General features: G+C 49.6%; 1 long non-coding RNA gene across 1 annotated transcript; it reads right to left on the reverse strand.

Annotated features, from left to right (window-relative positions):
- Positions 1-37,897: 37,897 nt before the first annotated feature.
- On the reverse strand, positions 37,898-47,970 carry LOC141751220 (uncharacterized). Its single transcript, XR_012589908.1, has 5 exons — positions 47,111-47,970; positions 44,981-45,104; positions 42,269-42,381; positions 41,639-41,716; positions 37,898-40,188 (listed from the first exon to the last, which is right to left on the reverse strand). It is a non-coding gene; the product is annotated as an uncharacterized LOC141751220 (long non-coding RNA).
- Positions 47,971-71,362: the final 23,392 nt, after the last annotated feature.

Here is a 71,362-nt window from a genome sequence, read left to right on the forward strand (position 1 = left end):
TTAAAAAAAAAAAAAAAAAAAAAAGCTTTGAAGTCCCAGCTGGTGTTTCCTGCTTCTAAGCTGCCCGGGTTTGGTAGAGGAATGGATTTTCTTTCATAAACTCCCAATTGTAGTCAAGTGAATGGAATTCTGCAATTTTACTTGGCCGAGTTTCCAAGCCGAGTGAACCGCTTTGTTCTGAAGAGCTGGAAAACTACTTGATCCAGCTAAGAATTGCCTTCTAGGTGTCGCCTCACTGCAGAGAATCCTTTTTCCTTCTGCGTAGGAGCAGACAGATGTATTTCTGGGTTAACAAAAAAATCATCTGAAACTTAGGCACAGTCACAAAAAAATGTCTATAAAGCAATGATATCGCCTGAGCCAAGGACCTTTTTGCTGCCAAATGCCTGCTATTTTGAAAATCTTTGAAGTTTTCAGAGAGATCCACCAGGATATCTTTCAATATGAATGATTTTGTGCTATAGGGATGTTGTAAAGGAGTACATGGTGTGGAGAAGTAATTACATGTGTCTTAAAACAAGACTCTAACTGTTTCAAGGTCAAAGAGTCTACAGTGGTCATCTAAGTTTATTCAGATTTATATTCTTGCGAAATTCATCTGACTAATTATTTTATATATTACTCTTAAAAAGGGAATATATTGTCCTTCCATTCCTCCTCCCATCCATCAATATAATCTAATTTAACCTAATCTAGCCTAAACTAAAATAATGAAGACAGACAATCCTTCAGAGCCAAACACAATTAGTACCTACACAGCTGAAACGAAATCTTTTTTTTTTTTTTTTTTCTTTCACTTGGAATTTCCCCTTTGAGTTGGATGAGGCCTAAATTTTAGCCGTAGTAGAAGCAGGCTATTGCCTGGTCCAACGTACAGCACAAATCCCTGAGTGTAAACAGAAAACACGGTGCTACTTTTTCCAAGTTAATTAATGAAAAATCAAAATATTCCAAAATCTAATCCCTTTAACTCTGGCTCTCTTGTGGCATGCATTACTGATGTTACTAACAGGAAACTCTCAAAAGACAATTTAAATTCAAATTTTTTTCATTCCCGTGCACTTTTCCTTCAAAGGGCTCGCTTGGCGCCCGCGGGGCTGGATGCACAAAGTGCTGGAACAGAGCTGCAGAGGGAAGGGCGCGCAGGTCTCGGGGCTTGTCCAGCACGGGAAGAGGCGGTTTAATATTCTGGGCAGAAGCTGTTATTTCCAGTTCAGAAAAATCCTTTTCAGGTTATCTCGTGTCACTACGGGAAAAGGTTTAAGCTAAAAGTTTTAAGGGAAAGGTTTAAGCTAAAGTGCAAAACACGTGTCCCCAGGCCACCGTGCTGTTTTGTTGGCTCGCTCGTGTAGGTATAAATCTGCCGGTATAATGCATAAACCTGAGCTGGAAAGACAATCAAAGCCCTGATTAACTGAGACGGGCTGAGGAAAGGCAACCCTTCAAGTGGAAGAGAAGAAAGACGAGGTTAACTCACCAGGGCTTGAGCAGGTATAAATCCTCAGAAGTCCTATCGAGGTGGAGAACAATTTCTGGAGGATCCCTCTCTTGACCAGAACAGTAACTTGGGAGATGGCTCCTGTGCTGACTCAGGTACCCCCTACCCTAAATTAGGTGGGATTATGTCTTAGTCTGCGTTCACACCAGCAAACCCCTTCGCACTTGTCTCCCAGTTCAGCCAGGGGAGGAATGGAGGGGTGGGGAAGGCGACGGGGAGACGGGCAGGGGTGAGATTTTTGCTACTCATTTTCCAGCCATTGGTGGAAAGGAGCTCTTGCTTTAGGTTGGGCTTGTACGTGTAGAATAACAATGGGCTGCTTATATATATACGTATGTTACAGGGCTTCCCCGGGTACTCTGCCCTGCGCGTGGCTACCCCACGCGCTCGGGCTGCCCACGCGGAGGGTGGGAGGAAAGCACCCTGCACTGTCACGCAGGTGACAAAACACACGCTGGACTTAAACATATCGGGGTAAATCTACCAGATTTACCGGAGCTGTCCCAGATTTGTGTGAATGGAAGGGGGTTTGCAGTCCCGTGCTGTGATTTTAAAATGAAAGCTCCCCATGGAAGATGATGGGCAAGGGACGGGAGAAAACCCCACGGTTTCAGGGGAAAAGCCTGTGAACTCGGCCTATGCTGTGAACCCCGTGAACTCCAAAATCAGTTCAGAGAGTTCCATGAACCCTCGAACTCCAGCGGGCTTTGCCATGCCTGGTGGAAAGCCCTCGGTTTCTCGTCATCCCCTTTTTGTTACTTTTGCTCCCTTTTATTAGCAGGGAAGCACAGCTGTACAATCTCTCCCATCTCAGCGTAATTGCATTAGACACTTGGAGGCCGTCAGATTGCCATTCAAGCTGGTATATAATGAATTTACTTGACATGCGGAGGTCCTTATGTCACAAAAGGTTTTCTCATTATATCTGAGCTTTTACTTGTTTATCGAGAGTCTCCAAAGCCTCACCCTCTCCCCACTCACAGGGTGGGAGAAGCGCTGCAGGAAGCTGCCTTTTAGTGCAATATTCATCAGAAAAGACCCACCTGGCTGTAACTTTTAGGTTTTATTTGCAGCTTGCAGGGGAAGATCTGGCTGTAAATGCCTGCTGTGCCGAGTCAGAACTGGGGGACGACATGGGCAGGGGTGATTGTTTGTAACTGGCAGCATAATGTTCTCCTTAAGGCGTGTTGGGACACCTGGGGATTTTATGTCTCCTTCCCAGCAAGATTAAACAGTTATTTGCACCCAGGGAGCGCACCCTTGTCCTCACCGAAGGTAGCAGTTGGTCCCATGAACTGGTTCTGATAAATCCCGTGAGACGGTTAGGCGCGTGCGGTGGGACAACCCTGCTCGGGCCTCCCTGGGTCCTGGACTCGGCTGGTCCAGCGCCCCGCACGGGCTGCTGCCGGCTCCTCGGGGTGCAACAAGTAACGCCCGGAGCCTTCATCCTTCAGCAAGGCGGGAACGGGGGTTTGATATCATGGCAATAGGCAAAGTTGTGTGAAACCCCACAGGAGAGCCACTAAAAGGACGCAATTACGCAGTTCCCCATCTGCTTCGGTCCCGTTATCCTCAGGAATACGCAGGACTGTCCCCTGCGGAGCTGCAGCACCGGGGGGCAGGTGGGACCCCCGTAAGAGCCTGCCTGCTCCCAAAGAGCTTGCGGCACGTGGGGTTGCCACTGCGAGGGGTTAACTGCAGGCTCTGCCCGTCTTGACAAGCATTCCCTTAAAACCAATCCCCCAAACCCTGCGGAAAGGCTCAGGAAGGGGTTTGGAAAGGCTCGGGAAGGGGTTTGCAGACCGGCTCTTCGCAGCCCCCTTCGCCGTCCGGGTCTGTCTGCCCAGCCTTGGCGGGGAGAGCCCCAGTGCCTCCTGATTAGCCCATATCCAAGGCTGAGCCGGGGTGGTTGCAGCACCTCGCTAATAATTCCTGCCTATTGTCCCGGGGCTTTCTGGGAGCGATGTGATATTGTTGCTTCTCCGCGATGCTGGGGGCTCCGGCCGGCTCCTCTCTGCGGCAAGGGCCAGGGTGGGAGCGATGTCTCACATGAATGAGATAAGAGAAGACAAAGCAAATGGGGAAGAAAGGAAGCTTGTAGCTTTTCAAGTTCAATGAGGCTTACCAGGCTTTCGGGGGCCTCTTCAAATCAGAGGCCGAGTTAAAAGAACATGCAGAATTCAAAGCCTGTCCTTTTCCAGGCCCTCTGCCGGCTTTGAAAATCCTCCCAATTCATGTTTACTCTTGTTTCTCTCCCCCCACCCCCGCCACCTCCCCCTCTCTCCTACCTTCCCCACGCAGACACGCACTCAACCCTTCTCCCCGTGCCCAATCGTCTCCCCCAAAATCTGTTCAAAGCGGCCCCCGGCCCGGCGATGCCCGGCCGCGGGAGCAGGTGGGGTGGCTGTTTCCATGCCCCCGGATCCTGCATGCGAGATGTATGCAAATGGCAGCGAATGGTGGGCAACATCAGAAAAGGATACAATGGACCCCCTTAATCCCTCGTTGCCCAGAGCTGTCTCTCACCCCAGTGAAACACAGCATCAGAATGGGGTATAAACAGTTCCTCTCGCATTGCAAACATTAAAGTGTTTCTTTCGCTGGCAGACACATACTTTGGAAAGTTGCTGCGATGGGGAGCACAAAGGCTGGGTGCTTTCATCCCGGGAATTACAGTACGAGCTGCCGCTTTTTGGGAGGAATTGAGGGCTGCAAATGGGGGGACCTGGCAGGACAGTAAGGGATGCAACCTCCGTTTATGCCGCTTTGGAAAATGACTTTACTTGCAAAAAGAGTTCAAAGCACCTGAGACACTTTCATAAGTAAGGACGCTGTAATAAGTGGTGTTACGTGCCGTAAAACGGACGTAGATGGGATCCATGTCTGGCCATTCAAAGGAGAGGGTGCAACGGGCTGCCCGGCTTTGGTGACTTGGAGGGTTGGCTGCATGGCCCATCTCACCCTCATCTCCTGGGCAGGCACAAGACTTTGTTGTCAATGACAACAGTCCTTTGTACGTCTCTAATGATGGGGCCTCAAAGGCAGGTAGGTGGGTGCAGACGACCTTTGCCCATCTGCTGCTTCACCACCTCTGCTGGCGGAGTGTCTTCTTCTCCTGCCCGGCCCATATTCCTGGGCAGGACGCAGACAGCTTGTGTCCACCCCACCGCTCTGTCCTGTTGGGAGCTCTGACCGTGAATTTCTGATGAAAGGCTGTTGAAGATCTGTAAGAATGGAGGCTGTCCATGTACATGAAGAGAAGATGATCTGGGGTGGGTGACTTTTTAGGCTATTGCAGCCTGACATGGAGGTTGAACCCTAATATGTTTTGCCCGTCCTGAGCCCCTGACACTGGCGTTGGGAAGGGTCCTCTCCCAGTCACTCCTTCGTGTGTTTTTCCACTTGGAAGAAAGGACGAAGCAAACACGTGAGCCTCAGGTGCTGATTCACCATCTCTTTGCCCCAGCTCTCAAAACATGTAGCTGGGGCAAATCCACAGCCTTCCTCTGACTCTGTGGGTGAGGATCTGGCTCTGTGTGTTTGAAGAGCTCCACCAGACCCTTTCTTCTGGAAATGTGTCATTCTGTCCTAGGAAAGAACCAATGCTGAAGGCTGAAGGCAAACTAGTGCTAATACTTCCATTTTTCCTGCTTAGGAGCTCAGGGCATGTTAAAGGCAGTCGGGGTGTTACCTGTCAGCTGTTTATACCTCTGGCTCCGTACCACTCGCGCAATCCTGGGCATAGATCTAGAATTACCACCTCCCCTCCTCGACCAAGCCTTATAAAAAGGAGAAGGAAGAAATGTCTAGACCCACATTTGATAATCTGCCGGCTGGCACCCGGCTGGGTGTCAGACGCGTTGTGAAATACTCCTGCAGGTTTTCCATCCCCTGCTGTGCCCAGGTGGCAGCGGGGATGTCCTGTCTTGACACAGACCTCGGCGTTGAAAGGACCAAAGGGAGCGTCAAGCTCCGAGGGCCAAAGCCCAGCTGGTCAGCAGCGACTTGAGAAGGATTTTTGCTGCATACCTGGCAGGGACCTCAAATAGAAAAGAGCTGCCGCTTCTTTTAGGAGTTGCCACTTCTTGCTTTGTTTCTTTCAAGCAGGGCTGTAAAAATATCTGTCGAGCGCTGTGCCTCCAAAGCCCTTGCTGAAGGACGGGGGGAAATTTGCATGCCAACTAATGGCACTTCTTAGGACATTGTCCACAGAGTCAGCAACTGCAGAGTTTCTCTCCCTTCCCAGCCATGCAAATGAGCCGAAGGGGCTGATGAAGGCGCAGGGGTGGGGGAAGAGCAATGTGACAATCACGGCGAGTCACCAAAGCGGAGGGAGGGAAGCAGCCCCGTACTTGAATGCAGCAGAGCTCCGTCTCATTTGCCGCCGCGTTGTGTAGCCCCATTGAGCGCGGGGAGGTTTCTGCAGCTCGGTAACACAGAGGCGGATTGTGCCTCGTGGTCTCAGTTGTCAGTGATCAGCAGGGAGATGACAGATCAGGACCAGCTCCTCAGCTGACATGAGTTGCAAAAGTGTCACTGACCTTGTGTGGCCCTTTGTCACCATTGTCTCAGCTGCTCTGAAAAGAAACCCTTGGTCTTGTTCTTCTCCTCCGGGCTGGGAAAGTGATTATTATTATGTCCTGGCCTTTGGTTGATGAAAATATGTGCAGCTTTTGTCACACGTTTCTCTATCCCGAGTGCGTTTTTACCCGCCCCCCCCTCCGTTTGCTATTCACACTTTGTGTGAATGTGGTGTTCGTTAAACCGGCAGAGACTGGGGGGGAGTGCAGGCAGGGAGCCAGGTACACCTCGGTCCTGCCCGGCAGACCCCAGCCTCCGTCCCCACGGGGCTCTGCCAGTGCACCCCCACATCTGACCCACAGCGCGGTTCTGGACCCTCCCTGGACGCGTGCCGGCACAGCGCGCTCCCACCCGCAGCCCTCCCTGCATCCCCACCAGCCCCTCCGGAACGGCCTTTTGCTGTCAGGCTAAATGGTGTGGGGGGTTTTTTAAGGGAGACAAATTCCAGGAGGGGATGAGGAAGCTCAGGGAACCCGTTTCCATAAGATGCTGAATCCCTGCCTCAAGATGGGATGGGATGGGATGGGATAGGATGAGATAAGATGGGATGGGATGGGATGGGACGGGATGGGACAGGATAGGATAGGATAGGATAGGATAGGATAGGATAGGATAGGATAGGATAGGATAGGATAGGATAGGGTGGGATGAGATGAGATGAGATGAGATGAGATGAGATGAGATGAGATGAGATGAGATGGGATGGGAGAGGATGGGATGGGATAGGATATGAGAGGATGGGATAGGCTAGGCTAGGCTTGGCTGGGATGGGATATGAGAGGATGGGATGGGATGGGATGGGATGGGATAGGATAGGATAGGATAGGATAGGATAGGATAGGATAGGATAGGATAGGATAGGATAGGGTAGGATAGGATAAGGTAGGATGGGATGGGGTAGGATGGGTTAGGATAGGGTATGATGAGATAGAGGAGAGGAGGGGAGGGGAGAGGAGAGGGAGAGGAGAGGGAGAGGAGAGGAGAGGAGAGGAGAGGGAGAGGAGAGGAGAGGAGAGGAGAGGAGAGGAGAGGAGAGGAGAGGAGAGGAGAGGAGAGGAGAGGAGAGGAGAGGAGAGGAGAGGAGAGGAGAGGAGAGGAGAGGAGAGGGAGAGGAGAGGAGAGGAGAGGGAGAGGAGAGGGAGAGGAGAGGAGAGGAGAGGAGAGGAGAGGAGAGGAGAGGAGAGGAGAGGAGAGGAGAGGAGAGGGAGAGGAGAGGGAGAGGAGAGGGAGAGGAGAGGAGAGGAGAGGAGAGGAGAGGGAGAGGAGAGGAGAGGAGAGGAGAGGAGAGGAGAGGAGAGGAGAGGAGAGGAGAGGAGAGGAGAGGAGAGGAGAGGAGAGGAGAGGGAGAGGAGAGGAGAGGAGAGGAGAGGAGAGGAGAGGAGAGGAGAGGAGAGGAGAGGAGAGGAGAGGAGAGGAGAGGAGAGGAGAGGGAGAGGAGAGGGAGAGGAGAGGAGAGGAGAGGAGAGGAGAGGGAGAGGAGAGGGAGAGGAGAGGGAGAGGAGAGGAGAGGGAGAGGAGAGGAGAGGAGAGGGAGAGGAGAGGAGAGGAGAGGAGAGGAGAGGAGAGGAGAGGAGAGGAGAGGAGAGGAGAGGAGAGGAGAGGAGAGGAGAGGAGAGGAGAGGAGAGGGAGAGGAGAGGAGAGGAGAGGAGAGGAGAGGGAGAGGAGAGGAGAGGGAGAGGAGAGGAGAGGAGAGGAGAGGAGAGGAGAGGAGAGGAGAGGAGAGGAGAGGAGAGGAGAGGAGAGGAGAGGAGAGGAGAGGAGAGGAGAGGAGAGGAGAGGAGAGGAGAGGAGAGGGTGTGTGTATTTGTATCTACATACATACACTGAATATCTATGGGAGATCACATCACCTGATTTGCTCTGCTGTTTATTTTTGCCTTGCGCCATGCGTTATCCTTTGCCCCGCCACGAGGGGAGAGGGATGGATTGGTTCCATCTGCCTGCATCGCCTTTGCCACCCACTGCCCAGGGGACAGGCCGGTGGCGAGCTGGTCCCGAGGGGTTTCGACCTTCGGGTGAACTAGGCCTTTACTGGAATTAGCCGGGTGCGCTGCAGTGGGTTGGCAGGGCAGAAGTCGCCTGCCTGTGCAGGGTATTACAAAATTCAGTAGCGCGTACCAGGAGGGTTGCCTGTCCCCAGCTGCGCGACCTTTCAGAGCCACTCTGGAGTTAATTGTAGCGCAAAGGAACCCAGACAAAAAATCCTCCCTGGTGCAGGTAACATTTCTAAGCTGATAGAGATCAGAGGCGTTGCTCTGAGGGGCCTGTGCTGCTGTGTTTGTGTCTTCATCTGTGCATGTGCAACAACCCTGGAAAATGGCTCACGTTTTCCCCAGTCCCCCAGAGCCCTGGAGCAGGGATGTGATGTTCCGGTAAACTGGAAAGATTTAGTTTCTGTTCCTTCCGTTGTTCAAATGTGTAGGGTGGTTGGTTTTTTTTTTAAATCGTGGTTTTGATACAGGTGATACCGATGGAGGCAGTAGAACTGGGTTTACACGCAATGAGGGCTATACCACCATGTAAGCCTGGATACGCTCTATTCAGCTGGAACGGCGTAAATTGGGCTGCGGATGGATTGCCGTTTAATTACCTGTTTGAGCTGCAATTCAGCCCGTGCCGCCTGCTTAACAAAATGTTAGTGCACACTTTTAAAGGGCCACAAACCTCCCTGGAAAGGCAGTTTTCCTAAAGGGGGCTGGTTTACAAGATGCTCTAGGTGGTGGCTGCGTTGAATGGGACTAGTGGGAGCCCGCAGGCAGATCATCAGTCGGACAAGGAGGGGCCCCGTTGAGAAGATGAGGTCTATGTCGTGGGCTTTAGTAGCTGGACAATGCCACTGGAGGAAGGGAGGCGATGCGGGAAGCATCAGGATCCTGCTGTACGGTAGGATGGGCATGCAGCTGAAGCGGTCCCCAGTTCTGCCAGCAGATAATGGCCATTCGATATCACCCGGTTCTTTTGGGCTGTAAAGCCGATGGGATGAATCAAGCCATGGTAACAGCATTGATTTTAACACGGTTAAATTAAGAGGTGCATTTGGCTCTGCGGTGGCTCATTTTACTCTTCATCTAATAAAGCGAGATGAAGTCCCCTATCTGGTGTCACCCCAGTGGCAGCCAGCAGCGGGGACAGCGTGGGGATGTGTAAGGTTAGAGTTGTACAGCCTTGGATGTTGAGCTTAGAAGCTCAACAAAACCAGCCTGAGAATAGCAGCGTGTTTAAAACAAATCTTCCCAGCAATGGATTTTGGCAATGATCGAAACAGTGGTTCAGGGCAGCGAGGCAGACAGATGTAGCTAACACATAATGAAAACCCATGTAATGGAGCTGTGGCTGGATGAATCCCTGGAAGTCAGCGTTGCCCAAATCCGAACCATGGACTCTGCTTCACGTCTCTGACCCGTTGCTCTGTCCCTGAGCTGCCGCAGAGGCTGCCGTGGCTCTGCCTGCTCGTCCCCCCGGGTCCCACCGGCCCGTCTCAACCCCATGAAACCCAGGAGCAGCGGTCTCAGGGATGACGGCACACAGTACTGGAATAGGAGGCTGGGCAGGGGGCAGGGAGTCGGGCAGACCCCCGGGGAGCAGACCCCCGGCAGACACGCAGGAAGACCCAGATGAGCAAACACCGTGCCGTGGTCCTTTAAGTGAGGAGCAATTGCCACGCTGCAAGTTACTTATCGCTAGGACTGAAGCCAGTGTTTGAAATAAATCTTGGTGGTTTGAGCAGTTTTGCTAATGCTTGTGGGAGACACAGACTTCAGTGCAGTTACTCCTGATTTATGCAAAGCGGGAGAAGGATTAGATGAAAATCTGAAAAGCAAGTGTCGGTGTCCTTCAAAAAACTCTTAAATGGGGTCAGGGAAAGTAATTTCGGGGGAATCACAGGGCTAAATATGAATCCTTTGGAGAAAATCCTCCTGTGAGACTTTCAGTGTGAGACATTTAGGATCAGCTGGAGCACCACCTATCAGCTGGCAGGCTGTAAAAGGGCTGAGCCGTTTAACTGCTTCATGTGACCGTCTTAGTCCTGAACACCTAGTCTGCAGATTAAAAAAATGTAAAATTAGGTCATATGTCATTTATAAAATGATTCTCAGAACCTGGCAGTGAGTTGGCATCCATAAAATTGCGTAAGAGAGGTCTCGTGAGTGAGGCGGCCCTAAAGCCTGGCCCACCTTCGCGCTGGGGTGGCATCGTGGTGTTGGCCAAAGTGGATTCACTTTAGAGAGATTTCAGGTTTCACCTTCGGCAAGGCAGGAATTAGGCAGGTGATGGGGCGCAGCACCTTCTCTTTGGCGTGGCTTGGTTTGAAGGTTGAGGACGACAGCTCGGCCACGTGAATCCAGCTGTCTCATAGCAGATGTCTTCGATCTGTAGCTCATGTATGCTCATCCAGAGGTTAAAGACAAGATCAACTTCTCTGAGAGCAAGGAGTGAAACGTGCTCTTTTCCTCCCTAAATTCTTCTGCGTTGCTCTGGTAGTTGTTGTTGTCGTTAACTGCAGTCAAGCCATCCTCGAGAGACTTCGCTATAACAGAGACCATCCTCTTTTGTTGCCTTGGGGGGTATTAAAAAGCCACAGGGAGATTCCAGGTAAACCTGAGAACGGGCACTTTCCTCAAAAATGGACCAGAAGGTGAAATGATGCCAGCTCACCATCACTGGGACGGGTGAACTCAGCACTTCTTTAGAGCTGCAAAGGTAAAACTGCCAGCAAAGATCAGACCAACCTGCAAATACAGCTCTTAATTTACACAGAAGTTCAAATTTCTTTTCTCACAGTTTGGAGACAGATTTTGCTCCACTGCTCCAGTGAAAATCTGGCCATAACCTCAGTGAAGTTCAGAAAGGGGGTTGTCAAGTGCAAATGACTTTTGGAAGATGATTTGAACTTGTTTGGGTATCTCGGGTCATGGAATTTGGATGAAAACCGTTTGTTTCTGAGTTATCAGGGTTCCTGGTTTCTGTCAGAGCCCGGGAACAGCTTTGGCCGGGGGATTTCCCTCCTTCCACGTCCTTCTGCCCTCCCTCCACGGGCAGGGTGGTCGCAGCAAAGGCCGATGTGCATTGCAGACGATACTCTGCACGTTCCTCAGTTCGCTGCCAACTGTTGGTGGGTCAGCAGCCGCTGTACAGCGCGTCTTGGCCTGGCACCTGCTGCAAAATGTTCCTGCTTTACCAGTACCCACAATTTCCACAGGCTTTTTCGTCAGTCTTAGCAGAAAGGCCAGTTAATAAACAACCTGTCTGAGCCAGATTATTTCTTTACCCCAAGAAAGAGCTCTATGGATCAAGGTTGAAGCCAGGAGATGCCCTGGGAGAAGCTTGCATTCGGCTGCCTGTAGTGCTCTGGTTCTGTGAATAACAGGGATCGTTTCCTTTCCAGGACTGTTGGTCTTTGCACTTAATATGCCATTTTTTACAAGGGCTATAATGATGAGGAGAGCCAGAGGTGCTGAGGACCAGGCAGGTCATTCCTTGCAAGCGCCAGATGATATACAGCGTACTATTAGCCGGGCGATACACTTCTTTCAGGAACCGAGCAAGGTTTCTTATGCAACCCATGGGTTTGATCTCCACCAGGCTAGCTCTTTTTTCATGTTTGTCAGTTCCAGCGAAGCAGAAGTATTTCTGCTTCCTTGTCTGTAATAAATTCAGACAGGACTTGTGCTGGCTGTAAGGCTAAACCTGAAAGATGCTCCTCCCATGACATCGAAAGCAGCTGAAAAGAGGGACATGAGCAGATTGCCAGGCAATCAAATAGCCCCAAGGTAACCTGTGCTGGGGAATTTGCTTTGGTCTCCTGCTGGCCCCCATCTTCTTTTTCTTCTCACAGCGTCGGTACTTTCTGCCAGATGGCTATTATTTTTTACAGGACTACAGACAATTATACCTGTCAAGGGCATGCCAGAGTAGTTAGCATTTACGGTGTTAAGGAGATTACCTTCTAAATGTTAATAGCAGACGCGGTAACTTTCCTGCTCGTGATCCTTATTAGATCACTGCTTTGCAGTGCTGAGTGGATGCTACGAGGTTCGCAGATGTACAACGTGATCATTCTTTGGTTCGGGAAACATGCCTGTACGCACCATGCACACATACAGCTGGTGCTCACACGCTTGGGAGCACAACAGGGTCTTCCACCATTCACATATGACAAAGTTGTGCAACGCTTTGAGTGTTTGAGCCCAGAGACGTTTGCTTTCACGTGATGTGTTTTCACATAACTGTTCAAGGCCAGGCTGGATGGGGCTTTGAGCAGCCTGGTCTGGTGGGAGGTGTCCCTGCCCAGGGCAGGGGGTTGGAACTAGGTGATCTTTAAGGTCCCTTCCAACCCGAACCGTTCTGTGATTCTCTGAGCTGGGTCACATCTGCAAGTATCAAGGAGGAGTTGTGTTTCTTTGGGCATTTAGGTTGTGGAGACATCTCTGTTGCCGCTAGAGCCAAAATCAACCTACTAGGTTGCCAGTCTCTGCAGCTGCATGCCTGTATTTTCAAAGACCAGAGGGTTTGATCGGTTGTCAGAAGCTTGGGAAGGGCAGCACCATGCGGGGGGTTGGATATGGGGTGGTGTGAGACATGTCTTGTGCTCCCAGAGCTGCTGGTGAGTCTCTGAGTCCTCTGAAGAAAGGATGTGCTCAGCCCAGATTGCACACACATCTTCACGTTTGTTTGGTGGCATCTGGTGCAACGGGGCTCAACCAACGCCTCCAGCCGCAGCTGGAAGGAGAAAAATCCAAAATAGCTGCTGCTTGAAATAGCTCAGGGACATAAATTTATGCCGAAACCATCAATCTGCCCTAGATTCATTGGAAACCATTCCTAACTTTATGAACCAGAACCATTTTTCAGACATAAAGCTGGTATTTGCTCAAGAGCACTTCACACCTGGTACCTTTTGGGCCCAGATCTGAATGCTGCCAGGTTGTAAAGCAGAATTCCCATCCTGGCTGTAAGGAGGATGGTCCTTCACCCTGGCTGTATGGTGGATGGTCCCACCACTCAGCAGCAGCACTTTCCTCAGAGGACCCTATGCCGGCTGTGCATTACATCTGGTCAAGCCAAGGGGAAGCCATTTGTTGCCTTGTTGGGTCTTAGGTCATGAAAAACGTGAAGGCTGAGGCTGAATAATGAATTATTCCAGCCTCTTACTGGGAGCACAGATCTAAAAGACACCCATGTTTGGCCGCAAGGAGACAGCCCTTTCCCATGGTCCCAGGAAAGCTGAATTAAAATTCTCCTAACAAAAACCCTTGGCTTTTTCGGCTGGTCTGCAGCCAGGCTGGTCAGAGGGTGTCAGAGCGTGTTTCAGCTCACTGTGTTTCAGGCTGTTTCTTCTGCCTGAAGGCTTGTTGTGCAGACATGGGCCAGGATTTGTGACTGTTGACTCCAGGGAACAGCAGTGGTTAACACCAGAGGCAGGTCTGGCCCTTCCTGTTTATTCTTTCCAAGGGCATCTGTCCTCCCACGGCTAGAGGGGAAGGTAAAACAGAAATGAAGAAGAGAATGTCCCAGACACCGTCCTTGGGGAAGAAGAAAGGAAAACCGAGTGAAAAAAAAGAGTAGTTAAAATTTTCTGTTTCTTCAGGTCTCCTGTTTCTGCCCTTGATGTATCGAACAAAGGCGGAGGTGAGGGGGGTTAGCAAACCTTGGGAGGGGGCCCCCCAAAACCCAATTTCTTTGACACTAATTTGGTTAAAGAATAAGGAGATTCATTGCTGATTCTTACATGTGACTGCCTCCCTAAGCACAGAGAAACCCCACGTCAAGGTCGGCGGCTGCGCAATGCCCTTGGCAGAGCATGCGCCGCTCCCGCTGGGTCATATCCTGCTCTCGGTTACACCAGCACAAGTGCGGGATGACTCCGCTCAGGTCAATGCAACGGGTGAACCAGGGCATCGCTGACAATAGTTTGGTTTAGCAGGGTCTTGGTTTGTGGGATATCTCCCCTCCATGCCCATCTCATCTGGGAGTTTGAAAGGATGGGTTAGATTAGCTGATGGGAGTCAAGACCTACTTTGAGCAAATAGGGGTAAATAGGGCACAAAAATGGCTGCGTTGTGACTGTTTACAGGCAATCTCTGCATTTTGAAAGGGAAAGTCGCTTTCCAATGTTCATAGGATAGTGAATGAGCTGGACTGACAAGGGTGTTGGGTTGGCAGATAAGCTGCTGAGCGTACAACCCAGACATTCACCAAAACCCAGCTCTGTGCAGAGCTCTCCAGAGCATTTCCAGCCGGTGGGATAAGTTAATAACATCACGCAAATGTGAATAATCATCTCAGGTGTCGCGGTGTCAGCGTGACTGCGACATCTTGATTATATCAGTGAGGAGAGTGTTTGGGTCCTGCCAGCTGAGCACCCTCCCGAAGGAGGAGGAAGGAGGGAAGGCTCCAAGGACTCTGGCGTTCTCTACAGGGAAATGTAAGTAGTGCGAGACATGACTTTGGCACAATACATTGACTTATCCAAAAAATGGGGGTTCCAAATCCAGGAACAGTGAAAGGAAACCAAACAAATACGTTCGCACAGAGTTCATGCATCCGTTCATCTGTGTGTCTGTAGATGTTGCAGAATTACCCCGTACTGGAAGAACTTTTCCCACCTGATACGTTCCAGCAATTGCGATGTCTTTTCAAGAACACCACGAGCTTTGCCAGCTTGCCAGGACTAAACAGAGAGAGATAGGAAAGGTCTCGGGCCAGTAGCTAACATGTCATTTGCGGAGTACAGCAGGATTTGTTTCAGGAGTACAACAAATTTCACAGCAAAGTCGAATGGCTTTGGAGTGTCTCCTGCTTTCCTGAAAGTCTAAACTCACTGAAAATGAGGGAAATGGCAAAATTTCCACTGATTTGGCAAATTCTGGCTAGTTTTGTAGTTTAGTTGATACTCTCATTTTAATGGAGACTTGTGGCTGAGGAGAAGCAGCATTCGTTTCTTATTTCTCCAAGCAGAACGTGTGGTTCGGTCACCTTGGGAGACCTTCCAGCTCAAGATTTGGAGTGGGATTCTAAAGATAAGAATCTACATCCAGAAAAATACAGAAAAGCTCCATATCCAAATAATTTCTGGCGCTGGAAAGAACAGTTGCAGTAGCCGTGAGATACCATCTGCATCTATTCTAGAAGGGATTTTACTGTTCTTTCTATTATAAGAGTTGGTTGAAGGTGTCTCACGCATTTTACATTTCATCAAAGTTTTGAAAGTCCAAATTTTGATGGTTAGTATTACACCTCTCCTCCACCCCCTGTATGACTGATTCTTTTTTGGTTTGTTTTTTTTTTTCTTCTTCTGATTTTAACACTTTTGCCTTCAAAATATTGAATGATTGAGTAGAAAAACAATTAGGGAGGAATTTCCAAAAACTGTTTACCCTTCCTCCACCCTCACTGTTTTCCAAGCTAATGACTTCTACCCCAGGAAGCCTGAGAAAGGCAGCACCCATTCTCCTTTGAATATCAAACTCTGACATTGCGGAAGGTGCCTATAGAGATACACTATAATCACACCTTAAAAGTACGGAATCAAGCAGAAAAAAAGGGCCCTTTGAAGAGCAGAAGTCTTCCTCGCTTTGCTGTTCGGCAAGGCTGTGCAGATAGGAGGGTGCTGGGGAGCTGGACGCCGGTTGCGGAAGGTAAGCACCGCCGGTTCTGCTCTCAGTAAGATTTTACTTGAAAGACCTCGGTGTCCAGCTTTAATTCCTCCTGGGCTGAAAAGACTTCTGCAAAATCTCAGCTAGCAAAGCAAACTCGTCTAACTCTGCCCCTGCAGCTCCCGCTCACTGATTATGTTCCATCGGAAAGCTCAGACGCTCAGCTCTGGTAGACCAACCTGCTCTTTTCTTTTTTTTTTTTTTTAAGTTAACAGAGCGACACGACTTTATAGGGCCCAAAGCATCCAGCCCAAAGACCGCTGCAACTTCCAAAGGCGGATGCTTCTCTCCTTCCCTTTGTGCTTGTTCTTACCATTTTATTCACTAGATACAACTCACAGGAAAAACACCTTTTGGGTTCGAAGGGAGGCAGTGACACCTTATCTACAACTGTGCAAACAGCTGTAAGGTTCGTTTCCCACAGTCGTTTTAGGTATCAGTAAAATGCAGTCGGCTGCACAGTTTGAATGGAGCGTTACACTTAGCTTTGGTTGCATTTTCCCTGGTTCTGCAAGGCTTGACCTGGAAATGAAGACCGTCCATCCCACGGGTATGAACTGCTAAAGGTTTGGGTGCTGTTTGCTAACTCTTCTCCCCTTGGGATATTCACTGGGCACAAGCAGGATCACCAGCCCCGGCTGAGCTCCCGTTCGTGCTAGGCGCTGTATCCCACACACAAAGGAGCAGGGCCTGCCTTCAGTCTGCTCCAGGCTGGTCAGGGAGTCTCCAGTTTGGGGCACTTCATCTCAAAACCGAGGTCTGGGGCAAGAGTGCTGGTTCAAAGCAACAAGTAAATGCCATTAGAGGCCCAGAAATCCTCACCTACAAGAATGGGCTGCAGTTGCTCATTCTGGAAAAGAAAGAACACAGCCCTAAAATAAAGAAAGAGAGAAGATGTGAAGACGATGTAGCAAATCGTCCATACCCTCTGCCCGTGGAGGAGAAAGCCCCTGGCCTTAAACTTCAGCAAAAATCAAGGTCGGAGCGTCAGAAAAAGTAAGAAGAGCAGGAGAGCATGGGTCAGACCTGTGAGGAAGGCAGCAAGTGTCCCTCATTGATGGTCCCTCACTTCAGTAGCACTGGAACCCATTTTTGAAGCCCCCAATTTTTGAAGCCCCCAACTGCCGTGTCTCAGCCTGGCTTTCTTGCACAGCCCGTTCTGATGCGGTGAGTGCTCTTGCCGAGTCTCCTCGTCAGAACAGATGAGTGTCACAGGGCTGGTGGAGAGTTTTTCCTTGCTCTAAAGAGCATTTTTGTTGAAGGGCACCTAATACATTAGGAGAAGGAGAGGTGCCACCATTCACTCCACTTGTCACTTTACATCTGGTCAGTGGTGCCAGGAATGAAATCCAGGAGAACAGGATTAATTTGTTAATGAATGACAAGGGAAAGTCCTGCTGCAAAGGGGTGCTGGAGGAGGCAGCGTGCAGAAGTGGTCGTTAAGGAAAGAGCTGTTCCATTGATGCATGAGATAAATGTAGAGATAGATGGATACTGTTCAGAGTCAAACGGTAAAGTACATCTCAGAGACACAAGGTGCCTCCTAAAGAATCACCGTGATTGTATTCGGGGTTGGATTTTCAAAGTCACCCAGGGGTAATTTCTTTGGGGTTTTTAATATAATATATTGGTTTGCTTGAAAAAAAGAAACCAATCCGTTTTAAACAATCAAGAGAAGACGGTCAGCTGTAATTTAAAAGCATTGAGAGCCACGTATCCATTTTGAAGAGGAGAGTGATTTTTCAGGGCTGAAAGCGATGGAGCACCCAGTCCCTATCGTGCTTTAGGGGAGTGTCAGCAACTAATTCCCTTTAGTTAAAATTGAAACACGATGAATTTCATGTCAAGCCAGTCCTCTGTCCAGAATAGCATGTAAAAAGGTTTCCAGAGGATGTTTAGAGGCATAACACATGGCTATAATATGAAATACGGGTGTTTGGAGGCATAGCACATGGCTATAATATGAAATACATGGCAATTTAACATACAACTATAATTGTATTATACAGCCGTTATCGACAGCACGGCTGACACAATGTCCAATTACCAAGGGGGAAATGACATCTCTTGCAGCTTAACAGCTACACCGTTAAATATGGTCAGTCTGTGTCTTGGGAGAGTTATTCAAATGGCAGAAATTAATGTTAAAATAATTGATTGGCATTTCCTTAAGACGCAATAATAGTCCCGTAAATCTCCTTTAGATAAGAGGAACATACCTGAGACGTTAAAGGACTTTTGGGGTATGCGTAGTGAGGGTGACTCTCAATGAATAATAAATGGCTCTAGGTGACTCGTTGTTATGGCTCTGGTACTGCACGATATTAACTTTTAAGGCATGCCTTCAGAACTCGGAAACTTTATGGACTCCCGTGTTTTATGATCTTGTAACCTCAAGTCCTTCATCCGGGAGACGGCAGCTTTTCTGTTCCATCTCGTGATTACCAGGTAGCCGCTGGCACCGCTTCTCTCTCTGCACCTTCCTCTCCAGATCAGCTTCCCTAATCGATGTGAGCTTTACCGGACTGGAATTGAACCACTTTAGACTATATTTCCTCAGACATAAAAAGTTATCTAGGGCTTTACGGTTCTTAAGTGATGTATGCACATTAGCTAATTAATTAATCTTGCTGAGTAGCATATTAATTTCCTTTAATTTCCTATCCTACTTGAAAGGTAGCATTTCCCTGAAACCAGTGGGGTGGTATAGGAAAGGAATTGCAGGTTTAGACTTTCAAAGTCAGGTTGGGGGTTTGGCTCTGAGTTATGTGGCGACACACACGTGCGCGCATGCGTGCACACTCTCTCGCCTTCACAAGACAGAAGTGCACCCTTCTGTCAACCATCGCTCTGGTCCAAAAGGGCCTTTTAATCTAAGTAAGTGGCCTAGGAGTTTACCTCCTACTTTCAAAGATGCTTAAAGCTGTATGCAAAAGAGGATTGAGGTGCCTCAGAGGAGTTTCAACACCCAAATCCAACGTGGCATCCCAGCCCCTCTGCTCAGTCCCTGCTGCTGGCTCCATGGACCCTTTTTTGCAGTTGGTACAATCAAGGCATGTTTCTTGGCACATACAGAGCTACTTCGGTCCTCTCTGAAGACCAGCCCTGCTGTGAAGCTAGAAGCAAGGCTCTCCTCCAGCCGGGTCCAACCAACAGGCCAGCTGAGGGCACATCCACCCATGGCTGGACATGCCCACCTGTGCTTCCGTTTTTCCCTCCAAAGCCCATCCTCCTGGAGGGACTCCAAACCACCAGGCTAGATGGCTTCTGGAGCTGTGTCCCATGGACATTCCTGGGAGGTGGGGAAGGACAACCCAGACTTTGAACCCTAAAAGTGATGGTCAAGCTGGATGGTCTCCCCTGGACTGGGGAAACAATAAGACCTGTGTCGTCGTTTGTAATAAAGTGACAGCTATCACCCAGCTTGACTTATCAATTCATTCTTCATAAATCCCAGCCTCCAATGTACCACTCAGAATTCAAGGACATGCTCAGAACTGTTTTCACCCCAAAAGAGCCCATTTCTGAGCAGTTATAGGGCTACGGTACAGCTTTACCTCTCCCTGGATCTGTCTGCATCTAATCCAGAGTCTTTTATATAGAATGATGGAATGTGTTGGGTTGGAAGGGACCTCTCAAGGCCATCTAGTCCAACCCCCTGCAGTCAGCAGGGACATCTTCAACTGGATCAGATTGCACAGAGCCTCATCCAGCCTGGCCTTGAATGTCTCCAGGGATGGGGCCTCCACCACCTCTCTGGGCAACCTGGGCCAGTGTCTCACCACCCTCAGTGGAAAGAACTTCTGCCTAATGTCTCATCTAAACCCGCCCTGCTCTAGTTTAAACCATTGCCCCTCGTCCTGTCGCTACATGCCCTTGCAAACAGCCTCTCCCCATCCTTCCTGTAGGCCCCCTTCAGGGACTGGAAGGGGCTGGAAGGTCTCCCCGGAGCCTTCTCTTCTCCAGGCTGAACCCCCCCAGCTCTCTCAGCCTGTCCTCACAGCAGAGGGGCTCCAGCCCTTGGATCATCTTTGTGGCCTCCTCTGGCCCCGCTCCAACAGGTCCATGTCCTTCTTGTGCTGAGGGCTCCAGAGCTGGACACCGTGCTCCAGGTGGGGTCTCACCAGAGCAGAGCAGAGGGGCAGAATCCCCTCTCTGGATCTGCTGGCCACGCTTCTTTTGATGCAGCCCAGGAATCTATTGGCCTTCTCGGCTGCCAGCGCACATTGTTGGCTCATGTCCAGCTTTTCATCCACCAGTAACCCCAAGTCCTTTTCCGCAGGGCTGCTCTCTATCACATCACCCCCATGGGAGAGGGACATGCATCCAAATATTTCAAAGGATCACATCAGTGTAATCACACATACTTTGGGAAATGGGCTGTGAAAAGACTACAACACAGACTCCAGCCAGGCTGGGAACCATTGCCTCACCTAAGGCCTAGATGCCACCAACCAGACACTGTTGTCCCCCGTGAACTTGTTTTCGCCCTTGGCACTGCTTTGGGGTGACCCCCCCAAGGCCTTTGATATCAAGCAGGACTTGAGTGATGTATGATCTTCACAGCACCCTGTCTTCTCGCAGGGGTGAGCACAGCTATGCCCTAAATCAATCATCACCTAATGCTTTTATTTCCCGCTGGTGGGATGTGATGGCTCTTCTTCATGGGCAAGGCATGATCGTGGGGCAGGTTATCCATCTCAACATCACTCTCTTCCCAGGATGTTGCTCTCTCAGGATGGTAGTAATCGTTCTCTGCAGGTGAACGATGGCCACAGCCATTTTGCTTTTTTCCTTATTTTTCCATGAAATGGAAATTCTGCCACGGTGCTGTTCTGCTTCCCAGCCAGCCCATGCTGCTTCCCAAGACCTAATGACACTCCTTCGTCCGTCTCATTTGTACTGGGCAAGAAGTGGTGATAGGGCTGACAGTCCTTCGCAGAGCTTCTCGGGAACTTTTCTTCCCATTTTCTCCTCTTTTTTTTCAAGATTTCTCTGCTGTTTATATTAAAGGTTGTCAAACTCACTTAAGTTCACAAGAGCTTTCCCCCCTCTGAGCAGGCTGGAAGAGGGCAATGCTCCCTCTTGTCTTTGCTGTGATGTTTTTTAATTGTCCTCAGATTGAAAATGCTGCAAAAAGATGAAGACGACAAATGAACAAACAAAAAGCGTAAGTATTTTTCTAAATAAGTGCCACAAATTCGGAGTCTTCTTGCTTCTTGACTGGGCATTCGGATGGAGCCAGTGAAATGTTGCACTCATCCTATATAAAGTAGCAGATTTATTGTATTCGGTTTTCTGGGAAAAAGAAGAAGTTCAAGGCAAGCAAAATAATCCGTTTTAGTTAGGACATCTGGGTGGTCTTGGTTACCTGGACTGAAGTAAGTTTGGAAATTAGATTCCATTTTGAACTGAAAAACTCAATCCTGTCGCGCTGAAAGCACAGGCCTGAAAAGCCCAGCAAATGTGTGCAGGGATAAGGAACGGGATCTTCAACCCGTAGAATCTCATGAAGTTCCTTCAATGTGAATTTGCAAAACATCTTTGCTGGCCAGGTTTTTTCTTTTTATGGGAAGGGTGTCAAAAAAATCCGTCGCCTTAGAAATATCACCGAAGTCCGCTGTTATCCTTCCCGCTCCCGGGGCAGCAGAGGTGGGACACGGATGGGCGCTGCTCATTTTCACTGTTTCTCCAAATCAGCCAAGCCCTTGGTGGTCCCAGACACAAGCCGTCTCTGTGACTGCCTCACCCCAGAGGCGCTGGCCTTGCAGTTATTGTGGAAATTAGGGGAAAACCCTTTTTCCACCATTTCCCTCCCGTTTTCCCCACCACTATTTGCTTTTCTGACATAGAAGGGCTTCCCCCCCCCCCCCAAAATGGAAGAAACCCGTTTGATAACTGGATGGTGTGAGCATTCAGGGAGAGGTGGAAAACTGGGCTAGTGTAAACCTGGGAAAAAAAAAAAAAAACAAACAGAAGTTTGTTCAAAGTACTTTTTCTGATTGCATTTTCCCTTTTGCAGACAGTTTTGTTCGTGGATGGCAGAGAGAGACGTGTGTGCGTTACGATATAAAAGCAACATCATCCCTACCGCCAGCGTGCATACACTCCCCCCCCGCCACGCTTACGTACGGTGCGGCGGGGGGAACACAAATCGAACCCAAACATTATTTTTTACATCGAGCTGTCTGGGTTGTCAGTTAGGGAAATTAGCCCATTTATCACACGTCTCTAATTTCCCATCACTTTCCCTGAAACCTGTGGGCTTTTAAAGAGAATTCTTCATTTTCCCCTCATTATTGTGTTGCTTTTTTTACGGCCTCCAGTTCTTAAGCAGGGAAGTCCCGGAGGATTTACACTTCTATAAGAGGAAACTTTGGCGCTTTTCTGTTTCTTGCATGAACTTACACAGGGAAATGTCCCCGGGGAAGCAGGCAGCGAGGGACGAGCCCGTGGGTTTGGGCGGGAGGGGACGGGGCGATGGTGTGCGCTCAGCCCAGCGCCGAGGTTTGGTCTCAGAGGGGTGTGGGAATGTGTCCCAGGGTGTCTGCGCAACACCCTGGGCGCGCGTTCGCTCTGTCTGGGGTATTTGGTAGTCTCAGCTCCTACACACGCGTTTGTTTGTGTCTCTCGGTGTTGGCGAGGGGCTGTATTTGGGTTGGGCTGGACGGGTGCGTGTGCCCCTGGGTGTATCTCAACCGTCACCGTCGGCACGACAGATCCCAGTCCAAACCACCCGCAGGTGCTCGGTCCCTCACCCTCCTTTTGTGTTCGCCTGCACACCTTCAGTCTCCTCCTTTATTTGATGTTGTGGCTCCCCTGCAAATCCTTTAAGTTTCCGAATTTATGAAGATGGCAGAGTAGAAAAGAAAGCTGCAACAGCTGGGGATGCCTTGGGGACGGCACTTCCTGGCCCCAAAGATTACTGCGCTATCGCGTTGCACTTAATTGTTCCAGTGTTTAGCAAATTGCATTAATTAAAGTGGCACATCTGGCCTTTTTATCAGAGGCTGTGCAGTTCTGGTTTTGATCCTGCGGTGACAGACTCTGGCGGTATCAGCACCCCCGGGTAAACACTCATTACACCAGGGGAAGGCATCCTTTATTCTGCAGGAAGCCTAAAACCAGGCCCGATGGAAGCACAGAAGCCTCATTGAGAAGCCTCCGGTAAGCCCTGGGGAGGAAAACCCAGTCATTAGTAAAGTTCAGTCACCACGGCTCTGTTGATAGCAACGGCTGCCCTGGCTGGGCTTTCCCCTCTTCCCGATTAAATCCCCTTCCACCTGTGTTGTAGGTTTGTGCCCAAAAAGTGACTGAATCAAACGATCAGCCAAAGCCGAAGCTTTACCAGGGACTCACCTTCCTTTTCCCGTGCGAGCACCCCGCAGCCTGTACTGCAGCTCCCCGCGTTGTATAGAGTTGCTCACAAGCAAAAACATCGCTTAATTTTATCTGTCTGACTCGCCCAGCTTCCTGCAGTCAAGGAAGGGAGATGAAACTCTCCAAAAAGGATTCGCGTACTCTACAATAGATGTCTTTTTCAGTTCTGAAACTACCCACAGGTTTTAGGGGAAAAAACCCCAAACCAACCCTTTCAGCATAGGGACTTGGCCCCTGCACTCCCAAATCACTGCATATTCACTCCATTGTTTCACCCCAGCTATTTTTAAGAAAGCATCACCTTAGTAGCACAGGTAAAGGATACTTTGCCCCCTGCATCAGGAGCTTTTCTTAAAATAATGGGCTGTGAATGGAGCCAAATTACCTAATGGAGCCCATTATCTTAGCAGGTAATGACGTTTAGGTAGTTTTTCTATAACCAGAAACTTCATCTGCTTTTTACTTTAGCGGCATTTATATCCCCCGTGCGTTGGGCATGGCATTAAAGACCTCCTCAGTTAGAGAGAGGCCGAGCTTAGCAAAAGCAGGGAGCGCTAGAGGAGGGAGAGGGAAATTAAATAGCAGGACGTACATTAAATAGCTCGACGTACAATGTCAAAACTGACGTGTGTTTGACTTCTAGACAAATGAGGGACTTAAGGAGTGGACAAGCTTAGGTACCAACTCACATAATACGAACAAGCCTGTCTGGGTGACAATTAGATTAAAATTTTTAACTGCCTAGTTAGAGTTGAGTGTATTTAGGGGCCCTTCAGAAGACAGCTTCTGAAAGCCTGCAATTTGGGTGCTAATAGAGCCAGCCCCTCTCTGAGGTCTGAGCGTGGCCTGATGCTTGGCTTAGCCCCCTGCGCCCCCCAGCTCCACTCTAATAGGAGAGAAATGACCCTAAGTGCTATTTGTGATGGCCTGGAAATTGTAGATAATGACACGGTGCCTAGGACAATCACTCCACCCATCAATCCCAGAGTACCAGGGCAGTTCTTCCTTTGGGATGGTAGCCATGGGGGTGTTTTTCTGGAGGGGGGCGCTTCCAGCAGCCAGATCGGTCTCTGTTTTGCCCAACACGTTGGGGAGCCAAAGCTCTGAACCATGGCAGATGCGGGAACCGTTGGCATGGACGCTAGTTTGGGAGCCCTCACCTTAATAGTGCAGGTAAGTGATGCTTTGCCCCCCACATCAGAAGCTATTCTTAAAATAATGGGCTGTAAATGGAGCCAAGATGTCTCCTGGAGCCAGTCTGAGCTGCGTCCCCTCCTCGCTCACAGTTTCTTTGCTGAGAGCCCGAACTGTCAGTCCGGGAAGCCCTTGGTTTGAGCCCAGCTTGTAGGAGCTGAACACTCGCCGGCGCCTCAGCATCCCTACCAAAACGGTGTGAAGTGAGCTGAGGGCTCCAGAGTGCAGAGAACTCCTCCGGGTGCAGAGCAGTCTGTTTCCTCACTAAATTAACCCTGCATTTAGCATTGCCCTTCCAAGAGCTTGGTCCCCGGGTCAGAGCCGATGCCGCCACCAAGCTCACCAAGCCCAGGGCAGCAGGAGAGGCCGGTGCTCAGCCAGGCCCCCATCCCACCGCGGAGCTGTCGCAGCATCCCGGCTCTCAACCCACCCGGGGCACACGAGCGCTTTATTTCCGAAACACCTGGGGAGGGATGCTCAGCTCACGCAGAGAGAGGGGTCACCGCTGCCTTCAGCAGAGCCACCCTTGATTCACTCCGCCGCCAGTAAGCCCTGAGCTAAATAACCAAGAGAGCGGGGCGGGGGGGCGGAGGGAATGGCAAACTTAAACACAGGAGCCTAAGAAAGAGCCCACTTGTCAATTCAGCCGCAGCCAAGCTCCCATTAGAGGCAGAGGCACAGAGACACAGTTGCACAAGGCTGGAGCAGATTTGCAGTTGTATGGGGTAAGTGTTTGCTTCCCTCTCTGTATAATTACTGTTACTGATATCATTACGGGGCTCCACTTGGCACATCCGTTCACTTGGCAGCGCCGGCTGAGGCGTTGGGCTTTCCAGCCTTTAGAAAGCTTTGCAACGCTTCCTCCTCGAGCGCACGCTCTGCAGCTAAACGAGTAATTATCTGGGAGCTTTAATCAACCTTCATTCTAGCGGGATTTGCCGCTAAATTTGTAGCAAACCCTGAAGCCCCTCTGAAGCGTGAATGCGCACTGGCGTTTTGCGCAGGGAGCGCCTTCGGTTGCCTCGTGGGTCTGAACAGAAAGTTTCTGTCTCCTACCACCGCTCTCGCCTTGCGGTATCTAAATGAATGGGTGCTTGGGAGCGCGGTGCAGGGGTCCCAGCAGAGCTGTGTCAGGGAACAGCTCAACATCTGCCCTAGTGTGGGACGTTTTATTTATGTTCCTCTCGGCAAAAGAAAAGAATCTGAGATAGGGAGGTGGTGAAAAAGGTGTTTCCTAACAAAAACAGCCAAGGAGTTTGACTCCTATCCACAGCCATAGTAAAAAAAAAAAAAAAAACAACACAAAGGCACGGTTGCAGAAGAACTTCGAAACGTGCAGGAATTTGCAAGTCTGCCTTGGGGATAATCTCCCTTCCTGGCGTGGCAAACCTGCCCTGATGGGTGACTTCTGTTTTCTGCTTTCATCAGCCCGCACTGCCCTGCTGCTCAGAAACGTGTCCCACCCTGGACTGCTCTCACAGCGCGCTGGAGGGCAGCTCGGTACCTGAAGACGGGAGGTTTTTGCCATGAGGACCTTTGGCGCATCCACAGGAAGGGCAGGGGGAGCTTGGAGCCCTGCAGCTGCCGCGTTTCCACCTCAGGCGGCTGCTGGTCCAGGAGGAGGAGGTGAGGCGAGGACAGGTTCAGTGCGGTCCCTGCCTCTGCCATCCCCCTGCGCAACGTTATTCAAATCCAGAAGTTGCAGAACTAAACGTTTCTGCTGTATCGTCGAGCAGCGTAGGGAAATTTTCTAACGCAACATCAGGAGCCTGAGTTTTGCTCACGTGAAGGGTTCCTTCTGAAAATGCTGCCTTACGTCCCTCATTAAGCCTTCGTTTCATTTTCCTCTCTTTCGTCAGCATGGAATCATGCGCGAGCTGGAGCGACGCAGGTAGGTGAGCACCTCCTGTCACCGCGCTGCACCCTCTGTGTGCCACGCTTCCAGAGAGAAAAGAGGGAGCGGCACAAACTGGGTCCATTTTGCCCATCCCCAAGTCCGAACCGTACATTTCCAAACCGGAGTCTCTCTTACACCATCGCCTGATTGCCGAGACACAACCGGGACTGATGCTCTGTGGATAAGTGGACTCGGGCTGGATTCACCAGCCCACATTCAGCTGGTTGCAGAGCACGCATCCAGGCGGTTATAACACCTGAGATGACCCTGGTAGAACAAGGGGCATGAAATATAAACCAACTTCAACTTTTACCCTAATAACACGGGGCTGATTATAATTTCACTTGCAGAATTATGAAGATTTTTGTTTGCAAGCAACAGAACCCATCAGTTCACTTGATCGCTTGTTCCGACGGTTAATTTTCCCCATCCTTAAAAATGTAGGCCTTATTTCTCATTTGAATAGCTCTAATTTTAATTAGAAGGCATTGGCTCTTGTTACTAAATTAAACAGTCCGCTGGTATCGAGTGTCTTGTCTTTGATCTTGGCACATAATGCACTGCACTTTCCTTTGCTAAACTAAACATGAAGATTTTGAAGTCTCTCCCAATAAAGTATCCGGGGTATTCAATGATTTCCGTATCCGCTGTCAATACATAAGATCAATGGACCACCAGGAGAAGGGGCAGCACATGGAGAGACCGAGGCTCTGTTAGATCAGGAAACGGAGAGAGACGGATCCAAAAGTAGAGAGACAAACAAAGGGAACAACAGATAAATCGACAGATCGACAAAATCCCCCTTCTCCAGGTTGTAATGAGTCCTTCACGTTAGCGAACAGTTTTTTTCTTACCTGAAAACTGGGAGCCGGTTTACATAATCCGTCGCGCTGCTGCTGAAGCCATTTGCCTCCTTAATTTCACCTGGAAATCCCGTCCGCTCCCTGGCGGCAGGGGAAGCAGCCTCCCTTCCCACTCCCCACGTCCCCCGGTGCCATTACTGCTATGGTTAGCCGCCGCTTCTTCCCATCGCGCGCCAAAAGCTCTCTATATCCACCACATTCAGCTTCGCGTCGCCAACTTGCCAACTGGCAGGAGCAAAAGCAACTTTCTTTTTTTCTTTTTTTTTTGGTGTATGTGTGTGTGTGTGTGTGTGTGTCCATAGTCGACGCTGGCCCCCAGCCAGCCGGTGTCTTCATTTGTTGTAATGAATTTGTGTCATTAATGTGTTGGATATGCACAGCAATTGCAAAGTAGTACATTAGTACAAAAGCTATTGCTCGGGATGCCAGCGTTTTATTGCCGCGGCTGATTTAGAGGCTGATAAGCAACTTTGCGGTTGTCCTTGAGGACGGGAGGAGGACAGGTAGGGCGGCAGCGGCGAGGCCGGCGCGGCATTGTGGCGGGCCGGGGGAAAGCGCGAGGTTTCCCAGGCCTCGCACAGCTGGGGGTGGACTTGACGATTTCGTCTTTTCTCTTTAAAATGTCCTCGCCTTAGTGCGAGCGCTCGGCGATCCCAGAGAACCGCTGCAGACAAAGCCTGTGTGAAAATCTCAGGCACTTGGAAAGGAGATTAAATGCCGTTACAATACTGTAGGTTTGGGAGCTTCTATGTGACTAGCTCATAATAGAGCCATGTCATCACTTTATTGCAAAGATACGATAAAGACAGGCATTATATGGTGTTAACACTTAACAGCCATAACTTAACTTTCAAAAGACTTTACAGGCCAAGTCACAGTGAATTGTTTCTTTCTGTGCATTTAATCCTGGGCTCAAATGCTATAGAGCAAGGGTATTTGCAGAAAAGATAGAGTGCTAAGCAGACAGACCGACAGACCTGTCTGTCTGTCAGCTCCGGAGGGTAATCCCTTGAAATGCAACCTTAAAAAAAAAAAAAAAAAAAAAAAAAAAGGTATTTAAAAGGAAAGCGTGAAAGAGGACCGGCGCAGACAACATATTTGACTGTCAAAAAGAAATGCCAAGCATCCCCCTCCTGGGACTGATCCTGCGCCCAAAGGAGTCAGTGGTGAAGCCCCTCTACGTGATGCTCCTGGCAGCTTTGGTGGGGCAGGATCAGGTGTGAAGGGCGAGAGCCACAAAGCGACCCGGGCAAGGTCAGAGCGTCAGTTCGGCTCCACCTCAGGCACTGGCGTACCCTGACTGTGGGCTGGGAGGGATCCGGCCAAGATGCTCTGTATCCCGGCAATCCCCACCAGCGCAACACCTTGCCCGGGCTCCAGAGCTCATCCCAGCACACAGATGGAGAGTCTCAATTTGGAGAATGAACCGTTGGCCAGGCACTTTCCCGGGAAAGAGTTTCCCTGTGGTACTCACAGCTACAAGGTAGGACCGAAAGCACCGTGCGACAAAATCTGATGGCCCCTTTTAGGAGTAACTTAAGCCCCCAGAGATAGAAGAGAGGGATGGCTTGGAAGACGACCTCTTTGGAAAGGCTGCTGGATCCTCTCACTTTGTGCCCGTGAACCAAAATTTCACTCTGGGGGAGGAAGGAGGAAAATTCCTTGTGGGTGGAGCAGGGGAGGGAGGACGTTGTTGCTGTAACCACCCGGTCCTGCCTCTCCTTCCTCCGGAGCAGCTGCTGCAGGGCTGGGATGAGCTATTGATCCGGAGAGCCCTGGCTCTCCCATCTGGCCACCTGGAAGGTGGGAGGGACGATCCCCCCCCCGCCATATTTCACAAGCCCTGAGAAAATGGAGTGGGCAGTCCAGGGACCTCCAGACTGTCACTCCCCATCTTAATTAGGACTGTCAGCTTGCCTTGCATTTTAGCTAATTAATTACGCTGCTTCATAGCTACGTTTCCAGTTGACACCAGCGCCTGCTGACGGGACGGGGTATCGATTTCACCAGCTCCCGGCCCGTCTTTCTGTTTGTTTATTCTTGCAGTCGGGACTCACACAACAGGAAGCATTCGGTGAGTGCTCGGGAAAATAATCAACAGCGTTATCTGAGAGCCATACCAAATAGATGTGGGCCAGAAATGGACTCAAGCTGCTGAAAACCTATTAGCAGCATCTCGGGTTTCCTGTGTACCAGCAGGTTCGGGGGCAGGCACTTTAACATCGCCCACAGCTTGTGGTTAATTACTGTTTGTGGAGTCACCGTCTGCAGTTATGCTTGACGAAATGCCCATAAAGGCAAAAATGAAATGCTTGCCGATTTTGGATGGATGCCACCTGGTCCCCCTACCCTTCCTCCCCCACCGGGTGCCAAATAAACTGCAAAGGCAAAGGGGAGTTGGTGTGGGGTAGAGCTTTTGTGCTTGGTGCGAGCCGCGATGCCCTGCGGCAGCCCTGCTAACGGGGGGACTCTGACCCCAGGGCGCCGTGGAGCCGTTCGAAGCTGTGACCCGACAACACGCCATTACCCGACATGGCAATTGCACGTGTCCTTGTTTGCTCTCCGGGATAGCCACCAACATTGCCATTGACACAGCACGCCCCCATCTACCTGCTGAAAGAGTCGATGCAGCAGGAAACAGGTCTTTTCTAGCCCCGAATATTTTCCCCTCTTAAGGGCTGCAGTGCAAGGTCCTCCTCGGACTGGTCTGTACTGGCAGCAAGGAGGCACCAAGGTGTGAAATGAGCAGAGGTGTGAGCTTGCGGGGTGTGCTGGCGGCTGGGGACTCTTCAGCCTGGGAGGGACGTGACTGGAGGGGGAGTACGAGCAGCACATGAAGTTCAACAGATGTTTGCTGTCTCCTCTGATAATAAAATCGGTGGGGGACCTCAAATAACTTGATCCAGTGCCAGGTTCAGAGAAAAAGAGAGGGGAGAAAAAGCAACAGGGAAGAAGGAAGGTGGTAGGAAAACCAAGAGGGAGAAACAGGCTGGTGGCAGGTACCTGTTGCCTCTCTCTGTATTAATTCCCATTTCTTTTGGGGCACTGCAGGAGCAGTGAGGTTTCGGCAGGCCCTGAGGGTGGGAGGCATCATTTTGGTGAAGGTGGCCAGACCCATTTCACAGAATCACAGAACCACACAATGGCGGGGGGTTGGCAGGGACCACCCAGTCCAACCCCCTGCCAGAGCAGGGTCACCCACAGCAGGTGGCACAGGAACGCCTCCAGGCGGGTTTGGGATGTCTCCAGAGACGGAGACTCCCCCACCTCTCGGGGCAGCCTGTGCCAGGGCTCTGCCACCCTCACAGCAAAGAAGTTCCTCCTCGTGTTTAGGTGGAACTCCCTATGGTCAAGTTTGTGCCCGTTACCCCTTGTCCTGTCCCCGGGCACCACTGAAAAGAGCCTGGCCCCATCCTCCTGACACCCCCCCTTTCAGTATTGATAAGCGTTGATAAGATCCCCCCTCAGGCGCCTTTTTTCCAGCCTGAAGAGCCCCAAATCCCTCAGCCTTTCTTCACAAGAGAGGTGTTCCAGTCCCCTCATCCTCTTGGTAGCCCTTTGCTGTCCCCTCTCCAGCAGTTCCCTGTCCCTCTTGAACCGGGGAGCCCAGCACTGGACACAGCGCTCCAGATGCGGCCTCCCCAGGGCCGAGCAGAGGGGGAGGATGACCTCCCTCCACCTGCTGGCCACGTTTCTGTGCACCCACCCCTGCGACCCTGCTCAGGGCTGCGGTGTCGGTACTCCAGGGTCACAGTCATGACTGGGAAAGGTCTAAAAAAGCTCCAGCAGAGTCATGTCTTAAGGAAAAGCTGGAAATGGGTGTAAAGGGGGTTGCCAGCCCCAGTATTTGGCCCCCGGCTCATCTCTGCAGCTCATCTCTGCAGCCCCAGCTGACGGGACAGGTAATGGGTTGAGGGCCATGGCCTGGGCTGGGCATCCACTGCCAACCTCTCCCGGGGTTGTGACCTGAAGGCTGAGAGCGACTAACGCAGAGATTTATGCCTTGTTAATAACAGAATTGAGCAATCAGTGTAATGAAATCCATGCTCTGCATTAATGAGCGGCCGAGGCAGTGGGGTCCGAGCCTTGCGGGGTCTAAGCTTTATCTTCTGCCGGGATGGGCAAAAGGGATGGCGTCTGGCTGAATTCAGTCGTTCCCTCCAGAAAATGGGGCCATGCCCAGGCCAGGCAGCACCCAGTGCCCACCCAGGTTTGGGGTTTGCTACTGGACCAGCCCCAGGTCGGCAGCTGTGAAGGGGCACGTGGCAGTACAGGAACGGTGAGATGTTCATCCTCCAGTCCAAGGGATTTGTGTCCCTCAGATATTGCCTCATACCATGAAGAACTCCAATATTTTTTTTTTTTTTCTTCTTGAGTACAAGTTTCACGTTTAAAATCACTGCTAGGTCCAGCCTGGATATTTTGGATTATTCACCCCCTGTAATTCCCTGGCTTCTCTTGGCTCAGGAATAAGAAGACGCGAAGAGCATGGAGGTATGCCTGTACCTTCCCCGGCCCTCCAAACTCTTATTTCTGTAGATATTCAGAAAAATCTTCGCATGAAAAGACACGCAGGAGAAAGACGCTAAAGTGACTTCGTTTTTTCCTAGTCACTGACACGTGCAACAAATTTTGCATTCCGAGATCGTGATTCAGACATAGCTAAAATTAGACCGTGGCTGTGCAAGGCACTTGATTTTTACTTCAGAAGGATGGTGTGACTTATGCAAAGACGTCATCCTGTAGCTGCAGCTCCAACATATATCTCAAATGAGCTGCGCAGCCCCATCTCTTACTGGAATATGGAATATAATAGCATCTCCTTACTGAGGATGCCAGCTCCATTCCTTGTTGCCCAGCAGGACCCTGCGCTTGGAGAAGGGAGTTTAAAATGTGAGAATATTTCGGATATGTTTGGCAAAAGCTGAATTTATTTATTTATTTATTTATTTTTAAAAAGGCGTGTCTGTTGTAAGTGGTTAGGGCAGCTACAGAACAGAATCAGCGAAACTGCTAGGCATTGCTAAGATTTTCATCAATTATTTAAAACCATCTTCCAGAAGAAATTTTTAAAAAAAAAAAAAAAAAAGTGACTGCTTTAAGTTTCGCAGGGAAAGCAATTTTGGGGAAGCCGCGGAGCCAGCACTCTTGCTCCCGGGAGCCTCATCGGCGTCTGCCCCTGCCCGCTTGGGCTGAATTGCTTTTATCCGGTTAGCTGTTATGGGGAGGGGGGAAAACTGGAAGAAAAAAAAAAACAAACGTGCTGGGAGTTTTGCCTCCAAAGGTCTGCGATGGAGCAAGGAGGAGGGAAACTCCCGGGTGTGAACCTGTTGGTCGCAAGGTTTTCCCCAGCAGGACCAGGAGGTGGAGGGTGACCATTCGGATGGTGATGGGCGGCTGCCGGCCTCTCTGTCACAGGGAAATGAAGATCTCCAAAGAGAAACCTACCTGTAAGCCATCAGCGGTTAACTCATGCCGGGGTACCCGGCTGAGGTTAATCCGTTGCCATTAAGGATTTATTAAGTCGAAGCGTGGCGTGCTTGGGGAGGAGGCACCGGGAAGAGGAGCAGGCTCCGAAACCTGCACACCCCGTCGCTTGCACACCCCTCGCTGCCGAGACAGGAAACATCCCATCAGCGTTTCAGTATTTATTTCTCTTTAACCTCCCAGCCCTGCTAACCGCCCCTGCGCTGGAGGTGCAATTAAGCCGCGTTCCCACGGGAGCTGGGGGAGAGGGGGAAGGAGAGGGGCACTGGAAGCAGAAAGCTTCACCCCTCGTGTCATTAGGATAAATTGTGTTTGTGCAAGTTATATTTTACGGCAGGCGTGTCAATTAGTGTGTGAAATTTAATAACCCAATTGAGCTTCCCTCGCTCACAGCTAAATTGAAAGCTGTTGCCTGTTTGGGAGCGGGAAGGGGGCTGCCACGGCCGGGAGGCTGAGCTGGTGGGTAGGGTAGGGGCGTTTTTCATGTTGATTAAAAAAAAAAAGGGAAGGGTTTTGTCAACCTTGGCCAGGCAATAAACACCAGCTTTGCTTGGAGAGAGCAGCTGATATGATTTTTTTATTTTTTTTATTGTTAGGGTGGTGGCTTTTCTTGTAAGAGGAGGCACGCGAGGGAGAAAGGGAATATTATTTATTTGATTGCATTCGCTTATGTCTCTAGTGGCGGGTTAGTTTCACCGCTAATGATTGCGGCGCTGAAGGAGGCTGCCGAGCGAGCCCAGCTCCAAACATCTGGAGCCTGCAGCCTCGCCGGGAGGAGGAGGAGGAGGAGGAAGAGGAGGCAATGCACCTCACCAGCACCCCGTCCCAGGGGAAGGGGAGGGGTGCGATGGGTGCCCTCCCAAATCCCACCAGAACACAAGAACCAAAGCTGAAACACACAGGGGCCAATATTGAGACCACGAAGCGATCAGACTCAGCCTGTAAGAGGGGCTATAAAAAAATCCTAACTAGGGACTTCAAGCAGATACGTATCCTTTTGCGGATCTGCTTGAGCAGACACATATCTACCTCTTCCTTTTAGTCCCTCTCAGTGCCTGGCAGGGGACTTCCCTGAGAAGGCCACCCGAGTGAGACACCACTAGCCTTCCCAGAGCGTTTACTCCATCACACAACAGTAAGACTTTGGGTCGTGAAGCAGATTGTCCAAATTTAGCAGTTCTATGCCATGTTCACACCACACAGGCTGACACCCGCGTTCAGGACGGTGATGGCCGAGTCACCCCAACTGTTATCCAGAGCTGCCAGCTTCCAGTACCTTGAATGGACAGAAGCGCTGGCAGTTCGGACCACTTGCTGTTGAGGTCTGTTTTGATACTCCCTGTTTATGTAAGGAGACAGAGACTGGGTCATCTGGGCAAGAAACTGTCTGAATCATACACTGCTGTCCTGACCAGGGGGCTGAGACGCCTCCTAACAGGAGTTTAGGCTTCTAGAGATGCTTTGTGCATCATTTTGTTGATGTCAGTCTCTTTATGCCGCTCAGGGACAGCCCTGGTGCTGAGACAGCCGCTTCATTTTGTATAGCTCCGTGCTCTCCCCTGTTCCTCCCCCACCACATCCCTCCTGCCCGACAGTAACGTGTGGGTTGCTGTTCTTCTCCCCATATCCCAGAGGACAACATCCAGCTGTGAAACAGTCCCTCTCCGTCCCATGCCCAGACCGTTCTTCTGAGATCTCTTCCTTCCTCGCTGGCAGATACTCTCCAGCCAGGTTCCACATCAAACCTCTCCAGGGCTGCTGGTCTCAAAGCTCTCTAAAGAGACCTGTTCTCCGAGAGACAGATTTCTAGGACTGCTTGGCTTTTCCGGAGGAAAACAGCACGAAGGATAGTTTTGTGGTAGTGTCTTTTCACCAAGCCCTGCTGCAAATACAGGCAGTGAGCTGGAAGCAGCAAAGAAATGTTTCTGAAATTGCTTTCACGGACACTGCACGTATGGTGATATGTTTGTAAAATCAGGTCATGCCATTTCCTGAAACATGTGTGCGACGTTCTGGATGTTTAATGAAATAAAGATGGAATTGGCTTCAGCTTTTTAATGCTTTGCAAAACAGCATCACCTTGGTTGGAAGGGAACTCTTAAATAAGATTGAGTTACCACACGGAGCAACCCCTCTGCAAAGATACAATCCGAGGAGGGAACCCGACCCCGCCAGGATTTCCTCTGTAGTGTGTTTTTGCATTGTGTCAGCATCTAATCTGCCGCACATATCTACATTTCTCTGCGTCCCGTTCAGACTGGAAAAAAAGCAAGCTGAGTAGCTTCATTGAATGCCAAAAAAATAAGGAAGTTTTAAGGTTATAATCGGCATGGTACAGAGTGCATTTTTAAAGCATCTGAAATGTTAGAGGTCTCCCACCTCCTCCAAAACCCTTAAGAGGCGAGATAAAATGCTTCATAGCAAAGCCCTTTAGGAAGGTTTGCAATGGAAAAAAAAAAAGATTAAACAGAAGATTTGGGATGGCAATGACCCGTACGCGTTTTTCAGCAAACAGCAAAATACCGAGAAAGAATTCATGTAACCCTTCATGTAACTAGCCACCAGCAGTGCCCGAGGTATCCCGAGGTACCGAATCCACTCTGGGTCTTCTTAACTACCCAACTGCTGATGCCCAGTTCCTTATCTTTTGACCAACAAAGCTTGATTTTGCGAGGAAGGGGACGAAATATTCTAACAGGATACTGTCAAGGCCAGTGAGAATTTTGTGGGAGATGAGGAAGAGATGCCCATAGCCTGAGGTCACGTCCCCAGCTGGCTGCTGGAGGCATGGCTATAAACACCACAAATGTGCTTTAAGACATCCCAAATCAGCAAAAGTGTTAAGCAGCGCAGCCGTTTAGAGCAAATAACTCATTGCATTGTCCGCTTCCCAAACCTGGGCTAAAAAATGCCTTCCAGCCAATAAAAGCTAAAATTAAACAGCTAAAAACCAGGAATCTGAAATGCAATGAAAGACAGTTTGGTTTTTGTGGGCATGAGGAGGGAAGATCTTCAAGTCCTTCACTGGAGAACCCTAGGCTCGCCCCTACTCCAAGCTACTGCCAGGCAGACCCTGTTCCCCCAGTGATCCCAACAGGCACGAGGACCTGGAGGACTTACAGCCCTGCTAGCCAGGCAGGTCTCATCTCCATTTAGGACTCACAGTTTTCCTTTTAGCGAGGCCCCTGACCGGAGAAATGTCACCTAGTACTGTGGGAACACAGCAGTCTACTGCGCAGAGAAATAGGTTGACAAAAAAAATAACCGCTTTCAAAAGACACGTGAGGTTCTTTTTCAAGAGCGAAGGAAACCTGCATTTTTTTCAGGGCTGTAAAAAAAAAAAAAAAAAAAATCTCAATTCCGTAATATTTGAAAATAACTCCCGGGAGTCGGGGAAAACAACTATAAAAGCGAGAAATGTTGAAAATGGAAAGAAGTGGGGAAGGCTGCCTGAGACTCCCAGGATGTGGGTAAACAGGAGGGAGAGGTCAACGCGCAGCCTGGCAAGAGACGCTGCAATCACTTGTTGGAAAGTGAGGGGCCTCGTTGAATTTGTAGGGTGTTTCATTGAGAGTTCTCCGGTTTGGAGAAACACTGAACTTCCCCTGAACCCCTGCCCCGAGGTGAAACCATCTCCCTCTCGCCCGCAAAGCACAGGCTCCCGAGAAACGCCTCCTCCTTCTCCCCTTCTCCTCTCCATCCCTCTTAACGCTGCTGCTCTCAAGTTGCCTGATGTGCCGTTTATGACAGAAATAACCTGCCTTGGCACTGACACTTGAATTTCACTTAAGGTTCGTCGCATTATTAATGACAAGATCAATATTACCAAAGCCGCAATAAGAGCTCTTACCATTCATCCTCCTCCCGCCCCTCCTTTTCCCAGGCACCGCGCTTTTTAATACGCCATCTCTTTTCAAGGGTATTCGCCTCAGCACGGGGAGGAGAATCGCCCACCGCCAGGGACGGTTCAGTTCAATCCCCGACAGCTGCCCTGACATATTTCTCCCAAGCCTTGAAAACCTGAGTGATAAGGCTCAGGAGCGGAATAACCCACAGACTCCGTCTAATCACAGCGACTGCCGTGGCCTTGCTGAACCCTCCCGCTACAATTAGGTAATCACGCTGGCAGACAAGCCTGATTCATATCGTTTTACCATCAGTAAAGCGATATCTATCACCCCTCCGACAGACCCGTTATTGCCGCAAACCACTTCAACCTACCCAGTCAAAAACCCCTTGTAAAAGCAAAAAAAGGACTTGGACATATTTTATGGCAAATTAACTTTTAACATATTCTTTCCCTCCTTATATTAAGATCGCATTCGCAGCTGCCACTTGCAATAATATCTATGCTGCTCACCAGCTGCCAGGGTGGTACTGGACGAGGGCCGGCAGCACGTCCGAGGCGTTGGAAGGGATTTAGGATCATCTGGAGGGGTGAATTGCCCTCTCCTTTTGCTCATCTCTCTTTGTTGATCCCAGAGGAAGCCCAGAGTAGGTGAGGTTAGTTCATCTAACCCACCCCCTTCCCACCCTTCATCTACCCCGTCTACCTTGGGGTAGATGAACCCTACCCCAAGGACAAGCCTCTGCCCCAGGGAAGGCAAAGGCACCCAAACTCAAACTGAAGCGCCCTCTGGCCCGTTGGTACGGGGCATCTTTAGCCCTGCTCCTACTGGATCTCTGATGCAAGTCGAGGAAGACGAAAAGGAAACCTCACCAATTCAAACGCGCTTCGGGTCAGGCCTACAGAGCACCCTGGAAATAAAGGCACGTTCCCCCAGCCCTACCCAGTGCAGCCTCTCAGCCGGCCCAGGGGAGGACGGGGGATTCATCATGACCTCCAGCCTGCAGTAAGTTCTCATCTGCTGCTCATCCAACAGGTCTTGAAGTCCCATCCTCTGATTTTGGTTTAATTGCTATTCTGGAAACGTGGTCTGGTCCTGCAGATGTCCGGCCAACTGCTCGGTTGAAAGCACACGGAGTGCTTCAGTGGACTCCGTAGACCTCAGTACTGAGCCTCGACCAGGACTCCTCTTATTTGAAGGCAGATGAGGCTCCACTTTTAGCACTGCATTTCAGTTATTTTTCCCTGAAGGAAATGCCTCACAAATGCAGGGCAATGGGAAACCGCACCTTTATCATCCAGGGCCATGCATATTTTTATTGAGTTTTCTCTAATCTTTTTCTATGAATCCATTTCTTCCAGACATGTACCTTAACAAAGTCGAAACCTGGGGTAACAAAGTGCAGCCAAGCCATTCCAGAAAAATACCTGCACTACAGAACATGAACTTCCCATTATAGGGGCTGCGTATGAGCACTGATTGATCCCCAAACTGGCATTTCAATTTATTTCCCACTGGAGGACTCATTCATTACGGAGAAATAAGACTATTAAATGCATGATAAAGCACACGCATCAATAGATGAGGCTGATGGTTACTTTACTGAACCTATCTAAACAGTGTCTGGTAAATAAATCTCTTTGTGATCACATAGGAGCTTTTAAAATGAATAAGGAAGCAGTAATTATTAAGCAGCGGGTTAAAAAAAAAACCCGCTCGCCAAGCAGTACCGCCGTGTGCACGCACACACACAGGGATACACGCGCACCACACACACACACATATTTTGCGGTTGCGCCCATGACTGCAGGGCAAAGGCGGGTCAGACGCACAGATTGCAAGCAAACTGCCCGCAGACCTGCTCGGAGTCCCCGTGGCCTCCTTCAGAGGCGTGCGGGTATGCGTGCGCTTACGGCTTTATACGGGGAGCGAGCTCTTATCGCCAGCAGCAGGGAGAGACGCCCAGAGGAGACCGTACAAGATGATTTTATCAAGAATATGAGTATCCGTAAGCTGCTTTTTTTTTTGCTTTTTTTTTTCTCTTTAACTGATTTTCCACCCAACCAGCCTCTGAGGAGAAGCGGGATGACCATACTGAAAAGGTGTACCTTCCTTTTAGATATATATGTATATAAAAAAACATTATTTTTTTTTTTCTGACTGCAATAAATGAAGAAAAAGCAACAAAAAGAAAACCCGCTTTGGTTTTCTCGTCACCAAACTGTCTTGCAGGATCTCCCTCCCAGCCTTCGGCCTCCCAATCCCACTGCTTCCTTCTGCTTCACCTTCTCACTTCGCTTTGGGAAGGTCACTTACGCTGGCCCTGACTCACCGTTACACGCCCCCCTCCTGGACCCTGGTGGGCGATCTTTTCCACCTTGCCGTGAGTCTTCTGGCAGCAGGTTTTACCCTCCGTCCCCACTCGCCCAAAGCTACAACAACTTGGAATAAAACCAGCAGCCGTGGTTGTGGTTGGGTGCTGGGTGGGGAGAGGTGAGGCCGGAGCAGCTGGATGGGAGCACCAAACTGCCCTCGGCCCCTGGGGCTAGAGATGGCCTAGTTTCCCATCGCTTTTAGTGAGTTAAGGTTTGGCATCAAGGAAATTTATCCCACGTCTGATACAAAGCTACTGCTCCCATTTGTTCTTTTGAATCTTCTTTAAAGTTTGAGGGAATTAAACAAAAGCCTAAACACAACCCCACATTCTGGAGATAGAGAGCTTCCTGAGATCTTCATGAAAGTCATGGAGATTTCAAATGAAACGTCTCCCACCGGAAAAGCTAAAAAATTATTTCCCGCATTTGATCATGTTTCCTTTTGCTTATCAGATCTAATTTTTACCTTGCTGGAAATTGCAGTTATTAGTGCCCGTCGCTGGATCACAGTGGAGAATGTGGGACAAGCCATCATCCCTGCGCTGCTCAGCAGAGGTCGGCTTCAAGAGGGACAGAGGAAAGATGGCGATGGCAGAGACAGACAAGACAATCAGAAAGGAAAAGGAGGAGGAAGAATGAGGAAGAAATGGAGCTTTCCAAAACCAAGAGATAGGAGTCCGTGAAGAGTCTGAAATGGGACATAAGAAGCAGCAGTGGCCAGAGTTGACTTTCTTTGAAACTGTTGTACAAATCCAACCAGACTGGTCCCTTCCGTGCCCATTTTTGAGGACATCGAACAGTTCCACAACTGCTGCAACAATCCCATAAAAAACTATGGCCCAAATTTATTTTGTCCTCCTTTTTTTTTTTTTAAATAAAAGACGGTTCTCAAAAAAAACCAAACCAAAAAAAAAAAACCTGAAACAAACAAACAAAAAAAGGCAGCTCATTTCCCCTTTGGCCGTGTTCTTAGACCTCCAAGAAACCAACATCAAGCTAAATAGATGTGACATAACTTGGCAGATTTTCCTGAGCCCTAATGGAATTATAAGCCATTACTTTACGGCTGCGTGTTCCGAAGCCTGCATATTCCCTGCCCGGCAGAGAGTGATTTACCGGCGTAGCCGGGCACAGAGAGCTCACGGCAGGGTGAGGGAACTGGGTGGACCTTCCGGGGACCGCTCCGGGTTACGGTGCTCAAGCGACATCTCGGATGTACAGGTCGGTGCTGCTGAGCGTCTGAGGACAGGTTGCAGAGCCGTAACCAAATGCCCTCCCGCGCTGATGTAAGTGAAACAGAGGGGGGAACTAGCGCCACGCGAATGGCCATTTTGGTCTCCATCCTAAGATAAATCCGTTATCTGTTTTTCCTCACCGTGCAGGCAATGGCGGTTTATGAAGCAGCTGTCTGAAAGGAAATTTACTGGACAATTAAAAGTGCTGACTTTCAAGCAGTGCTCTCGAGGTGGAGTCTAAAATTATTGGGTGTGAAATGCAAATAGATTTAACAGTTTTACTGCTATTTATATGACGTCCACCCATTCCCAGCTATTTTTCCTCCCCCCCTTTTTTTTTTTTAACGGTCCCAACTTTCACAGGTCTTAACAATCTCAGACACATGCAGTAAAACCTGAAGCACGCTCCAAGGCTGAACAAACCCTGATCCGTGGTGTGCGCGGTGAGGGAAGGTGGGTGAAAGTAAATTCTATCCCAAACCCCTAACAAAATATTAATTTAGAAATAAGCCCGTAATTACATTCAGCTTTGGGTCTGTCCCACAATCCTCTGAGGCGGTTCTTATTCAATAAGCTTTTGGCCGGTACCCAACAAACCTCCTACTTGAATAATCACAAATTGACCCAAGTAGTTGCTCTCTGGCTCTTGGAAACCCTTCCCTGAGGAGGGATGTGGGAAACCCACAGCGTGGCGGTGGGTCAGGCTCCGGAGAAATCTTGTTCCCATGGGTGTTCCCATGGAGCACCCATTTCCCCGAGCGCTCCCCTGAGGTTCAGCATGATCCGTCAGAGCTAGGATGGAGTTTTTACGAGGTTTTATGCCTTGCCTGCTACATTACATTAATGACCGAAACAGTCCATGGCTTAATTAAAGATTAACAGTTAAGATCAGTTAAGCAAGATTGTCTCAAGTTGGCCGGGCAGGGCCCTGGAAGAACTGTGAAGGGATGAAAAACATTGAGAAGCAAAGTGAAGCAATCCCTCTGGAGCCTCCAGCACTGCAGAATTAGGAGTTTCGTGCCTTTTGGCTCATCTGACTCCTTAGTTTCATCAAGGACAGGTATCTATTATTCCTGCTTACGCCCTCCCGGATCTCACTTCATAAAAGGTGCCACTGAAATGCTTGCTATGGAGATGGATTTTCTGTGTTACTTGTAATGGACCTCTTGTACCCATAAAATCTGGTGCCGCGAGATTTACCACTGCCGGGGAGAAATATTTGCTTCTCAGACATTTTGGGCTGCTGTGTGAGCTCCGTTGTACCAAAACAACTCTAATCTCAATCTAGTTTGGAGCCAGCTCTACATATTTGGTATTTAGTTTACTGTTTTTGTGCTTGTGACCTTCATTGTCTTTCATGAAGGGGATCAACAGCCTCCCCTACCAGAGTGTTCCATCCCTATCTCGTCTGTGAAATACTATTTGTTACTCTTTAAAAAAATCACCACGGCTGAATTCACAAGTCATGTTTGTGGGTGAAGTATCTGTTGTTAGCGTGTTCAGATAAGCACATACATCCGCACATTCACCCGACCATCTGTCATGCCATCGCCGTAACCTCAGTTCTGCACAATTAGCTCTAATAAATAGACGTACCTACGCCGGAGTGTGTACAAAACTCACCCATTTGCCTCCCTGTCCCATGGAGAACTCTGGTCATTTTGCAGGATTTCTTTCTCCTCTCTCTCTTTGAACGCGGCCCTAGCGAGAGAGATTTGTCAAAAAAAGCTTTTAAGCAAAAACATAAATGTGACTTGTCTCGATTTAGTTGCACCGAGGGGCTTGCTTACCACCACCCCTCTGATGCCCTAGATGTCCCCCCAGCTATGGTGAGGACATGAAATACTCTTCCGGGTATTGTAGATATGGCATAGCTGAACCAAAAAAAGGACGTTAAGAGATACACCATATCTGTCTCTCTGCAATTGCTATATTGTGTTACGACATAATCATGGAATTATAGAATCACAGAATCATGGAATGGTTCGGGTTGGAAGGGACCTTAAAGATCATCTCGTTCCAACCCCCTGCCCTGGGCAGGGACACCTCCCACCAGCCCAGGTTGCTCCAAGCCCCGTCCAACCTGGCCTTGAACCCCTCCAGGGATGGGGCAGCCACAGCTTCCCTGACCTGCAGTGGGCCCCACGTATTTTCTGAGGATCAACACCTACTTGCCACAGTCAAGGCGGGGGTCAGCCACCCCCTCCCAGTCTGGAACTGGGATCAAGCAGAGAGCTGAGGGGCTGGTACAACCTTCAGTAGGTCTTTCTCTTCCTCCTCCAGCCCCCCACAGAGTGAATCTGACCCACGGCCCTCTGTTTGTAGCTGCAGTTGTAAAGATTTCTTCAGGTTTTCCTCCATTTCTCCTGCAACAGAAATTAAATCTGATGTGGAGGAAGCGGAGCAGTGTCTTGAATGCGAATGCCTTTCCCTCCACCCTCCCGTTACAGAGCTCAGGTTTCTGTAACTCACCCATCAAGACAAACCCCCCAAGATCCTTCCCTGCCATCCAATAAATAATAATAATAACCATTCTACCAACTCATATTTCTGCAAGCTGGCACTGATTTATTTTTTTGGCTCTTGCATCTGAAATAGCTGAAAATATTCAATGGGATAATGAAAAATCTCACTTTTAATTCTGAAGTGAAGTTTGCCAACCTGGAAGGTCTTTAATAATGATTTTCTGATGAACATACACTCACTGGGTCTCCACTTGGCAGGTACGTTTTGATTAAATCCGCCTATATCTGTATATCATATATGCAAATGTAATTATAATCATTTGGGGGGCTGAACAGTGCAAATTTGGGGATTCATTCAAATAGCTTTGACTTAGAAGAACTTGTGCTCCTCATACAAATAAATAGGACAGTTCAGTGAAAACCGTGCCCATGCCAAAGGGATTTTGCTCCTGGTGCGGAGCAGAGCGGGAGTGCTCCCGAGCAGTTACCGTACTTCTGTCTGGGGTTTGCCGGCTGGAATTGTCTGTGCTTGCACCGTATAGCTTGCAGGCAATGAGTCTGGCTCCTCCAAAAAGCATCACAACCACTCTGTACGGATGGGCTGTAACCTATGTGTGTCCGTGTTACACGGCTGTTTTGCACAGGAGCTGTCAACCTTAAAGACGACGCGCTGAAGGTCTGGTGTCCCCAGCCCGAGAGAAGAGGCCACGTCCAGGAAAATCTGGCTGCAGGCTGTGACCTCTCCAGCCAGAATTAAAGATTAAATTAAATGCTTCCTGCATGCACTGGAATACGCAGGCATACCGGTATCTCTTCCCACGTGTCAAGCACCACTGGGTGCAGTTCCCAGTCCCAACTTGGGGCTCCCAGCCTGGCCACAGCCACCTGGGCAGGGGTGGCCACAGCTGTTTTACAGATGTGCAGCCCCAGGAGCCAAGTGCCTGAACCTCATGCTCCGTAGGTAAGGCCCAGTACGTCTTTCAAGTGCTGGGCGTGATGCGAAGGACACTTTAAGGGTGGGTCTAGCTGAATTGGGGTTTGGCGAAAATTACATCAACAGGGACTAAGCAGAGCAGGCAGCGTTAGGAGCAACGCTCTTGTTTTCAAGTACGCTCTTAGACCCCGTTGACCCTACGCGAGTAGCAGCTATTTGCCGTTATGCAGAAATGTGATAACCCCAAATCTTTTGTGGTACGTCCCAAAAAGGGCTGCAGTTCCCAGCTCCCCAAATAAGGTGTGTGGGGGGGGGGGGAATCTGAAGAACGGTTGAAATTACAGGATGGTCAGCAGAAATGAATGCCAACTCCAGAGTTCCTCCTGTACACCATGGTACCTCTGGATTTATTCCCGTGGGCTCTTGTGGTGGTACAAAGCTGGTGCAAATGAAAAGAGAGCTGGTCTCCTGATAAATACACATATACATAAATATATGTCCATAAATATATATATATGTATATTATTATTTTGCTATGAAACAGTGGTCTTTAATTTTTTCTCTGTGCTCTGTAGCCTCCCATCCAGCAAGCCTAGATTGTAACATATTCCACATTGGCTTGTTGAGGCGGGGCGGGGGGGACGGACCCCTTTTTTTTTTATCTTTTCCCATTTTGCATTTCCCAGGAAGAACCATTTGCAAACTAAAATCGTGTTTGGACTGCATGCAATTTTCTATTAACCAGAACAAATTAATACAAACTTCAGGTCATGGTCCAAATAGTAAAGAAAGTAAAAGAAAGGAAGAACAGAGCAGAGCTAATGGGTTGCCTAGGGCATGTGATTTCATAGCTGCTGAAATGTCAAAAGTCTGAGTCCGTACCGTGGGGTGGGGACAGTCACACTTTAGGATGGGCTTGGAATATACGACTAGACCAACAGATAGGAAATATATTAACCAAGAACGGAGTTTTGGGGTAGAAATTAGGGGCACAGGGTCAGGAGAGAAAGGAAATCATGCATAAGGTTGTGTTTGATCTTTTCGGATCAGCATTTAGTAGGAAGAAGTGCCGGCACTACCTGCTTTCCCGTCTGAGGTATGGGCGAGCCCTGCTGCAACCGAGAAAACACACGGAAAAACAGCCACCTCCTGATCTCTGACCTATTTGTTTAGTGCGTGGGGATCGAGTTCAAGCTACGCGTTCTTCTCTAACTACAGTGACTTAAATGTGGTCAGCACCGAGCCGACCTTCTCCCCACGTGTGGCCATGGGACCAAATGAAGTCACCAAATGAGCGCCACATCTGGAGTGAAACAGCTGGCAAGCAAGCGGGAGGGGAAGGGGGAGCAGGACGGGTAAAATCTCCTCCATAAGGCTATTTCATTTCAACAGCGTCAAAAGATTTTGTTTCAAATGTCATGTTGATTCATCTCATTTTGGCTTTTATATTAAAACACTAATTGTATTATATATAAATGTTGACATTCTATGAATATATTAATAGATGAATATTGTGCTGTAATATAACAGTCAATACAAAATGAATGGAAATGACAGTGCACATACCAGAAGCGTGAGCCTTATCAAAACTGAAACTTCTCGTGGGCCCAAACATTCTCAGAATTTCTTTCCGCCTCCTATTTCATCTGTTCCTCCCGCATTGGATTGGCCCAAACTGTCTCACAGAGATCTACAAGGAAGGAAAAACTTGTAGGTTGGCTTCTAGCAATTGCCCAGCCTGTACAGGTTCCCATCTGCCCTCGCGTATCCCAGGGCAGAAGACATCTGGACAGAAGACCTGGGTCCTCAGTCTTGTTTTAATTCCTTGTTCACATCCTCTTTCTCTCGTTTTCGGCTCCAAGTTGATGGGGTCCTTTCCTCCATGCTCCCTCCAGCCCCCCATGCCCACCACAGCCCTTCTAGCGCAAAGGTCCACATCCATTCCTCTGCTGATGACACCCAGAGGAAGAGGAGACTGCTCAGGTACTGGCGTCAGAAACAGAAAAGTTTTAACCCAAAACAAAAATCAATGAATCTGCAAAACGGTTTGATTTTTGACTGAACTCCTGCTGGCGACAGCTACTGCCTTTGCACGTGATTTATGGCAGAACTTTGCTGTAGTTAAGTACCCACTAGCACTCATTTTTTGTGAGCATCTAGAGCTGGTTTGACAGAGGGTCCCCTCCATCACATGGAAAATACGGTCACATTTTTCCTTAATTTTTAAACCCAACTAAGAAGAAAAAAAAATATGTTTGGGCCTCTTGGTTTTTGGAAAACAAAAACTTTTTTTTTCAGTCGAATCCTTAAAATCTGTTGCCAAACCCCCAAAGCTTTTGGATTTTTGTCCAAAAAAAATAATACAATTGGGTCTTGAGGTAGTCTTTTGGCAAGAAAACAACATTTTGAGGCGCACAGATGCTTTCTGTAGGAAAATGTCGTCTTGTCAAAAGCACAGTCTTCCCTCTTAAAGGACGTTTATGCCAGAAAGCATTTGATCAGCTCTGTTAGCATCCCTTATCCTCTTCCAGGAATAAGCGCCATGGTGACTGCTTTTTGACAAGATGAGCCTTCCAAGAATAGTTATTGAGGAATCATGAATTTCTGATCGTATCAGGGCTTGGTACACAGGATTTCGAAAGGAGCCAGTCTTATATTCCAAACCATAGGATCCACCTATAGCATGGCGTGCAATTGCTGTTAATAAAGTGACTCCATACTTAAATGCAATTCCTCTGTTGTATAAATATATATTTCCTCGGCGGGACATTGTGGTTACTTTAAGAAGCTGGAAGACATCAGAGCATCACGTTCCAAGCTTGGCATTGAACAAGAAGCCACCAGAATTAAATCAAAGTGCTTCTTTCTGGCAGACGAAGCAAGTGTAATGAAAATTCCAGCCTTGATCCTCTGCCAGGGGTAGGCAGCAAATTGAGTGCATGCCTACCACTCCCAAACTGAAGTCCCTCAGTCTTGCCCGGGATGCCAACCACCAGAAGTACAAAAGATGAAAACAGTCTGCCAGACGCAGCAAACCAAAGTGCTCTCTTCATTAAGAGGAGCTTATTACTTTCTTCCAGCTCCACCCATGAGCAAATCTGTCCTGCTCGATCTTGTTGGGACTAATGAAGGGAGGTTGGCTGCTCCTGGTGAAATTGGTATTCCAGGAAAGCTTTTGAGGTGTCTCCTCCAGCCACCAGGACCTGCCCCGATTCCCGCCCAAAAGAGGCACATTCTTTCCAACTGCACGGTACGAGATAACCCCAGTTATAAAGGCAATATCCAGTGAGGCTGGATGGAGAACTGAGGAGAATTGTCACCAGGAGGAGAGGAGACTGAGTTTAGAGAGGAGGCAGGTTCACCAGGCTGGGTTGCTTTCTTTCAGTCTCAAAGATCTGAGTAATATCAATTATTAAGAGGAAGTGAAGCTGCTTTTCTTCAAAGCAAAAATATCTTAATGGTGGTATGTGGCATATACGCTGCAGCTGGTGCTGCGGGGCCGCGTCAGACTGTCTGCTGCGCCGGCTTGGGCAGCTCCCCCTCCACTGATGATGGAGGGAGCCACGGTCCTACCGCTCCAGACAGGAAGGAGCCTCAAACGCGCACCCAACCCCCCCCCAAAACAGAGACATCACAGCAGTCACAAAAATTAAGTGCGGAATTTGTGTTTGAGAGAGCAATATTCAGATCACCTGCCTTTTGATGCTGGCGCGCTGAGATTTCCCATCTCACTGACGAGTCCCCTCCACGCCAGGCCTCCTCTTATCCTCCATCTACATGAAAAACACGTTCGTGCACACATTGAACAGTGCTACCACCCGCTCCCGCGTCGGTCACCTGGGCTCTGAGCCTGGTCCGAGCCATCTGATGGCAGAGGGGCAAAGACAAAATCTTTACTTGGCTGGAGAAAATCATACTTTGCCTTCATACGCCTCGTGCCTCCAGAGCACCACCTCCGCTGAGGCTACAGAATTGCTCCAAATTAATAGAAATGAGGCTAAAAAGCCAATTTTTCCTGCTGGCCTGATGTAGCTGCAGTTAACAGCTTGGGAATATTGCTACAGGACTGGATTGGGGGGGGGGCAAGGGGTGGGTTTTCGAAATGGCTCGACCCTATTTTCTTAGGGACTGCAGTGAGAACAAGGTTAGATCAACACTGAGCGCTTTTGAAGGTGCCGTCCTGCACTGAACAAGAAAGTGGGGCTTTGAAAATACTGAACAAAAAGGGGGCCTTTGAGATTTTTATTTGAAAGTTGGAAGAACAGCGTATCCCGATAGATAGATAGATAGATAGATAGATAGATAGATAGATAGATAGATAGATAGATAGATAGATAGATGGAAGAACACCCCCTTTAGAAACCACTGGCAGCTGTCTTTATCTATACATTTCTTTCAAGAAACGTGGCCATTTAATAATTAATGTCTATAAGTGCCTAGCTATGAAAATGCAGAATGAAATATTAAATAGAGTCGGTACCAAATGGGAGGGCTTCTGAAAGGGAAGGGATGAGAGCCATGTCATTCACTATTCCCAGGGAACAGCCCCAAGGATCTGGAGCAGAATGAATCCAGGTGGATGACTATGAAGCAGAAGAGAAGGTGGGTCACCGATATTATTGTCAGAAGCCCTGGCCCCTCGCAAAGTGGGACATACAGGAGACAAATCACTCCCAGCAGTGGCTGCCTCGCTCCCTGTGCCAAATTTAGACGGAATTTTGACCGGGCACGTGCAGAGCACCTTCTCTGGGCCACAAATTGGTGAGGTCTGCGGCTGAATATGAGTAATGAAGAGTGAAGCTCCTGGAGATAAAGCACAGGCCGAGATGCATGTTTAACCTCCCTCCCCATCTTTTCGTAAGCTCCCGATCCACTGCTGATAGAGAGGATGCTTTGGAGTGACCTGAGAGTAATCAGCCTTAAGTCAGAGTGAGCCGTTGCTATTATCGCTTCTGGCAAGAGCCGAGGTTATTAATTGTCTCCAGACTAAGAAAACCTGGGTAGGAAGTTGATACAGATATCAGGAGTATTTAGTGTAATAAACAGCTTGGAAGTAAAGTTAAACCTCACACTCCGAGCTCAAACTAATTGCTATTAGGAACCAAGCTGAAATTACTGTGGGTTACAGATAACCACGTTTCTGCTTTCACGCGGAATTTTACTTCTTTGTCTGGCAGAGGCAGTCGTTTTGGGAAGACTGATTTGTTCAGGTTTTCCTGGACATTTCTCCTCAGAGATCTGGGGGGTTACCTGTGTTTCTGGTTTCCCAGGCTTCCCGATCGGAGCAGATGTGTAGCGTTTCCAGCCAGGCTGATGACTAGCCAGGCGTGTGCAAACCCAACAGACAGTATGTTTGTGGTAGATCCAACACTTCTGGGAAGTGCTGGCCTCACCACAAGTGTATCACAGCGGTGCCGGCTACGCGTCAGCCTCCAGAAAGGCTGGACACGAGCCCCACAGCTCACATCTGTCTAGGAAACCCTCCACAAATGTGCAGCAGCGCTGGGTACTGGCAGCCAGACGTAAGATGCTGGGTTTGACGGCTCTGTTCCCATGCCTAAACTCTTCTCTGCACCCTCACAAAGTGCTGCTTCATGGCCCACCAGTACAGCAGTGTGCCTGCCCCACCGTGTGGACTTTGGTTTCCACCTGTGTATAGCTGCCTCCGTGGTGAGACCGTCCTGCCATCCTCTGCCTCCAAGGATAGGCCCTGCCAGCAAATAACCCCAGCAGATGGGTGCTACGGTGCTGTGTGTGGAGGGACGGGAGCAAACACAGGCATGAGCGCATGAGGAGAAGCCTGCAAAACAGAAAGATGTGGCTCTTACGTGGGACGCGCCGCAGCCATTTTCCAACAGGAGCTGATCAAAACATGAGATTTTCAAGGAAAAGTAAAGACATTGCGTTGACCACGAGCAGAAGAAGGAATCAGCTCCTGGCCCAGGGCCCTCACTTGGGTTTTATAATCCAATTCCACACATCAAAAAGTGCTTCCTTGAAAATAAGAAGACTGGAATCCCATTTCATAACGTGGGGCCAAGTTTTCAGCTGGCTGAAATCTCCGTAAGCCCAGCCCAGCAAACCTACAACCAGCTCAGATATGTCCTGTTCAGCCTGAAAACAAGAACCTCCTCCATATGTTTGCCCTCCAACTCCTTACAGCGAAGGAAAGCATGAGTACTCTGAATCATCCCCAGCCAACTGTATATTCGTTATTTTCTGTATTTATTTCCAACTCCGGGATTAAGAAAATGACTCCAGCACTATGACATCCATACAATTAAATGTATCATTTTCCCATCAACTGCCTGGCTGTGCCAAGCCGGGCAGCTCGGATCCTGTCGCCATATGGAATGCATCTCTCCCTGCACAAGACCCAAACGTGACAATTAGAAACGGGCTGGGTTTTCCCCCCACCCCCATAAGCAACAAAGCACTCTGGAAGCATTTAGTGGGGCTGAGAGGGCTCCATTGTATTAGCAGAGCAAAGGGTGTTTATCAGCCCTTTCCACCGGGACTGAACCATGAGCTTTAACTGATAGCCCTCACGGAGGGGATGTGGAGGGACCCATGTGGAGGCGGTTGCCCGAGCCATCCCATCCTAAGCAGGACCAATGGACCTGAGAGCTCCAAAGTAGCTCCTAGGACCCCGCTTGGGGATCTCCCCCACCCTCGGTATCTCCCCTCCAAGCCACATTCCTGGCAGAAAATGTTACACAGAAAGACCCAAAATTTAAGAAATTGCGGAGTAGTCAGTCCCCATGGCCGTTTGGCTGGGGCTTTCCTAGACACCTATCAGAGATGGGGGGAATCCTGATCCTTTTAAAGCCGCATGAGAGCTCCAGTTGAAAGCTATCTGAGGTGTTCTCCAGTAAAACGGCGGCGTGAAGGTTTAGCTGCAGAGCAAGTGCTTGGCACCGTGCAAAGAGCACAAAGAGACTAATTCTTTCCCTGAGTTACTGCAGATCCTGCTCGTCTCATGCCCAGCTTCCAGCAGATGTTCTCTGGAGAAAAGGGGACTCCACTCTGCAGGGCAGACCGCGCTGCCAAGGTTGAGCAACGGGAGTTGCTTTCACAGACGTGGACATGACAGAGGAGTTAACCTGACCTGCTCTGCACTTGCTGAACCTGATCTGACCTTCTCTTTTGCAACCTCCTGAGATGACCTTGATCTCATTCGTGTTCCCACTGCTCCTGAGGTTGGGTTACACCCTTGGTTCTGGACTCTGTTTTAAGTCTCCCCTGAATAACAGTGTCAGATCTTCACACAGCTATCTCAGGAATGTGGCCAGGCTGATCTCCATGCTTACTCAAGGTGACATTGATTCATTCTCCCTCTGACTGGCCAGATTATGCTATAAGAATGTGCTTCATAACATCCTCGCTCATCCACCACCACCACCCTGCTCCCATCCCTGACCTCCACCTTTTTCAGCCCCCGGCTCTGGGATTTAGGGTTTTCTCATCAACATGCTACCAGAGGCACTTAGGGTTTGAGAGATTACATTTAGAGAAGCATCGGAGGTCAGGTTTTGAATTGAGGTCCTATCCCTACACTCCAATCATTTCATGCTCCCACACCAATGCAGAAACCAGATGTACCGCCAGGGACAGCAAAGAGTCGGGGATGGGAGGACGATCCCCAGATCCAGACCCCAAGATCCATCCAAACAGGAGGAATGGCATCTTAAGTGATTTGCAAGAAATTGATTTCATACCCAAATTCTTCATGTGGGACTGCAGCCTGCTCACCATTCGTGGCCTGGACCCCCACCATCTCCCTGCGTATCTCTGCTCAAGGCAACACTGAAAAAGAGACATTTCTTCTTAACCACAGAGGTGACCTGTTTATAATATGCGACTGAAAGGTGTTTAGGCAAAGGACTAGAGTTTGTGAAGCACATCCAGGTCTTCATTTTTTCCAGGCTTCTGGGGAGAGCTTAAATAAAGGATTCGGATTTGGAAAAAGAAAGAAAGCAAAGCAGAAAAAGACAGATAGACATCTGGAGTGCTGAACAAGGCCCTCTCCTCAGGCTGACCTAGTTACAGTGTTTGGGGAAAGCACTGCAATCCTGTTCAACAGGAGGAACAAGCAGCTGAGGGCTGAATTCAGCCTCGGAGTAAACAAACACAGCCCTCACCACGTGAGCTCTGCATGTTTCCACCAGGTCTCCATCTGATCACGATCATCAAGAGCTGCAAATGTCCTTTGCAGCATGGAAGGGGCGGCCTGAAGCAATGCCCACGCCATGCTGGGAGAGCCCAGATGCAGCATCCCCGCGGCTGATTTATGCACCCAGGGCTGGAGGAGGGCAGCTCTCCCCAGCTCAGCCCTGTAGCTCCTTGTGCGGTTCCTGTGCACAAACAATAGGGAGGACAAACAAACAGGCAGCGCCTCTGCCAAGGGACGCAGCAGCCGCGGCAGCCCTACCTCCTCCCTGCTCCATGTGTGGCCCTGGCGACGCCAGCTTTGTGGCAGCGACGTGCCACACCGCAGCCCGCGCTCAAGTGAAAGATGCCGGGGCAGAGCCGTGCCCTGCTCCCTCCTGCGTGCCCGGCTTTTGCTGTGGGTGTTCTTCACCGCGGGGCAAAGGAGGTTTTGCACGAAACTCGGCAACGCACGGGTGGAAGGGAGGGCGAGACGGGCCACACGAAGCTCCTGCCATTGCACCAGCGCTTGCTGGGGGCAAGGGCTGCCAGGCTCGGCAAAAGGCTCCGCAAACACAAGAGCGTGTTGCTTCGACTCTTTGATGCAGTAAGGTTCGTGCCTGGAGATGTTTCGTGGGGTTTTTGCCTAGGCATTGAATGGAGGAAGCGGAGCAGTTACAACCTGCGTCTAGGGATGCGGGCTCACCAATCTGAGACCTGAGCTCATGCCCAAGGCCACCTTCTTGTAACTTAGGCAGGGGAATCTAAAGTAGAAGGACACAAACGCTACCTTCATTGTATGGCACCGGTCAGGGAAATCAACCGTCTTCAACCCGGCTCAGAGAAGCAATTCCAGCTCTCCACAAAAACTCCTTTTAGCAGGGAAAACACCAAAAAAACTTGGAAGTTCACTGAAGCTCTAGTTCACCGCCTGTATTCTCCCTAATGCTGACTGAGGGGCCCATCAAGTAAAATAAGTGCTGAAATGTCAGCACGTTTCCTGCAAATTAAACCTATTTTTCAAGTTTAAAATACAGGAACTAAAAGCGGTGACCACAGGACTGTCTTTGCAGGTTGAAGTCCATCCCCAGGCTGCCCTGGGAGAGCTGGGGCAAAGTGCAGGTTTGATTAGATGTTGCCAAACAAAACTGCTGGGGTTTTTTGATACTCAACTTTATTTCTTTCAACTTGCCACTGATAACTTTTTCACCAAAACCAATTTCAATTTTAAATGGCGCTTATTTACAGTAAAAGATGTCAGCCCGAATGTGAATGAGATCTGCCTTTTGTTCGCTTAAGATCACGCCTTAGTTCTAAAAGGCAACGTTTCGTAAAGCAAGTTGCTCAAGGGGTTTTGGCAGGAAGCCTTCCAGTTGTGAACAGGAGGGTAACACAGGCACCACAGAGGTGAGATAAACAAAAAGACTGTTTTGGAAACATGTGAGTTTAAATCAGTGTTTTGGCCATCGCTGCCGGTTCAGAGATGAGTTGTGCGGTTCTTGGCCAACGCAGAACAACCCGGGGGGAAATTATCCCTGATAGAAAGGGGTCAGAGGCAGGCATTTCTGAACCGAAAAAAAATAAAGTCAGAGAGAAGTCGGGGTGAAGCTGCTGGACTCTCAGGAATGGGTCAAAGAGGAGAAAGCTAGTTAGTCACAGACAAAACAAGCCTCAACATCTCTATCAGCGAGGCCTTGGAGAGATGCCGTGTACTGTAAACGCCACCTCCCAGGTCAGTGTCCTTCAATGCATGACCAGGACAATTTGTACTGTTAATTTTGCTGCAAGGGACGTGCACTCTGGACTGACAAGACACCCAGTGTTTGCGGTAACAGCCTCCCCTTCCTGATAAGGGCTGCCCTTGGGACCGTCCCATCGGTCTCGTAAACAGCCAGACCTCCTGTTAGCCCTCAGCAGCAGCCCGATAAGCAATTTATTTCCTATTAGGGCTCAAGACAGTTCACAATAAGCAGCGCGTTGTGCCAGACCGAAGCCACATTTCTATTAATATCTTCGCCCCCTCCTGCCCCCAGAAAACCTGCTCAATTTTTCTTCATTATAAGCGCAGATAAGTGTTACTAATAAGAGCAAACAAAAAGTATACTTACTAATGAAAGTGAAGGCCTGAGGAGCCAAGACGGGACTTCTCTTCAGATTTGAACGCTGAAATATCTCGCACTCCTTCAGGGATCTTGGCACTCTCCAAACCTCGCCTAAATCCGGTGCTATTTGGGGTTCACTCTGCAGCGGGTGCCCAGAATATTGTGATTTTAAGCAAAGAAAGAAAAAAAACACCCAAAACACCAAAAGCCCAGTTCCTCATTGCCCCAAAACAAAAACATATTCTTTCTCTTTTAACAAAACCTCATCACTGTAGGTGAAAAACGTAAGTTTGGGAAGAAAATGTAAGACCTGCTGATAAGAAGATTTGGGGGTTTTGTTATTAAAGCAAACCAACAAGGCTGGATTGAAATTTTCCAGCCTTTATCACGGAATCACGGAATCACGGAATCTTCAGAGTTGGAAGGGACCTCTAGAGATCCTCTAGTCCAACTCCCCTGCTAGAGCAGGATTGCCTAAAGCACATCCCTCAGGGCTGCATCCAGGCGGGTCTTGAAAATCTCCAGAGAAGGGGGCTCCACCACCTCCCTGGGCAGCCTGTTCCAGTGCTCTGTCACCCTCACCGTAAAGAAGTTTTTCCATGTATTTGAACGGAACTTCCTATGTTCTAGCTTGTGCCCATTGCCCCTTGTCCTGTCGCTGGGAACCATTGAAAAGAGCCTTTGCTACATTTTCCTTTGTTGCTCAACTTGGGATTGCATCCACACGGTTTGGACCCCTCAGTTAGAAAAGCCGCAGACAACTTGCTAAATGTAGCTTAGAACTGCGCCCAACGCATCCCCTGTTATCCCTGTGCCATGTTTATGGGGCTGTGGAGAGCCAGCGGTACCCTATGGACCTTAAATATTCCTGCTGGGCTGCCAATGCTGCCTTGAGAGAGGTCTCATGCTGGGCAAGATCATGTGTTTGTCATCCACACCATTGCTCCAGCTGCCGACTCGCTTCTCACTCCAGCACTGGACCCAGGTGACTGCTCGCTCTGCCAACCCGCTGATGTCCATAGCTACGGGCTGGGCAGAACCCATTTGGCTATTTGCTTCCAAAAGGACCTTTGAAGACAACCTCCACAACTACAGCATAGGGCTGTGGGGTCTTCATGGTGGAGCCCGAAGCTGGGGGCTGTGATTGACTTTGGTCTGTGCCCACCACAGCGTGAGGGTACAGGTGCTTGCACCCATTGAAAGCGCAAGCACATGAAGACATGAACAAGACAAGGCAGTGGCAGGTGTCAAACATAGAATCAGAGAATCACAGAATGGTTAGAGTTGGAAGGGACCTTAAAGTTCCATCCCATCCAGTGCCACCCCCTGCCCTGGGCAGGGACACCTCCCACCAGCCCAGGTTGCTCCAAGCCCCGTCCAACCTGGCCTTGAACCCCTCCAGGGATGGGGCAGCCACAGCTTCTCTGGGCAAACATGCCGAAGACTTTCTGCTGATGTCCAACCCCTTTCTTCTACTGCCTGTGCGCGTGGTGCCCACCACCCAAACCCACCTGAGATCCCATGGCAGCCCCAGGGTGCTGAGAGAAAACGCCACCCACGTGGCAGCTGTACCAGGGGTAAAGCCATGTTTTTCTTTAAGGGTCACTGAGAAAGAAGGTCCTTTTTTGTTGGCGATGAACAGGCAGTTTGTCCTTGCTCAGCACAGAATGTGCCTCCCGCTGCCCGGTGTCACGTGCGCGAGCAGGGGTGGCACAGTCTGCCCAAAGCCTGATAAAGGCACACTGTGCAGTCCAAACAAAGATAACTCCGGGGGCATCAGGTCACAAAATGCTGTATTTTTTTCCTTCGGGGTGAGCCCCTGTAAAAGAAGAGGCAGGCTTGTTTCAGGCCAAGCGGGAAGCTGTAAAAAGAGCTTTTCTCCATGCCCACTGGGATGCTCACAGCTTACAGCAACTTCCCCCAAAACAAAAAGCGGCGACGAGTGAAAGCGCATAGAATTGAGCGTTCCGGGCGGCAGAGCACCCACTGGTAGGAAGTGAATCAGCGTTGATCAAAGGGAAAGGGTAAGCCTTGAACGATGCGAAAGCCAGTCCCGCTGATCCTCCCCAGCAGCCAGAACAGGTTACACCCGGAGTCACCTGGGGACTTTCTACTGGCGTTGGGTTTGGTTTTTTTCCCTGATAGAAAATAACATTTCCACAAAGCTAAACTACGTCATGAGAAACGCTCTCTTTCCTCCCCTCCCCTCCCCCCCCCCCCCCCCCGCCCCCAACCAAATTGAATTTTGCATCCAGCAAATCAAAACGAAACATTTCCTTTTGGACTAGTTTAAGCCAAAAAGGAATGCTTCATTTTGTTGGAATTACCTGAAACGTTCTATTTTAAAACGGGGCTGTAAAAAAAAAAAAATAAAAATAAAATAAAAGAAAGTTTCCTTGTTAGCGTATTACCTAATGGAACGTTCCTTCTCCCACGTGCTCCTCTTTTCCAACTAGGACTGATCCCCCCCAAAAACTACGTCTCCCATCAAATCCCCCTCCCACCAGCACCAGTACCATGCACCTGGGGAGTCGTTTCACCCCACCAGACCCCCGGCACAGCAGATTTCTGAACAAATATCTCCACAACTCATCCCAGCAAAGCAGAAAACGTGACCCACGCTTACAGGATCTTCCATCCCCCTCAGAGCTATCTTTTCAGCTATATCTAATGTTCCTTTAAAAAGTCTTTCGGCTCCATTAATAATCTAAACAGATACCGGGGCTCTAATTAGCAGGCTAATTGGAGAGCACAGTCAGGCAAGAATCGCAGCGAATATTTCGTCAGCAGGAACGAGCAAAGAAGAAACGCTCGTTTGCAGCAAAGGCCTTGTTTTATTGCTGATTTATAGGCAAGGTCTGAGCCACACAAATAGGGCCTTGGTGTAAAGCAGTATTTGACCATAGCAAGAAACAGCCGAGCCAAGGAACACCTAACCCCTCGGCTTCCCCGACAAGGATTTTATACGCGCATACATTATTCTCACATCCCACACGCTATTTAAAACCGCTTTCCAAACAGCTTTCCAATTTGCTTGACATCGGGGGGAGGGGGGGGTTAATTTTATAAGAGTTTCCAGAAGTTTCAATTATGTCATGTGTGTGTCACACAAATGTATAGCGCAGGAAATAGCTGAATTTCAACACCTAAAATTAAAAATTTTCCAGGGTAGCGTTCCCCTTAGCAGCCTGAAGGAAAACATCCTCTTGTTTCAGTCCTAGAGGTTAGCGTTAGGTGAGAAATCCTACCAGAGACTGCAAGGCCCTTGTAGCGTAGCTCTCCTGCGGCGTTAAAGGCTCTCTTTACCACCATAAACTCATGCCCGCACACACACGCACCCACCTCTGCGAGCAAATAATTCTAATTCAACACCAGCTTCTCCGCCTGGGAGTCTGAAATTATTACTCTGCTGCAAATGTGTTTGAGGCTTTGCTGACCCCGGAGCCTGCTCAAAAAATCCGAATTTCCATTTCGCTGCCTGTTTCGGTCCAGTTCAGCCTGGAATTGCGCTCATACAGGTGATGGTGCCTCCTGTTTCGCGTCCTCCTCGAGCCGGGTGTCCTGCCCGGGCCGTGCCCCGGCTGCTCTCTCGGCAGCGCAGCCAAGGCACGGCCTCAGGGACGTATTTCAGGTCAGGGGGCAGCTCGCAGGCGGTAAACGTGGGCTACCCTTGAACCAAAGTGTTGCCATTCCATTTGAGAAACGAAACGTTTCCCTAAACCCCGAGTGAAAGACGCCGGTATGTTTTTCCCGGCGGGAATCTGTTTTTTAATCAAAGTTCTGGTTTTGTGGGAAGCGTGGGGTTTTGGGGGGTTTTTTTGTGTTTTTTTTTTCCTACTGAAACCCCTTCAGCAGCAAAATCCTTGGCAAGCGTCGCTGCTGGCTATTATATCAAGGCCACGTTTGACTGATTTGAAAAGATGCCACAGCCTTGGGAACGCCACATGGCATTCGCAGCACCAGGCGCGCGCGCTCCAGCGCTGCGGAAAGGCTGACAAGCGCGTGTGAGCCCGGTGCGAAAAACGCATCGCTTTATTAAATTGTAAGTGCTCTGCCAGCCCGTGTTCGCTCCTGCTCGGAGAGATGTGTGACTGGCAGTGGCCACGCTCGGGGGCTTAAAGGATAATAGACGTAAGTAGCACAACACATCTTCGTTGCGCAGCGGAGCATATGCCAGCATATGTGTGTATATATATATATATTTTACAAACAAAAGGCATGTTTTTTGCACAAAAAGAGTCTCCACGTTGCAGAAAGTCCAGGCAGTCGTAGGTTCACGGCCCCCCTGGATGGGTTTTGGCTTTGGAGCTGGACAATGTCAGTCTTCACCAAGATGCAGAAACACCTACGTGTTTCGACAGCCCCTTCCGCTGCTCATCTGAATTTCGCATCGGGGGCTTCAGGCCGTGCCAGCGCACGCTTCCAGGTAAGATTCTCTGCCGATTCCTCTCATTTACAAACACAGCAAAGACGGCCACGCGCAGAGCATCTTAATTCATCTGCCTCCAGTCCCTGGTCTTGGGAAGCTGAGAACTTCCGGCTGTAAATACTGTTATGTCTTGTGACATTTTCCAGCCCTTTCTAAATAAATCCCTTTTTTTTGTTTTTTTTATTTTTTGCTTTCAGAAAGTCATTCCTCTCCGCCCTAGGAGACATTTCCCTCTCCCACATTAGGAGATGGGGCAAGTTTTCTTTCGCAAAGCAGGAGCCTTTCCCAGCACCCCCCAGCTTTGCTAGAAAGCCCCGCGTTTTGCCCGAGCTCTCGGGGGAACGTGACAGTCCTTTGGTGGCTTCGGTCCCTCTTCTCACACAACCCGTTTGTTCCTTAGTGCCTGGTGGGGCTGCAGATTTTCAGTGTCAGTTCTGGATGGTATTAACGGGGCAGGACATCACGAAAAGAGACAGATGCTTTGGTTTAAAAGAAAAGGAAAAAAAAAAAGAAAAACCAGTGCCTAAACAAGGGATTTGGCTTTGCCCTGTAACATTCCCAGTCTGTGCAGGGGGGACCATCCCGGGCATCCGGGTCAAAGGAGCAAGACTGAGCAAGAAGGAATATAACCTAGGAACCTACTACCTGCTAAATTCTCTATAAGAGAGAAGGAGTTGGAGCATTCCTCCCAGCCGCAAAGCTCAGCTCCTTTATCTTGGAGTGAGTCGACTCCCCTGCTCAGCCCCGCAGTCACTTCACATGCCATTTCGCCGTGTTTTTCCTTCCGACACAGAGCCCCAAGAGCAATTAAAGACTAACCGGGGTTGACAGATGTTAGTAACATGCAACCCAGCCGTGGAAACAGCAACGTGGGCAGATGCGAGGTGCAGAGGAGAGAGCTCTGCATCTGCCGACTTCAGAGAGCCGAGGAGCCGAAGGAGGGGCCGGAGCAGGGCTCTGCGTCACGGCTCTATCTGTGCCCTGATGGAAACTCAGACCTGCTGAGCCTTGTCTGAAGAGAAACAGCCTCCAGCTCCCCCGGTGGGGAAACCCACCCACATGGGGGACCAGCTCAGCCCACCCTTGAGCTCCGGCCCTGCGAGCAGGGTGGGGGGCTCAGCCAAAAAAGTCACTTGGCTTTGTCCCAGCCGTGCAGGTTTGGTGGCCATTCCCACGGGCAGCGCAGGCACAGCCGGTTCGTTAACTCACCGAGACGCCCTGCTGCCACGGCTCACCATCAATGCCAGGCATTTTTCTCCACCAAAGAAACATCAAAGGCTTTGTCTCATACCATAGAATCATAGAATGGTTTGGGATGGAAGGGACCTTAAAGGCCACCCAGTGCCACCCCCTGCCCTGGGCAGGGACACCTCCCACCAGCCCAGGTTGCTCCAAGCCCCGTCCAACCTGGCCTTGAACCCCTCCAGGGATGGGGCAGCCACAGCTTCTCTGGGCAACCTGGGCCAGGGGCTCACCGCCCTCACAGTGAAAAATCAGATACCAGGTTTTAATTAAAAATGCCCAATCCCTCTGGCTAATGAACAGACTCCGAATTCCTTTTTGCATCACTTTGAGATTAACCCGAACGCATAGTTTACACTACAGCTTCTAGCAAGGGCAAGCTTGATTGGTGTAACCTTTACTTTTCCTTTCCTACCCCTGAGGCTTTCACGTGCCAGGAGTCAAGGTTGGAGCAAATCTCCAGTGCAAAGAAGGTCCCGAGTTTATCTGTAACTCCCGCAACTGACTCTACGTTGGTCTCTGGTTTTTCAGATTTCCTGTGTACATTAAATCCACAGCAGCTCTTGGGATTCTGGAAATAGGGCCCAAGAAGGAGAACTGTGCAATGGCAATAACATTTGGCACAAACACATTTGTCATCCACCTCTCAGCCACTCAATGGGCTGTTGATGCTGTTAACTACCGTGTAGCCCTCCATTTCCCCCCAAGGTGTTCATCATTTGGAGCTGGCGGGGGGACACGAGGTGAACCAGGAGGCAGCAATTCTGCACCAGCTGGAAAGGCACGGAGCTGGCAGAGGAGGCTCGCGTGGCCAGCAAAACCCTCCAGGGAGCAAGTCCTTTGAAGGCCTTGGAGAAGAGCCCTGGTGCTCACGAGCCAGCCCTCATGTGATTTCTGTCGTGGGTTTACACCAGCTCTAATTTACTCTGAGCTGGAGGTTGCACTGGGCCACCAGGTTGCCACCAAGTGGGGGTTGCCAGACCCCAGCAGAGAGCAGGGATTCAGAGAGGTGCCAAGAGGCTTTTGAAAACACCAAAGCTGTTGAGATCTCAGCTGCCTTCCTTACGCGGGCACTTCTGGAAATCCCCCTTAATGTTTAATTAAGTGCGTGAGCTACATGCTGGTGCTTGGTGAGCAAGAAACCTTCCTTTGGTGTCTCCTGAGATCCCCAGGTAAAACCTCAGCCGGCGCAAAAAGACGCTCCCCTCAGTCAACACAATTACATGCCATCTGTAGTGAGGATTGAAGTATCCAAGGTGTCAACTCTGACCACCTAAAGAGAGAGGAAGCCAGGAGCATGAGGGCAGCGTGGTGCCTCCGGGCTCTACACACCTCCAGACCACAGCTCCAGGATGGGCTCCTAAAACAAACCCCAGTTTGGCTCAGTTCAGCCCCAAACCTGCCCCGTTTAACAGGTCCGGTGTCCAGCAGGACACCTGGTGTCCCAGCCGGACCGCGATCCCTGAAGACGCATGCACGAACCACCGTCACACCAGACGAACGTCGCATTTCCCAGCACCCAGGTTACGTTTGCAAACAGCCGATTTGCGATGGAAAAAAAAAAAAAAGAGAAATGAAGCCACCAAAGCTGCTGCCACCTCTCCCAGCGGCGAATCCCCGCGGCTGGTGGGTGACGGGGGCCATTGGTTCCCTCCTGCACGGTGGCCGGGGCCGTCCCCGCGCGGCCGAGGGTGGGGTGCGCACGCACTGTTATTCTGGGTAATAAGATGCCTGTCAACATATAAACCAATTAGGTGCAGCTTTTGTGTTCGTAATAAGGCCGGGCAAAATGCTTTCTCTGAGCAAGTGCTTTCAAGTGAAAAACAGCTTCTGAAAGAATCTGACAGTTCGCACATGAGGTTTCAGTTTGCTCAGGGTTTGGGTTTGGTTTTTTGGGGTTTTTTTTTTTGTTTTTTTGTTCAATTTGGTTTTTTTTTCAATTCAAGTAATGAAAATTCTCACATTGTTTCAAACTAAGAAACTGCGTCTCAGTTTTCAGCAATCCCTCCCTTACACGCACACACATTCAGTTGCTCTGAGCTTTTCATCCCTTCCCTTTTTTTTTTTAATCACAGGAGAAAGATGGAAAAAAAGGAAAGAAAAGAAAAAATACCTTTGAGCGCAACACGCTGGAAACAATTATTTTCTTCATTTAATCATATGGACTTATTTCAAACCAATTTTGTGTGCGTTTTCCTTGTACTACCAAGCAGGATCCACATTTTGGGGTGGGAAGTGTTTACCATTCCAGTTTAACTTTTCAAATTACCAGTTAACCACTGGCGTCGCAGACTAGGCTTTACCTTAAAGATAAACCCTGAGTTCTGGCTTGAATCAGGGATGAGGAAACATAGACACCCTTGTACTCTGCCTGTGACTATAGAAGCCCCCACAACTGGTTTTGTCCCAGGTGGAAAAGCTGAAGAAGAGCGAATTAGTCCCATCTATCCTATAACTTTTCAGAAGACAAGATGGAAAACTCCCATTTAGTCTAAATGGAGGCATCAAACAAGTTTTGCATTTGGGGTTCAAGCACGGAGTGCTATAAGTGAGGCCGCATGGTTTTTATTAATAAAAACCCAAAGACGCTCCCCAAAACAAGGACCCAGCAGTCCAGGTACGGCAAGGTCCCGGAGAGCCACTTTAGCCTTGTTTCAGCAAAGGCTAATTGTTATTTGTTAACAGATAACATGAGAATTACAAATATTAAGAGCCATTATCATCTCCCTCTAGTGGTTACTCAGCTCTCCGGACCCTAGACGTGGGATCTGTGCTGCAAAAAGGCTTTCGGAGAAGAATTGCGGATGGAAAGGAGGAGCCTCGGAGGAAGCGGGTTTTGCAAGAAGACGCTCGTACAGAGCCCTGTGTGCAGGGCTTGGAGATTAAACGCTCGCAGCATTTCAATTTGGCTGGCTAAGCGCCGAAACTCTCCTCCTCCCCGAGATGCCGCGGGTGGCCCTAAACCATCGTGCAGCACCTCGAAACAACCGCGAAGCGTAATTCCCTGAGCCATCCGCGCCGCGTTACAGAGCAGTCAGCAACGCTGCTTGTGTTGTAGCCACGGCATCGGTGCTGCCCTGGGCCATTCCAGGTTGGCCGGACACCTACGGCTCATTGTGCAACGCGGGACTAGCAGGAAAGGGAGACAGGGGTGGGGTGAAAAATCACCTTGAGAAAAATTCCTGCTTTTTACCAGCTGGTCAGTGACCACAGGAGAGCTATTTTGTAATCAAAGGCGAAAAGTCACACGCCCTGGCACCCGCAATCCCCTTGCAATAGATCCATAAGTCGCAGAGACGCATTCACTATGGAAAGCTGTTTTGGTTTCGAGATGGATCAGTTTAAGGAGGGAACTCTCGGCGTCGCCTTGCGGCAGGATGCGGCCCCACACGGTCCCTGCAGAGCGATGCCGGGCACCCGGCGGTCTCCGCGCGTTCGTGGCTGGCGGGCCCACCTGCCACAGCTGAAGGGGTTTTGTTCCACCTTCCAGCAAGAAAAAAAAACAACAAAAAACTGGGGGGAAGGGAGATATGAAACCTACCCAAATGTTTAAAGGAAAGGAAAAACCCCTCCCGTCACAAGAAATGGCAAGCCTCGCAACATGTGCAAAAGCGATTTCCAGAAACAAGTGGAATCCAGTTCCCTTTTTATACGACGACAGCGAGGGGATACAGCAGCAGCAGCACGGGAAAGCAAGAGGAGACAGAGGACGCGGGGCTCGCGCTTGATGTTTGGGGCCAGCAAAGTCTTCGGGTGGAAAGAGCTCTTAACCTTGCAGGTTATTTTGCAAAGCAGCCCAGTGCCCGCAGCCTCCGCCTCCCATAGCAGCGACGAGCATCGTTCAGGCTGCAACTTCAGACTGTCTCTCCATGAAGGACCAGCAAGGCACAATCAGACGGAGTGATCCTTGCTTAGACTCATCTCAGCAACATTCTTCATTTTTTCCATGAAGAAACTGCAAGCAGAGGGGAGGGGCCAAGGGGGCTGAGAGCGACGTGTCCCCACGTATGTGAGCAAATAGATTTCAACGGAAAAAAAATAAGAAAATAGGATCGCTAAAGGTCTGTGGGCATGAATGGTCTGGGGAATTCCCAAGGGCTGCTTTGAAACCCAAAGTGTTGTATTTTGAAATGGACACAGACCTTGGCGGGAAGTGGGGGAGCAGACAGTAATGGTTTAATAGACTGTGGAATGGCTATAAAAAAAAAAAAAAAAAAAAAAAAAAGAAAGGGGAAAAAAGAAAAAGCAGATGGCAGCCCCTTTGCAGGAGCCATAAAATTTCATGGTGTATTTTCTATCCATGGCTTCACTGTAATTCAAGCCTTGGGGGCCAACTTTCTCTGGCAGTGGTTACTGAGGGGCCTTGGAGGGCAGCAGTAACAGAGGGTGGACACTTCTTGGGCCCTTTGACCAAATGCTCCCTTTGGGGCTGGAACAGGAAATAAAAAGCCAATCTTCTCAGAGAAACACCTAGGAGACATCCCAAACGCAGCCTGAAAGCAGCAGGTCAGAGCCCCAGAAATTAAATCAAGAAAACCCAAAAAGGTTCTAGGAAAGAGAAATGGAAAAGGAGGCTCTTTGGATCTACATCCAGAAAACCAAGCTCAAAGGAGATCTACTGTCCCTCAACACAGCCCCCACCTCATGTGAAAAAATATTTTAATTTCCAAAGCCGTGTCCTGCCTGGGCCACTGGGCTCTTGGGAAGGGCACGGTCAGGTCAAGACTGTATCAGTCTTACAAGCAAACCTCTTAAACCTCCGCTTTTTGCATGTAACTGTGCTTAAACACTGTCCCATGGTCCAGGCACCTGTCTCTGAATTTGATCTAAACGTTTAAGGTCCAACTCGAGACCACACCTAGATTTGACTTTGGCTTATTACCATGTAAGATTTGAACTGAGATCCCAGACGTGAATGCCAATAAATCAGACGGTAAAGGTTAACATGTACATTTTTTGGGTCCGTCTCCAGTTATTAGCAGCACCCTGCACCTCAGTAACAGAGTTTGGGCCAATTCTGGCAGTGTTTCAAGTTTGCAGTTTGTCTGTTAACAAAATCCCCCCCCCGGTGACATCATTTTTTTGTTTGATGCCACGTAAGGCGGCGGCGCTATGTGAGCGGAGCACCCAGCAAACGTCAGTACGGTCAACCCGGCCCACACCGCTCATTCGTCATCTCTTGCAGGTACCGGAGAGCGTCACCAAACCCAGAAACGCAACACACCTTCCACTGCTTCATCCCCTCCTCCTACCCAGCACACGGTCATTTGGGATGTGAATGCAACACAAGAGGTTAAATGTTAATCTGCTCATGATATAAAAATAAAACAGAGCAATTACGATGCTGGAAGAAAAAAAAGGGGAGGGATTATTTTAATTTGTTCTATCTTACAAATATATTTTGACACTCTAGTTCAAAGATTAAGTGTTCCACGCCCATTAGAGATAAAAAGCAATAATTAGAAATGAATGCAGTGAAAACTCAATTTTTCTTCCACCTGTTTCCCACTGGAACAATTGCTGTGTAGAGCATAAGGAGAGAAAGGAAGGAAAAAAAGAAAAGAAAAAGCCTTATGAAGCTGTGTGCTTCAGTTCCATTTATTCTAATTATTCCAAGGCTTGGATTCCATAGGTTTGCAAACCCATTTGTTTTCGAACGATATCAAAACAATTTGGAAGATGAGAAATATTTTCTCAAGTATTAATGAACCTTTTTTTTTTTTAAAAAAAAAAAAAAAGCTTCATTTTTAAAACTCAGCACTACAAACAGTACTTAGTCAGAAGCGCTTCCAGGATCCTCACGCAGACACTTAGACTCTAGTGAGATGTGTGTGGGGGGGTTGTAATTACTTTTTTTTGGTAAATAATGCAATGAGAATCAGACTCAGGGGCTGTGAGTGGCCAGTGTTACACAAACCCGGGTACCAAAAAGAATCATGGAATGGTTCGGGTTGGAAGGGACCTTAAAGCCCACCCAGTGCCACCCCCTGCCCTGGGCAGGGACACCTCCCACCAGCCCAGGTTGCTCCAAGCCCCGTCCAACCTGGCCTTGAACCCCTCCAGGGATGGGGCAGCCACAGCTTCTCTGGGCAACCTGGGCCAGGGGCTCACCACCCTCACAGTGATAAATTTCTTTCCAATATCTCATCTAAATCTCCCCTCTTCCAGTTTGAAGCCATTACACCTCATCCTCTCACTTCATGCCCTTATAGAAAGTCCCTCTCCAGCTTTCCCGTAGGCGCCAAGGAGGAGTTACGATCTTGGAGCCGGAGATCCTGGTGGCGGCGTCAGCCAGGCGCAGGCTCGGCGCTGGGCGCAGGCGCATCCACACACACGTAAATATCGGCAGAATCCAAGTCTGCTAAAGACAGGCCTAAAGAGTCAGTGTATTCCAGGTATTACACAGGGCTGGACCTCACGGCAGAGGGAACGTGCGAAGGACACCGAGGGTAAGAGCACAGAAAGGCACCGGAGTGGGCGCGCGTGTGCTTGGATACCACTTTTTCCTAAAAAAAACCAGCTGGCTGGACCACGCGTTATCTCAGAGCGGTAGCCGTGCCTCATTGCCCCCCGGTGCCACGGGTGCCACCAACACAACGCAGCATGGCAAGACCTGCCGCGTGGGGGCTGAGTTTTGCCATTGCTCCTCATGCCTTTTGTTGGGGTGGGGCTAGAAATAGCTGAAATCTGGTGATTTTGGTGATAGCGCCACTGGGAGGGGGGGAGAGAGAGAGCGCGAGCCCTCTGCCCGTGTGAGGAATTAAAGCAACGGGGGATGCGGAGAGTAAAGGAAACTCATGTTCAAAGCACTCCAAGCCTAAAATTGGGCAGCAGAAAAAAAAAAATGGCTTTTCTTATCATTTCACAGGTGGCACAGGACGAAACGACCCGTTTTCGCACTGAGGTGCAGAGCGGGAGGAAGGGGGAGAAGCAAAAGGGGTTTTTTCCCCCCTTTCCCTGTGCATCACTGAGATCCCTTTATCGCTAAAGGACTGAAACCCAGGGATGCCATTGCTCAGCAAAGGACTTATTTTAAGCTATTTCTTTAGAAAGATCTCACAGGTGTACATCATTTGCAGGGCGCCAAAGGTCTATTTTTGCCATTTCTGAGGTATCAGCCTCCGTAAGAAAGGGACAAGTGTGATTCCCACTGCTGGGACCGTCCCACCCGACCGTGGTTTTGGGGGAGTTCCTGCCTGCCTGTACAAGCCAGCGGCACCGTTTCCCGCTAACGAGCAATTCCCCAGGAAGGTTAAAGAAAAGTCAAGGTTTTCATTAAGGGCTTGGGCCACTTAATTGGCCTGTTCTGACAAACGCAAGAATATTTGCGGAAAGGCCGGGCAGATAAAGGGAAAAGTAAACAAGGTCAGCAGCGTCCGTGTGAAACAAACCCATGAAACATGCGGCTGGAAAACTGCTGCTGCTGCCAAAAAGGGGATGTTTCACCTCATCCCATTTGCTGGAGTTTGCACTTGGGGTTAAATCGCCGCTTGCTGTTATTCGGCAATTTGCCTTAGGGATGAGCAAACTCATGTTGAATTAACACAAGGTCTCCAGACACCCAGGGCACTGGACGGGCGCTACGTGACCACCTGTCGCCAGGCCAGGCCGGCCCACGCGGCCCCCTTCGGATGGGCAGGAGTGGAAATGAGCTAAGAGAATACACGGTTCCTCTAAACTCGGATTTGGTAAAATAAAAATCATAAAAAGCATTGAAAGTATGTCCGGGAAAAGAAAGAAAACAATGCCCCCCAAATTATTTTTTTCCCCCGCAGTTTTGTGCCCTGCCCCTGTTTCATTTATATCCTAATTCACCTTCTTTAAGAAAATAAATTTTACACCAAGAGTCCGGCCATTATTAAACATTTTCCGGAAGCACAAAACCCTGCAATAGACCAGACGGCGTCATCTTGTGTCCATCTTTAGTGGTCTTTGCCCTGTTGTCACCAGCATTTTGGGGTTATCTCGGCTCTTTCCGGGACACCCCTCCCTGCTAACACCCCGCAAGAGCCCTGCAGTCCACGGGACGCTCCCCCGACACAGGGCACCCGGGAAGATGAAACGCGAAATGTTCAAAACAGACCAAAGGAAGCATTTCTAATGTGAGTAATTATCCTGTGGCGCTTCCCGCCATGCGATACAAGAGAAGCAAATAATGCAGAATAATTCCTCAAAGACTCGGTTACCGAGTTGAATAACAGCATCAGCTGCAGTTTCGCTGCCTCGGTCTAGTATTATGGAGGCTCCCGGTCCTCCTGCTTCAAACTAATCTCCTGCTGGGATTAGAAAAGCAAACAGTATCTCAGTACCAGCGACACTCACAACTTCAGGTAATAAGGAGGGCTCAAGCGATGCTGCCGGAGGCTGGCTGGGGAAGGAGATAAAGCATTAGTTTTGTTTGCGTCTTTTCCCACAGACGGGTTTATTTTGCCCATCGTGTTTCCCCTACAGTGTAGAGGAAGCCTTTCTCTAACAGGGATGCCTCTCCTTTGCTTAAAGCCGACTGCTTAAAAAATACAAAGCACCTTAAAAAAAAAAAATAAAATAGAAAGCACCTTAAAAAATATAAAGCACTTTAAGGAGCCTGCATTTTTCTGAAGAGGCCAACACCTCCGGCCGCGGGGACAGTCCAATTCCAGCACCTCCCAGGCGCCTTCAGGCGGCTTCATCACAGCTTTTTGGGTGCTGAACCCTTCCGTCCCAGCCCACCGCGCAAGAGGATGTTTTTCCCGAGCCAGCCCTCCCCGACGACAAGCACGACGCTCGATTCCGCCCTGCCCCGAGCTCGGCGGAGCCGCCGCTTCCACGCTCAGGTTGGCACGTCGGCTCCTCCCCGCCGCAGGTGCCAGGGCTGCTGGTTTACAGCGTCATTAAGAAGCAGCTATTTCGTGTCCTTACACAGTAACCTCGACGCTGCTACACGGGTAAACGATGAAGTTACACATTAGGTCGTAACATTTCAGGGCCTATTAGGAACAAAAGTGCCTTTGTGAACACACAGGTTACTGAATAACCTCCTCCATTCCCATAAAAAGCAGGAAGCGGGATCGAGCTTTTTTTTTTTTTTTCTTCTTTTTAAATAAGATCTGGTTTATGTGCCGTCTTGAGGCTCCCTTTCGTGTCCCCACATCTTGTCTGCCTTGCTCTCAGCCATCCTCGGAGCAGAGTTTCAGTGGGACCGAGCCCTCAAACAGCTTTCGGGTCCCAAGACAAAGGGGTCTGAGATCTTGCAGTGTAGGGCAAGGAGCAATCAGACCCCTGGAACACCCAAGCCCACCCACCTTTGGGTGCATTACACCCGCTCCATGCTGCCCTGGGGGGCCAATGAGGAAACAAGTCAGGGTTTGTTATTGTTTTGGGTTTTTTTTTATTAAAAAAAAAAAAAAAAAAGCAAAGCCATCCTATGACAAGGGAAGAAGGAGGGAGAAAACACAACCCACGTGTACGTGTCGTTATGCTGCAGCTCATCCGCTGGCAGGAGATACCCTAGTTAACAACCTCGAGGTCAAAACTTGACCTTCTTCCAGCCCACGGCGGTTGGAGGGGTTCAATGATACGGGTGCTATCGGGGCACCGCGCAGCTGCTGACTGGGCCAGCAGCAAGGTGGGAGGGTGGACATAACCCCTTAGCCCTTCCCTGCCCTCCGCCAGCCACCCAGTACTTTACTGTTTAGGGCCTTGACGTGACCATTTATCACAGGAACATTTCTCAATCACCTGCAAACCCACTGGAGAGGAGCCAAAGCTGCGCTAAGTACCAGACTCTGGACCCTGCCCGGCAGATGTGCCCGCACCGAGCACATCTGAACGCTCGAAGGCTGCCCCTTTTCCTGCTGCTTTCCCATCTGCCGTCTCCCCTGGGCTACCTCCTACCCAGTTTTCTCCATTTCTGCACTAGCCGTATTTTTTTGCATGGGTTAGCCATAACGGAGACACCGATGTGCACCGAGCTCCGAAGCCCCGTTACGGGCTGTCGCTCCAGTTGCGCATTTTCTGTGGCGCTTTCTGACGCAGACCCAGCCTGTGCCCCAAAACTGGGTGTGATGGGGAGCCCCGGGGCTGGCAGGAGATAACCTGAGCTCGCGTGACGTCTCCCTCAAATACTCGCTCAGAGACACTGAGATGGCGCACAGCTCCCCGCACTGTGCTGAACTCAACTCTAATCCCTTCCTACCGACGAGCCGTTCTTTCGCAGGGGGCCAGCTGTGTCCTCTCCCTTCCGCTGAGCTCTCCCGCTTTCCTCCTGGAAACCTCCCCTGCACGGAGCCCCGGGAACCCAAAAAGCAACAGCTCTGTGCTTTTTGACCCTCGTTTCCTCTGCTGAGCCGAAGAGAGCGATTCTCTCACCGCCAGACTTCCCAGACCTTGCACTTGAAGGAACGTTGGTGTTTCCGTAATTCTGATTATGTTACTCGCGTTTAAACCGGCTGGCATATCCCACCCGCTGCGATGGGGACCGTGCTGGGTAATGCTGGGCTGCTCGACCCACAGGCGCTTCTGCCCTCAAAGACTCGCCCAAAATCCCGGCAGAGGCAGGAGCAAAGTCCGCACCGGAGCTCACATGCCACGATTCCCAAACTAGCACCCTCACCACTGGATAACGCGCTTAAAAGCGCATCTATAAATAAACTTGGGCCTTATATAAACCCAATTAGAATACACTGGCAAATTATTCAAGGAGGCTGGCAGACACATACTTTACTTCAGGTGTCAGCCACAGGAGAGTATTATGGGTTTCGCGTTACAGGGAATGCATTGTGACTTTGAGTTATATTGCACTTAGCCCGTAAGTGAAACAATCACAGCTCGGTCTATGGAGATAACACCCCAGATCAGCTCCCTACAATAAATTAGTGAAACATTCCACTCCCCAGCGCTGCAGTCTCACACCTCTAAATATCAACACAAACTCCAAGGGTTTGATGGAAAAAAATGGTGTTAAGTCTCATGGCGTTTGAGGAATTTCCCAATATGCACTAAATTAACTTTCTGGCTGCGCTAAACAGAGTGGTAGAAAACAGCCCCGTCTGAGACAGATGCAAGGCGAGAGATCCAAGCAGCTGTTTTGCACATGAAATCAGATTGAGATTAACACTTGCCCTCGGAGTTCTCAGCCTGGGGGTAAAATATAGCTTCAGGGACCCCTCTGTTTAAAACCACCTCGAGTTTCTTCAGTGGGCTGGGGTGAAATGGGAATTTGAGATCTCCGGGCCATGAAAAGTCAAAGAATAAAAATCTCCCTCGAAAAGCAAAAACATTGACTTACTTTCATCCCTTTTGTTTCCTCTAGCTTGGCACTTTCAGGATTTGGCCCAAATCGTGAAAGTCTAGTTCATCAGATTTAACTGGAGGAAACCACCCGTTGCTGCATCTTCGCTGTTGCAGGAGGACTAACGCAGGCACAAACCGCGATGAAGGACAGAAGTGAAGTTTTGTGCAAGGAAGCGACGTCTCTTAGCGGGGTAAATAGGTGGAAGAACACAGGAAGGTTTTCACGGATACAACCTAGCGAAGACTTGTGCATCGATCATGCCTTTTTGGTTTTGTTTTTTTTTTCCTCCCCTCATTTGTTGATATTTACATAAATTCAAAACCCGGGAGGAGAGAAGGAAAATGCTCCAGGTGCTGACCAGCCTGAATAAAACTGATGAGGATCCCCTGGATGCTGGCCTCTCTTTTACCCCTTCCCCGGTTAAACGCACTCCGGCAGGCAGCCGGGGCATCCCCCCGCCGCCCAGCACCACGTCCCAGAGGATTCGTCTCATTTAGGCCACTCAGCAGACAACACGAGTTTGTTTTCGGAAAGGCAAAGCAATCTGTCCATAAGGATTTCTCACGCTTCATGTGCCAGCCCCGGCCAGGGAAATACAACATTAACTACATCAAAAGAAATTGTTGAATGAATAAATTATAAAAGCATTCCGAGTACCTATCTGGGGTATGATTTTACACGCTGGTGCCGAGCAGGTTAAAGGAGCATGTTTTGCTGTTATTGCATTCCCGGCTCTGTTTGCAAGGACTGAGCAT

The sequence above is a fragment of the Larus michahellis genome, chromosome 14, assembly GCF_964199755.1.
Source record: "Larus michahellis chromosome 14, bLarMic1.1, whole genome shotgun sequence".
Taxonomy (NCBI): Eukaryota; Metazoa; Chordata; class Aves; order Charadriiformes; family Laridae; genus Larus; species Larus michahellis.